This window comes from Nicotiana sylvestris, chromosome 1, assembly GCF_000393655.2.
Source record: "Nicotiana sylvestris chromosome 1, ASM39365v2, whole genome shotgun sequence".
NCBI lineage: Eukaryota > Viridiplantae > Streptophyta > Magnoliopsida > Solanales > Solanaceae > Nicotiana > Nicotiana sylvestris.
In genome coordinates, this window is record NC_091057.1 from 187,288,378 (window position 1) to 187,360,466 (window position 72,089).

The window sequence follows — 72,089 nt, forward strand, 5'->3', positions numbered from 1 at the left end:
AAGCCGAAGTAGAAAATTACTTTGCGATTTTTGTACACCGGCGCCGCACCCCGCGACGCGCTTGTGGAGATTATCAGTGGACATGTATTTTTCCTATCAAGAAAGTTTTTCGCTGCCGCGTCACGCCCTGCTGCACCCCATGTGGGGCGATAGTGTCATTTTCTCAGAGTAAAATTGTTTCATCCTCTTTTGACGTCCAGACTTGATATACGACCTCCGAATACGATTCCAGCTTAACTTATTGGGCTTTTACTTAGACTTCAAAGCTCCAAATTAACGTTTCAGCTCGGAATCACTTCCTGCAAGGCATAAAAGCGTACTAAGTGTAATTCACTATCATTTAAGCTCAAACACACGTAAAATACAGTAATTAGAGTGCAATACTACGACTAAAATACGGGTTTCTAGCCTACCATCAACACCCCACACTTAGGCCATTGCTCGTCCTCGAGCAATTGAACTACACTTCACATAGGGATGGCCTTTTCATCAAACAACCTCCCTAACACACCTTGCCAAGAATATTTAAAATAGACTGAACACCACATCATAACATTCCAACCTCAAGAATCAACTCAAAAGTACCATGTATTTTTCATAACCTGCTCATTTACTCTAGCACAGAGGTCAAAGACGTTACCTTACCTTCGCAAATCATGTGCCCTCACGCAAACAATAGAGAGTAGTTCCACTCACAATTATTCAAGAACAATTAGGAACTCAAGGTAGAAAGAATTAACTCACTCTCAGAATCAAAATTTATGTGCAACAGAAGACGTCATATGCTTGCCCATAGTGTAATACTCTACTAATTAAGCTCATTCAATCAAGGATCAAGTAGGACATTAATTGCTTGTAATCTAGGTTGTGGGAAGGGTAGGACACATATAGATATAGTGGCTACACCTCCCTGAGCACTTTGATACATATACAATTTCACAATTCAAACCCTACTCTTACGTTGAACCAAACCCCAACTTTTATACATGATAGCATCAAGCTCCCACTATCTTTAAGCATAAACAAGATAAGAAATACCACCAACAAAAGTTCACTTTTTTCCTCTTCTTTTCAATCTAACTCTCTTTTTTTAATTTTCTACTAGTGGCTCTCACAATTTTTCAAACATTGCACATTTCTCCTTTTTCTTTAGTTCCACTCAAAAGCCCAACCATACATCCACTTTAGCATTTACAAGCTTATAACAATTTTAAGTGCTCACGAGAGGTAGAAGTTCAAACAGATGATAAATTCAAACAAATGGGTAATGCTTGTAATGTGGTTGCCAAAAAACAGGATTACTTAATTAAAATACATTCAATGAGGTGGGTCACAGACATATAACTGGCTCAACAAAGAAATACCTATATCACTTCCTAGACTGAATAAGGCTATTATTTTGCTTTGCACACACACGGGGCAAGTTCTAGACATTAACTGACATGCACAGAATATCACAAAAATCTCACTCACACATTGACACATAACTCACTTAGGATCGCATCTTTCCCGACTCTCTAGTCAAAGCAGTTAAGCGGGGTCACAATTACACAATATAAGACACTTATTTAACATTCAAGAACTGAGCCTAGACGTCAAACTAAGGCACTTACCACTCTCAAGGCATATGCAATCAAGGAAAGTTGCTTTAAATTAGCATTTTGACTCAAGATTCTTTATTCCTATAAAATAAAAAGATTTAACTATACCCGGTTCAAGCAAAACACTTGAAAAAGAACTGCGGCACAAAGAAAAACCAAGGGAAAATTGTTACACTACCTAAAAAAAGTAAAATAAAATAAAAGACATATTTTTGGATTTTTAAATTTATTTTATTTTTGCTTTTTCTCGATCGACTTCAACTCCCTCAAGAAGCCAATCGACAAAATCCATCATCAGGAAGAATCAAAACTAAACAATTAATTACTAACTATTACAGACCGATAGAATTCAGAATTATAATTTACAGAGCATATTTTCTATGAAAGCAAGAAACAAAACAAACAAAACCAATTAGCAAATAGGAAAACAAGTACAAATATAATCAAATAGGAGCATATGTCACTCATGTGACTGTCATCACATAGTTCGCAATAAGTAGGCATCTGTTGTATATGTTGCATCTGTTGTGTTTGGTGCATTGTCATTCTATTCATTTGATTTGCCAATTTTTCTATATCTGCTCTCATGGCTGAGAAGTCATCAAGCTCAATTACCCTGGATGCTTTCTGTTTAATTGCTCTTCGTGATTCTCCATCTCCTTGCTAATTATGATCATTAGCAGTGAAGTTGTTTAGCAAGAGTTGGATTTCACTATACGGTCTCGCTATGCAACTATCCCCACGTACTGAATCAAGATTCATCTTTGATGTCTCGTCTAACCCATCAACAAAAGTATGACCCAACACCTCATCAGTTTGGCAATGATGCGGGCAGTCTCTGAGTAGCTTCTTGTCTCTTTCCCAAGCTTGACGAAGAGTCTTGCCATCTCGTTGTTGGGACCCAAGAAGCTGGCTCCTCAGCGACTTTGTCTTCTTAGTGGGGAAAACTTGATTAAGAATTTCCTTACTAAATCATTCCAAGTGTGGATTGAGTTCGCGGGCTCCTTTTGCAACCATTCCTTAGACTCCCCCAACAATGAAAAGGGAAACAGTGTCAGCCTGACATAGTTCTTGAAACGTTCAAATAATTGTAAGTGTCCGTAATTTCCAGGAAGTTTTGAATGTGCTTTTGCAGGTCTTCATGAGATAGACCTACATTTTTCCATATGGACTGAATCAGCTGTACCATGTACTGTTTGAGTTCAAAGTGACCCGTGATACCAGGCTTCACAATAGCCTGAGTCATATTAGCAAGATTGGGCCTTGCAGCTTCTATCATCGGATGCTCTTCTTTACCTGCCATCTCTATTGGTTGTGGTTGAACTCAACTCTCGTTATATTCTAGTTCTAGCTTCAACTTCCCTCCTCACTCTGTGAAGTGTTCGTTCAATTTCGGGACCAAGAGGAACGAGATTGTTTGTACTTCTACTCCTCCGCATTCAAAAGAAGAGCCTGCGCTAATACAAACAAGGCAAACTGAAAGATAAACTTGAACAAATAACTAATAAAAACTTAACTCAGTCAAGTAGCTAATTTCTAGGTCCCCGACAACGACACCAAAAACTTGTTGCGACCAAACACATTCACGCAAGTATACGTGGTCGTCAAGTAATAAAGTAGTGAGTAGAGTATCGTTCCCACAAAGACTTATGATCAACCTTTGACTGATTCAAACTCAAACAACTTATCGATTCAAGAGATTTCTTCACAAAATCTGTAAGTGACTAACTTACTACCTAAAAACTATCAAGCAATGAAATAACTAAAAATCAACCACAACACTTAAGCAATTTTGGATAACAATCAGTAGGAGAGGATATTCTAGGGTCATAGGCTAGCTAACAATCATGTTGCATTCTTGGCTTAAAATGACTAATTGAATTATCTAGATTGTTGATTGACAGGGTTGATATTACTCATAAGAATCTGTCGAGTTTTTACTCACTTATTCAAGCTAACTTAATGCCTATATGTCTATGGTATTAAGATTAACAAAAATGTATTTACACTTTCTGCATTTCAACCAAGCAAGGCAATTAGGTATATTTCTATCCTAATTGTGAATTCGTTCCCCGATGCCCGGGTTCAAGAACTTGCTCTATTTAATTTTATATGCAATCTAGAATTCTCACTTTCGAGTTCAAATCTAATTCGTAGATTGTATTTCACTGTTATCTACTCAGCGAAATAATTAAAACAGGAATTAAATAAATAACCCAATAGGATAAACTCAAACTCGTCAAATTAAACTTCAAACATCACATTCATGTAGCACCCATGACCCAAGAATAATAGGGTTCTTCGCCACTCATGTTCATACAATCATCAAAAATAATATTTTCAAACATAAAATCAATGAATACTAGAAGAAAAATGGAAGAATTGATCAAATTCGTGCTCCCGGGTTTTTTGTACTTTTGCTTTCCTTTCCCCAGTTCCGTCCTCTCAAAATTATGTTTTTGGTGTATTTATGCCGTGTAGAAACAAACCCGGACGAAGCTACTCTTTCCAAGCCGAAGCAGGAAACCACTCTGTGATTTTTGTACACCCGCGCTGCGCCCGGCGCCGTGCTTGTGGAGATTATCATCAGGCATGTATTTTGCCAGTCAAGCAAGTTTTTCACTGCCGCGTCGCGCTTTGTGGCTCCCCATGCGGCGCGCCAGTGTCATTTTCTTCAGAGTAAAATTGTTTCATCCTCTTTTGACATCCAGACTTGGTATATGACCTCCGAACACGATCCCCTCTTAACTTATTGGGCTTTTACTCATACCTCAAAGCTCCAAATTGATCGATTCAGCTCCAAATTAACCTTTTAGCTCGGAATCACTTCCTGCAAGGCATAATACACGTATTAAGTATAATTCACTATCATTTAAGCTCAAACACACGTAAAATGCAGTAATTAGAGTGCAATACTACGGCTAAAACATAGGTTTCTAGCCTACCATCAATACTCGTTTGGGACAAAAAGAATCTTGACAACTGCATGCATAAATTGGCACTCGTGCACTTTATTAAATTTCATACAAATTATGGAAGCAACCCAAAACATGTTGTAGAGTAACGTGACTTTGATTTGTATCAAGCTACTACTTAGGCGATGTTTGTGCTATATATGTCTGCTTTCATTCCAATACATGGTAAGCCACTCAATTTTTTATCCAAAGTGCAAGGCATTTAAATAATTAAGTGCCAACTTTCCCTGCAAATACTAATCTTCTCCAAGTTTTTGATCAAACAGAAAAGCACAAATCAATTTAAACTGCTAGTTGCACAGAAAGGCATCCGAACATTGCTGATGCTGTCGAAAAGTTTGCAACAGAAAGAATCTTGACAACTCTGTACACATGAAATGACAGTCTTGGTCTACCATTTTTAATGCACAAACCAACCAATTATGCTGGAAGGCCCATGGTAAAACCAGTCAAGGCAGATTAAATTTCTTAATTTTAACCAAGTACTCTAGATTTCCAGTTAAATCGATCAACATCTGAATATATTAAATCCAGCAAAGGGAAGGATCGTTGAAGTAGCAGAAACTGAATTTGATCTTGTATTCACTACGTAAAATCAAAACGTTAAGTAAACTCAAAAAAGGGAGATATTTTTAGCAGCAAAATATGAACTTGATCTTGTATTCAATGTGACGTATAATATAAAATGTACAGGTGTTACTGTAATACAAAAATTTTGGATAGCCCTTTGGGCTGCAACATCTATTCATGGCTAGCTAGTGATTCATAATATTGAGGAGGGATACTCTAGTTTTTATTAAGCGCCTGAAGAAGCATTCAAGCCCATCTTCAAGAACCTCAATAGTCGCTTCCATCTCTCGCAGCTGATTCTGCAATTCTTCGTACTGGCCAGTCTTATTTAGACTGAGAAATGAGCACAAAGCAGCATCAACATTGTCAAATTCATTGGCTATTAATTCCTCATTTTTCGAGGGCATAATCTTGGACAACAATGACCAACGACTACTTGATTGAGATCCGGTTCCATTGATATAGGACAACAAGGCCTTAAATAGTCCTAGAGTGACTGACTGGACCTCCTGCAATTCTCCAACAACAGCCAATGGTTCAGGCTTGTTTAATGCGCAAGAATTTTCCTTCATCATACTCTTCAAACTTTTAAGGATCTTTTGGATCATCTTTTTGGACTTCCTTCTAGAGGTTAGATAGCCAGAAATTTCATCCATATTCCGTCTCCTACGAAGAGCTGAAAGAAGTTCTTGTTTATTTTGCTTTTCATTCGATAAGAGATCTTTAGTGGTGGCACAAACGTCTAATACCTTGAGGTACCCCTCTAATAATACATTGGCGTCCATTGAATTAATGGCCTGTTGAAAGTGTGATAGTTGAAGCAAATCTTGCATGTAATCAAATAAGTTTTCAAGATCACCTAGTCTGCAGGTGAACGATGAAAGACAAGAAGGGGTAGCCTCTGAAGATGATTTTACTCTACACAAGTGTTCATCGAATTGAGACACGATAGGGTGAGATGTAGAGGGAAAACTGCTAGAACGAGCATGCTTTAGGATGGTTTTTGATCTCAAAGGCGAGGGAGCCATTTGTTTTTTTTTCTTGTTGAAGTTGAGAAGACAATTGGAAGGTGCAATTCTAAATTCTGCTCCTTCTTCTTGCTCTTGTTTCATATATATAGAACTAGGGACTTGATTTTGATCTACATCTAACAGCCATCTAGCTATTATAGGCGATGTCTGTGGCATGCCTCCTCCCACCATCACATACACCATCTATTCTTCTTTTTATTTATTAAAATGATTCCCCCACGATTGGGTTAAAGCAATTTGAGTGCATGAAAACATGTTAGGTAACTATATAATCGGTGATCGTCGCGTTGGAGACAAAAGGAATATTGACAACTCTGCATTCATAAATGGAACTCGTGCACTTTATTTGATTGCATACAAATTATGGAAGCAACCTCACAGGCTGAAGAGTAACGTGACTTTGGTTTAGAATAAACTGCATATCAGGCAATGTTTGTGCTCTGTCTCCTACCCTCAGCTTAGGTGACTACATATATCGTGATTGCAATTAAGACCCTGCCTCTTCAGAACAAAGAAAAACCTATCTTAATGCAATGAATTACTCTTTTGCTGCACATGGATGATCTGCAATTTTAAATGTGGAATCAAATTTGAATGCATTATGGAATAAGTAAATGTTGTGAGTTTCAGCATATAAGTATTAAGAGACACATGATACCTCCTTGAAAGTTGCGACTTGGGATAACAACTACTTTCTTCTCTATATATACAGGAAACAAAGATACAACTATCAGTTATTTCGAACAAAAGCAGGCAAGGCAACCTGGGACAAGTGCGAAAAAACAAACACATAGCCCTGGAATTCAATTGTGCTCGTGACCGCGTGCTTGCCCATAGTCAGAAATCAAAACTTTTGCAATCATGTTTTGAGTCCATCAACGGATAATACTAAAACTAGTTCCTTGTTGAATTTTCAACATGTCCACTAATTTGTTCTTGAAAACTTGTCCCTGCTTTTGAGAAGAAGTGAAATGTAAAAACTAAATGACATACGCAGGTCTTAAATATGATATTATAGAATCAACGTTGTCAATATAGTCCAATTGCCTGCCGGAGAGGATCGATGAATTAACCAAATTATGGAATGAAAATTCACTTCTAAATCACACCTCGTAGACAATGATGCACCTAGTGCCAAACGTCATACGTGGACACGAGGGCGTGGTGCAATTTAATGATACTAGAGTTGTCAAGATTCCAATTCCCTCTGAGAAGACTATCACCAAAGATCCGTATATTTTTCCAAATTGTTTGATGAAATAGGGCACATATGAGATCAATTTAAACAGAAAGGCTTTCACTTGCCTGATGATAAAAACGTGGAAGTTCACCACTAATGGTTGGGATACTTTCCATACTTAACCGAAAGTCTTGAATTCAAGCCTTGAGAATGTAGAATGATAGGGAGCACTTTACCCCCCTAACCAGTGTGAGTTCGAATTAGTGGGACCAATGATCCTCGGATTAAAAAAAATCTAGCTTGTTTTGCTACTGCTGTATGATGCAATTGTACATCCTGCAATTCTTTTCCCATTTCTTTGGAGGATCCTAATAAGAAGTCTTATTAGAGTTAGAAATGTGGCAACACCTGCAGAACGTTATGTTTGAGGCTTTCAGAAGCTTTTCTCACATTATGGTTGGTTGTAAGGAGGAGGGTCCAGAAAGATGTTGGATCGTTCAATTCAAAAGAAAAATTGATTTGCACACTTTACTAATCTGTGACGTTATTTGTGAAAAGGTTAAAGTGTGCCTCAATGAATTTATGACAGAATCGGCAGATGAGATGAATCATGACTCAATGACCAAACTCAACAAATTTGAACATGACAAAATGTTATATTATTACCGGTCCTATTTTGTAAGTTGATTGGAAGGCATATATTCTCTGTGCATCTTTTTCCGTTAGCCTTTCTAATCCCTTAATCATGATGTACCCCTTTATCTTTTATTTTTTTATAAATGTGGTACCAAATTTCTGAAAACAACAGATCTTATCAACAACAACCACCTGTAAAATCCCACAAAGTAAGGTCTGAGAAAAGTAGTGTGTACGCAGACCTTACCCCTACCCCGATGGAGCAGAGCAGTTATTTCCGATAGACCCTCAGCTCAGGAAGAGCAACAGATCTTATCACTACGAACAATATTTTATTAACCTGGTATAACGATGTATTCAACACACCCCACCTCAAAATCCAGAAAACCTTGCGTTAGGGACATTCAAAACGACTTATGGTTAACAGGTTCTGAGTTAGCTTAAGTTGAAATATTACTAAGGCAGAATAAGGGAGCTGTCCAAACTAGCCATACAATTTATCAGTGGATAGAATGCACCATCTAGCATCAAAAATTGAATCTGGTTCATCCATCCAGCCCTGTACATACCTAATTCAAGATATAGATTATTATCAGAATTTAAAGAACATAGCGCTCCCCCCCCCCCCCGCGTACAACAATCTGAATACAACTAACGCATGAATATTATGCCTCTATTCTCAGGCAATGTCTGGTGCCAGGCAACCAGCAGTCCAAATGACTTGCATAACCAAACAGCCGCTTCTCATGTTCCGCTGGTGTAGTCTTGATCCAATTGAAATATGTCCAAAGTATGGTAAGCCTCAGAACGAACTTCTTCTCAACCTCCCTCTTAAGGCAGACTGAACAAACTATATCCCAAACTCTTGAGTTAAACATTTCCGGACAAATGTCTCATATTCTTTTCATTGAGGCAGACGGCCTCTGCTTGCAGTTTAGATGCCACCTCTACTTGCTTATTTGTGTTACTATCACAAGAATGAAGCACCTATCCGTACATGACCTGCCATCACTCGGATATCTCCACCAATCAGTTTCTCAATACCAATCAACAGCTGCTCCAGGAGGACAGAGCACAAAGTCTCCAGCCTGGCTCAATTTAGTCGGTGCCACCGAAGCTGCCACAGGGACCGGTCTGGCCACCACGTAGGACGCACTTGAAGCCTAAGTGGTGCCAATGAGGCAAACTACCACCATGCCCACGCTTACAAATACTCGCATTTAACAGAAGCATGATGTTTCATAATTTACCTCTGCAGTAGCTCAGGATTAGTGACTTGAGCCTTGGTGCCTATCCAAGGGATTTAACCCCCTCCTTTCAGGTTCATAGCTAGTCTGACGCGGAGCCCTACCACTGAAAAACAGCATACTTTAGGCTGCATCAGTTATTGTAATATTCAAGATTCAATGAGACTTCTAAAACAGGAGATTTAAGAATATCTGTCCTGAATATCGGCAAAAAGTTTCCATTGCAATAACCTCAAAGGCACATCATCAGTATTACAGATGCCATAAATCTTTCTTCCCAGCTGAAACTGATTGAGCTGTGATTACGCTACAGCGGGAGCAGAAAAAGCCAACAAGGTCTCTGTTGATCCATCTCACATTCTTCCCCAGCCTGGAAATTGAATAACCTCCAATAGTAGCATGATAACAGGCACCAAGAAGGTATAACTTTTTCAAGGTAATGCAATCACAATTTTTCATGCTATTCAAGCCAGATTATCCTCTTCAATGCGTTGCAAAAGCTCCTCGTAAACCTTCAAGGTTTTGGCAGTAAACCTTTCCATGGCCTCAAAAATATGTCTCAGGCCAAGCTGAAGACTACTATTTTTGCTTGTGTCACTCTGGTACACGACATGCCTATTTAGTGAGAGACCATTTTCATCCCCAGAAACGAGTACTATTCTTTTGCCCAGTGCATGAATCTCCTTTTGTATCTTCTGGTCCTCTCTCTCCAGGTTCTTCACTTTTCTCTCCATATCCTTGTTCACCATCATCCTTTGCCGCATTTCCAGTTTATCTCGCTCCCAGAGCTGAAGCACATTAGTTGCAAAATCTCGCATACAGTCAATAACCTCTTTCTCAGAAACTCCTTCAATGGTTTGTGACCACTGATTACAAATGACAAAAATTGGGGGAGCACCAATCCTTCCGGGAGAGAAGGGAACTCTTCCATCGGGTGTTTCTTCAGGCACATACAGAAGACATTTCATGAGCCAAGAGTTTAGAGCTCTCACATAACCTTTTTGTGCATTCACCCAGCAAGAGAATCTCAAAGTCCAGTGCAAAAGCTCCTGTTCAAGCTCCAGAGTGGCTTCGAGATGTGCATCACTGAAGTGTTTGTGAGATGCAATGGCATCTAATCTTTTGGCTTCTCCAATAGCCTGGCATTGGTTACGATGACACTCAAGCATGCCTTTCCACATTTTACTTAACCTACATAGAGAATCCACACAAGAGAAATTTACATTAGATAACTAATTGGCCTAGAATGAGATAAAAGTTCAGCGGAAAAATCTGAGACCGATCCGACAGTACTAGAAATAGGCACTATATCAAGATAAATCCCCAAAAGCATCCCATAGGAGATCATGCAGCTGTGTCTGCTTGATGCATTTGCTACTCCAGAAGTAGGATTCAGTTTTAGCGAAAGCAAGAATCCCCTTTAGGAGTATCACAAGAAGCTAAACATTTACATTCACCCTTAACTTTCTAATAAAGACAAACTATAATGGCATTTGCGAAGGCTGAATATGTCGGTCATTGCTACCATATCCTAACAAAAAAAAAAAGCCAATTCTTTTATTTATATTTTTGAATGAAGTGAGTTATAACACTTACAATAAAGCTGGGAACACCAAAAACCTCCCTTATACAAGTGGTATTTCGAAAAGTAAACCTACAAAAAGACATGATTCTCTATGAAAGAAATCTTCAATACCAGTTGAAACTCATGGGGTGCACCCAAAGAAACTAGGATTAAGAAGATATTTCTCAAATGTACAAAATCATTGTCTACCCCCTCAAAGCTAGGAATAAACAAGCCAATTTGAATTGCACAAAGAGCAGTTTTAGGCAGTTACCATATGCTTGTAGCACGCTTAATAGAAGTACTTGACAAACTCATCACAAGAAATTCTTTAAAAGCTTTCATCTTTACAGGTTTCGTCCGCCCGAAGGATACTAGAAACAAGAACATCGCATTTGGATCCAAATCAATTTTTTGAAATCATTCATGGAGATCAATATACAAACTTTAGATGATGCAGTAGCTTGGAGGCATACAATGATGTCATTACAAAAACCTAGCAGTACAAATCAGAAACAGTAATCAAAATGTGGCAAACCAACAATTCTTCTCTTCCATGTAGTGCATTTACGAAATCTAATGCTAGGCAAACCAGATAGAGAATTCTTTAAAATCTCATTAAACAAAAGGCATCCGTTTTACCCAGAAGACTTGGAAAAAAACGTACCCCTGAATAAATTCATTCAGTTGCGGCCATAACTCTTCATCCCTAATCTTGTTTATCTTCTCAGAGATCTTGTCAACAACCTGAATCGCGATTCTAATTTTTGTGGAAAGACTTCTAACCAATTGCCTTGTCATGTCAACCTTGTGAGCCTCAGCACCCTTTTGATCTAATCGCTTTAGCTTTTCAGATTTCCTTTCATGAAGTACCCTTATCTTCTCCTCAGACTGCACCAGAATAAGCAAGGGGAAGTACACACTGTCAATAGACTCAATACACAGTATATGTTTAAGGCAATATGAATTACAAATAGCACTATAGCTGTCAATACTAGTTGTGCATATGTTTAAGGCAATATGAATTACACCAAGCACTACAGCGACCTTTGTCTCGTGGTAGAGGGCGCGATCGAAGGGGAGCAATTTATAAATTCCAATTGCAACAAAGGGAAAAAATACTTAAAAAGACTCTTTAAGGCCGGCCAAAAATGACAACGAAGGTTATCCATCACAAACGGGGGGATAGGAGGTGCATGCTACAATATCTGTAAGAGAATCAAATCACCCAGAAAGAGGAAATACAAGCAACACTTGACACAGAAAAAAGTATAGTAACAACCATAACTGAAGTTCGCAGCTTTTCTTAAAGTGAGACAAACATGACTACAGATGAAGATTAAACATTAGCAAACAACAGTAGTTTAACAAGTACAGATGTATGGCATTAGCATATTTCTGGAATCTGGATTGTCAAAGGTTTTTGAGATTGTCCACAAAGATTCTAATGTACCACATGCCAAGTATCCACTTAATTACCACTTGCAAGACACACCAAAACACAGAAAGAGACAATAATCACAGATGAGGAAACAATTTTAAATCCTCTAATTAATTGAGCTATTCAGAGAGCAAGCAAAACAGACCAGTAAACTCAGCCCTCCAAAAGAAGATGTCGTCCAAAGCATCATAAAGTAAACAATGAAAAGAAATAGAGTGAACCTACAAAAGAAAACATTACCTTAACCTCCTGATACAGCTTCTTCTCCCAGAGGTGCAACTTGTTTAATGTTGAAGAAAGGTTCCTGTACCTTGAAGTAACATCTCCTTCCACATCTGAAGCAGCAGGATCAGCGATCTGAATCTCAGCACTCTTTGAGGTAGAAGTTTGTGACGAGACAACAGATAACGAAGGGGTAATTGCATGCAACATCTTGGAAGAAACTGCCTCCACAAATTCCGATGAAATATAAGTTAAAATCAATTGAAACAACTTCAAACATCAACCAAATCAAATTACTAACATGTCCAGTACACTTTGTCATAGCAAGACCTAACTTTTATTCATAAACAATCCAATATTATCATCTACAAGGCTCAAGACTCAAGAGCATAATGACTTCTTTTGCGGAGAATAGGATAAAAATCATAACTTGATAAAACAACAACTATGCCTCAATCCCACACAAGTTGGGATCAGTTATATGAATCCTCACTGATCATGCTACTCCTACTTAAACTCATCGCAAGCCAATATTATATGCAAATACATACTATAAGTTCTCTATACTTTGTAAATATATATGTTTGAAGGTTAAACCACTCCTATAAAGCATAGGACCTACGGTAAAAGTGCTAACATGTCTAAAAATCATAACGTGACATCACAATTGAATACCTCGATACGTGGAAGGCATAATAACCAAAACTTGAGATCACACCGAAGTACCTTGATAGGAGGCGTGCTTACGATTGTGGGGAAGCTTTCCAACCTCGAGCATCTTGGCAAGCTCATTCCCAGATTCAGAAGCTCGCTCAAATTGAACTTGTATCTCTTTCACAACATCAGAATCGTCCTTAAATGCACGAGCTTTAACATTTCCACCATGTCCCCCTGACTTATTTCTGTCCTCATCTACCACTTTCTTATCCACAACGCGCACCTCATACTCCACCTCCTGCTCATTCTCAACTGACCCACTTGGCCTCCCACGGTATAACGACTCTGTATCAGTTTGCTTTTCCCTCTCCTCCTCTGCCACAGCCTTTGAATAGTTCTCTCCGCCACCCCCTCCATCGCCGGGGACAAACTTCTGATGTCCATGAACTTCCTTAACAACCTCATGCTCAAAATCCTCTTCTTCCAAATCAGGAATACCCTCTTCTTCCCTCACCTCTCGAGAGTCTCGGCTTGGCGTATAAGGTGTAGGGTAATTATTATTCTCAAAAGTCTCGAAAGGGTTTAGAAAATCCCAAGGTGAACTCCTCGGTGGCGATGGCGGGGGTGGTGGCGATGGCGGGGGTGGTGGCGGTTTCGAAGTCGAAGGCCCAGCTCTAGACGGCCCCAGCGGCGGAGATGAAACACCGTACGGCCTTTGCATAGACGAGGGGAAAAAACTGTCACCGTAATTGGGATATTCCGGGTAATTGTAGTTAGAATTAGGGTTGTTGCTATTCGGATAAGGATAAGGGTAATAGGAAGAAGAGCCTTCACCCATACGAACAGTCTGGGAACTCATCGGCCGTTGTTGATAGGTCACCGATGGCGTCGCCTGCTTCCTCATAAAATTCATATGCATATATCCCCCACCACCCCCTCCAACTTGATACGGTGCTCCATACCCACCACCCGCACCAACCTGATATGGTGCTCCGTACCTACCACCAGCTCCGACTTGATATGGTGCTCCGTACCCACCACCAGCTCCGACTTGATACGGTGCTCCGAACCCGCCACCCGCTTCGACTTGATATGGTGCTCCAAACCCCCCTATGGTTTCCTGATCAGCATAAGCGAACTGACCGTACTGATTATTAACGTGAGTAGGGGTTTCGGTATGGTGGTGATGCAAAGCCTCTGAACCGGAGTCATCATCTTCCGAACCGGAGTCAGAATGGAAATGAAGATGGGAACCGGAACTAGAGTGAGAATCGTGATGTTTGTGAATTGCCTTTTTTGCTGGTGGGGAAGAAGAGGAAGGTTCTGGAAGGTCTCCTCCACCTTTGCGGTGAGAAGGGAGATTGAGAACCGGAGAAAGAGGACTATCGGAGGAAGACGCAGTAGAAAGATCGAGATCATGTTGGAAGAACCGGTGAAGAGAAACCCCGACGGCTTTTAAAGAGTGAAGATAAGCTACATGGGCTTCAGCAAAAGCGTAACGGTGATGAATAGCTTCGTCTAGAAAGGCGCAACGTTCACGGCAGAGTGCCACCGCCGGTAAGTCATCATGCTTTGAGGTTGCGCACCCCATAATTTCAGATAATAAAATTGGAATTAATGATTATTGCCCATGAAATAAAAAAAGTTTAATAATAATAAAAGGAGGGATTTTGGAAATAAAGAAAGAGAAGGCATGGTGAAGGTAGAGTGAGAGAATTAGTGGGAGAAACAGGGAAGGATGGATCAACGAATGGACGGTAAAGAGAAAGAACAAGAAGCATCACCCACCCACCCAGTCAAACCCACCCCACCCCCCACCCCCTTAATTTGAGGGACAAAGATGGAATCTTTGCCAGCAGTGATTTCGTCTGTTTGTAGGCACTAGCAAGATAATAAGAAAGAAATAAAGAGGAAAGTATTTGCCCATGGCGATTACTGTTGCTTTTCCTTTTCAACGATTTAGAGAGATTAATAATGCTTATTTTAGGTGATAAAATGTCACTTAGCATGTAATCTGAATTTTTAACCTACTCCAGATAAAGATAAAGTAGCTTACTAACAAAACGACGTTTCTCTCATAATAATGGGTTATAGATCGGACGAAACGCAACGTAAGTTTAGGGCTGCTTATCGGGCGGATTGGGCGGTTAATTACTCTTAACGGTTTGGCTTAACGGTTATCGGCTTTTAAATGCACTAATCCGTTAGCCACCCGATAAGATATCGGACGGATTGGTATCGGTTTAGCTCTTATCGGGCGGTTATTGGGCGGTTTATCGGCCTATCATACATATTCACAAATCGAAATTACACCAGACATACATATCAACATATTCTTGCCTATCCTCTGTTTTTGTTGTCTCGTTGTATATCCAGATCCTAGAGCAGTTTCAGCCACACATCCTTCACTTTACCGGGCTCAAGGTCTTTCAAATGTATTCGAGCACAACCAATGAATTCAGCAGCCTGAATCCCTTCATCATCATAAACTCTAATTGTTAAATGTTGAGTGGATATGTCTTCAACTATGAACTCAAAGTGCTCATTCCAGATCAGATTTAAACAGTTATCCTTAACAAAGGAAACAAAATCTGGCGTTATACATTCCTCATCAGGAGATAAATAAATTAAGAAGGACAATAATAGATGGAAGTTCTCTTACAATAACTTTGCTGGTCTTTGTCCTATCGCGTAGTGGACGTATAAACAACTCAACAAAAGGATCAGACTTCTCAATGATGTCTTTATTAGTCAACTCTTTGGCTTCGATGAGCTTGACTTATAATATACCAACTTGCTTTAGCTCCAGGTCACTGCAAGTAACGTTAGTCCTAGACACTAGACAGACAGAGTACTGGAAAATGGAAACTAAAGTCAAGGGTTTTTGTCTTTTTTTATATTTAATATATATAAATCAAAATAAATTTTGAATATATATATATATATATATATATATATATATTCTTAACGGGTTAACGGATTATCCGTTAAGAAAATTGAATAATCCGCCCCCAAACCGATAAGCCGTTAATAAAAATCTCAATCTGTTCTCCGTCCGTTAAGTCGTTAACCCCGTTACCAGTAAGCCATTAAGCTTCGGCTCGATTCGGTTTTCGGTTTCGGATCGGTTTTGAACACCCCTACGTAAGTTCTGTAAATCGGTACATGGGGTGAAATACAGAAGAAATGACAAGTGTCGGTACAAGATTGTAAATTCTAGATAAATATTACTTCCTCCGGGTTTTTTTCATACAAATATTTGAGACGCGATTTAAGATTTTCGAGGACATGATCCTTGATAGAAAATTGTAGAGGCCGAATAATAAGGTTGTAAGTTAGGAGTTATGAGGCTAGTCTGATAGTATTTTGTGTTAGGCTGCTAGTAACTATTCTGTTGTACATAATACTTCATTAGGGTTGCAGGTTAGGTTGTAGGCGGCTAATTTGATATTGTTTTATCTTAAGATGCTTGTGGCTCTTGTTGTGTCCTTATTACTTCCGTTGTGTCTGTAATATCGTGCCATTATTACTGCTTTTCTTTCTATTTTCTAGTTAATACGTTGCTGGTGTTATCTTTCTAGCTTCCTTTGGTGTTACTACTCCACGGTCTCTTTACATCGTCGTGAGCCGAGGGTCTATCGGAAATAGCCTTTCTACTCCTCCGGAGTAGGGGTAAAGTCTACGTATACACTACCCTCCCCCAGGGCGGCCCGGCGAATTTTGTGGCCTAAAGCCAAACTTTACGAGGGGCCTTAACTTTTTAATTTTTTTTATTATTTATTTGAAGTATATTTTTTTTAGCTTTTCTTAGATACAAAGTTATTAATAATTTTCTTATAATCAATAACTCCTAATAAGTATTTCTAAATTTACAATATAGCTAATCCATTTAACCTTTCTTTTGACATTGTTGTTCTTAAGTAAGGTTTTATCAATTTTAATTTTGAAAACGTATTTTCGCTGAAGCAACGGTAACATGAGTTATGAACATTATTCCATAAGCAATTTAGGCATTTGGAAAAGAACTAAATCTTTTTATTTGATTAAGTGTATCAATTAAACTATTATGTTCTAATTGTACTATTTTCCTTAATTCTTTTAATTCAGAAAATAAATCTAAACCATCAATATAGAATTGATTGTTATGCTTTAAGGAACATACAATATTAATGCAATATTTCTAGTGATTTTAGTTTTTACTACCAAATTGAAAACTAAAAATATTTTCATATGCTTCGAATTGTTCAAATCTATTTTGAAGTAAAAAAATAGCCTTGTCTATTATGTATAAAAGTAATCAACTCTAAAGGACTTTTCGAAAGATTTTGAGATTTCATTATCAACATTCGTATTAAATTGTTACTTCCTATATATCACACGTTTCTTACGAAATTCGAGTTAGATATTCATTTCAAGTGCAATTTTCTTGGTAGAAATCATAGTAGTTGCAAATCTTTCTTCTCTATATTTGTTAAAGAAAGAAATCAAACTTTTTAACTTTACATAATTCTTTTTTAAACTTATATATAGTCTATTAGGTGTAACAAAAAATGGGGCCCCCACGAATATGGAGCCTAAAGCGGTTGTTTTACTTGCTTTATGAAAGGGCCGTCCCTGCCCTCCCCAAATCCCACTTATGGGACTCCACTGGGTTATTATTGTTGTTGAATATTTGACGGAACATAGGATTTAAAAAAAATAAGAAAGATTTTTTATGCATACTAATCTGTAATTCTAAACATATTTTGATACTATTTTTTATGATATAAAAGCATATCATCAAAAATAAAATAAAAAGTTTAAAATATAAAAAAAATTACATATAGAAAGTGATATGTAATTCAATTGTGGAGGTTGTAGTTGTCTTGTCCTCTTGCCAGATTGGACTAGTCTTATTTCTAATTTAGTATGGTCAAAACTCAAATACGAGTCTAATGCGGTTGGCACTTTGTTGAAAGAAAATTGCATTTGAAGACGTCTTCCTTTGGAAAAGTAGAAGAAAAGAAAACGTAATAAACTCGTGTTTGTAAACTAGAGGTAATAGAACATTCTTGTTGTTTACAAGAATTACTAAAAAATGCACCAAACACAAAGATAAGTCCAAGTCAATCTAATCAGCTGACTAATTAAATGACCCTTAATTTCATTATATCGATATTTTTAAAGCTTCATGACTAAGATTACCTGAAAATAGAAAAATGAATTTGTCAAAAGTAGATGTCTTTTACCGTATCAGTGTTGTCACTTAATATAAAATTAAGATGTCTTTTACTTTCATAAATTATATACACATATATGTCTTTATTTGTATATGACATATAATGATTGACCATTGTCAAGTTCATGTTATTTAAAATGGTAAATATTCTAGTTTGCACGACAGATTATTTGTTGTTTTTTTAAATTTCGTTATCATGCACGTCTAATACCTTATCACGTAAGTACAGAGAATTGTTTAATACTCCTAGCTCAGCACTTATTACTGATTATTTAGTACAAGTGCCTTATTTCCACTACAAAAAGCTATAGTGTGTTTGGTACAAAAAGGGGGATTTTTTTTTTCCTTTCGATAAACTCATATTCTAAGTCTTTGATCATAAAAGATTAATTTTGAATGAAGTATTTCCTACATATGGGCGGAAAAAAAATTTCTTTACAAATATGTCAACCCTTACTCCATATTGCAAGCTCCGACAGCACTTAAACATTATATATTAATCTTTGGCACTCTAAATTTCATCAATTTTTCAATGTAATACCATAGTTAATATTTTTATAAACCTTTAGTAAAATATTTTTTAACACATTATCTCCGAAATAAATATTTTTTTTTTCGTACCAAGGAAACACACAATAGGAGGTGGTTATGGGCTAATTAATTATGACGGTAGAAACGTAGTTCTGAGCTTGTTACCATAGTACTTCTTTTTCTAATTATCAAAAACTAAACTACTCATTTTTGGTGTGTAATAGTCATACAAAAATGGGTAGTTTTACAATTGATGAAACTAATACCTTCCTAGGAAATAGACTTAATGTTCAAGGATGAGCTAGCAAGAGATCGAACTTTGAGGACCAAATCGAAATTTTGGCAAAAATTTTGGACTAAATCTGTATTTTTTTTCTTCTTAATTTGAATATACATGAATGACCTAGTAATGATTGGATTAAATGTGATAGTGAAATGCTATAAAGTTGTTTCTTTATTTCAGGACTCATCAGATCTGTTACCCATTTTTCTTTTTGCCATTTTATTGCATTGATGCCAAAGCTGATCCCTTTCTCACTCTTCTTACTTTTTGCTGTCCCAACTACCAAAGCTCTACTATGCTAAAAGGAATTATTATTAACTCTTCCAACCGAGAGGTTGCGAGTTCGAGTCTCCCAAGAGCAAGGTGGGAAGTTCTTGGAGGGAAGGATGCCGGGGTCTATTTGGAAACAGTCTCTCTACCCTAGGGTAGGGGTAAGGTCTGCGTACACACTACCCTCCCCAAACCCCACTAAGTGGGATTATACTGGGTTGTTGTTAGATAATGTTTGACCCAAAAATTTAGATTCGGGTACAACCAATTACATTTAAGTAAAATAGAGTCAATCTTAGCTAATAATATTATTCAAAATACAAGGTTATCGATTTTATGGCAGATAGTATGTATATTTGATTGAATGGTAATGGATGTGAGCAATAATAGCAGTATTCAATGATCTAAAAAGGTGGAAGATAGCATTAAATAATAATAAATAGCAATGGATGGTGTTTAAGTAAACAAAAAAGTGTGAGTCATCCGAAAAGGGGTGGAATTTGTGGATATTCCTTCTGACAATGATGAATGATTGATGAGCCTTAGAACATTCAGGTTGTTCTTAGATCGAGTGGAAAAGTTAGTCAAGAATCTTAGTAAAAAGGTTGTTTTCGTATATTTGTAATATGGCTAGATTCTCTCTATAAAGTCAACGTGTTTTCTTACGAGTGAATATCTCATGCCTCCTATTATTGTGTCTCTTTCTATTTAAAGGGAATATATCCTAAAACCCCTAATAGTACAGGTACAAAGAATATCCACTAGAATATTCTCTTTTGTGTCTTATCTTAAAATTAGTCGTTATAACTCTGTCTAAAATGTTCGACATCGACCTTGATCTATGACGACTTCTCGACCTTGATCCTTGTTGACTCTTCGACCGCATCCTTCATCGCTTCGGGGATCACTTTGACCTTGGACGAATCTTTATTGAAGTCGTATTATTGACACGTGGTTTGATGATATTATTGAAGTCGAATCTTTATTGAAGTCGTATGGTTTGATAATATTAGAGATAATTGACTCATACAGATAATTGTAAAAGTAGTTGTAGCAGGAGACAAATTTATCAGAAATTGTTGTGGGGGAAATTTGAATACCATTCAAATAATTTTAAAAATAATTCGAGTATGGAAATACTATATCCTTCAACTTCATGACTTTTGAGAATGAAAACTCATACTTGTCTGGTCATTCAATAAAAATGGTTACGTTTATAAAGGAGGGAACATAAAAAAAGTGCTTTTGCTCCAACTCTCTTCAAATTTTCAAATTCTTATGTTGATAAGGACTAATAGCCCGTTTGGCCAAGCTTCTAAAATCAGTTTATTTTGAGAAGTGCTTTTCTTAAAAGTACTTTTAAAAAAAGTAATTTTGGTGAGAAATAGTTTGTGTTTGGCTAATTAATTTGAAAAGCACTTCTGAGCAGTAATTAGTGTTTGGTTAAGCTTTTGAAAACGGCTTCTAAGTATAATTTTCTCAAAAGTGCTTCTCAGAAAAGTGCTTTTAGAGAGAAGCTACTTTTTTCTACTTCTTCAAAACTGCTTCTGCTTCTCCTCAAAAGTACTTTTTTCCTTCCAAAAGTTTGACCAAACACCTCAATTTTTGGCCAAAAGTGCTTTTAGCTAAAAAAGAACTAACACTTTTGGCAAAAAAAAAAAAACTTGGCCAAAAAGACTATAAATGAGCCGTGGAATGCCATATTGGGAAGTCGTTCATTTTACCTTTCCCCTTCATGCTTCAATATAAATGTGATTTGACACGTGCATGGAATTTGCATTTGGCCCTGCCAAATATGCAATAAAATTGCTAAAAGCAAAAGGATATATAGCCCGTTTGGCCAAAATGTAAAAATCAGCTTATTTTGAGAAGTGTGTTTTTTTAAAAGTGTTTTTCTCAAAAGTACTTTTGGTGAGAAGCAGTTTGTATTTGGCTAATTAGTTTGAAAAGCACTTCTGAGCAGCAATTAGTGTTTGGCCAAGCTTTAAAAAACTGATTCTAAGTGTATTTTTCTCAAAAATACTTCTCAAAAAAAGTGCTTTTGGAGAGAAGTTACTTTTTTCTGCTTCTCCCAAAAGCACCTTTTTCCTTCCAAAAGCTTGGCCAAACACCTCAATTTTTGGCCAAAAGTGCTTTTGGCAAAAAAAAAACACTTTTATCCAAAAAGAATCTTAGCCAAACAGGCTAATAATGTACCTGTAACAAAATTTGGTGTGTACCAAAAAAAACAAATAAATTGTGCTTGTCCAACCAGAAATATATTATAAGGGTGATTTGGTTGATGATATAAATTTATCTCGGGATAAAATTATACCGTCAATCAAACATGGTATAAACTTAGTCTCATGCTTAATCCTCGATATCCCATCTTATCCCACTTTATCCTATCAAGCTTGGTATTATTTTATCCCACCTCCTAAATAAAATAAATTAGTCTAGTATAATCCCAGGACTATAATACCGAAATAATTTAGTCCACGTACCAAACGACCAGGGTAAATTTTTATTTTGCTCCTAAATAGTTAACAGGATTGGACGGCTTAAGTTGGGCAAAATAAAGGGGGATGAACGAAGTAGTAGTCCAAAAGATAAGTTATAGGAGTATATATTTTTCTTCATAATAAGCATATCATTCTTTTACTCCTCCTAGGGCATGAAATATTAATTTAATTAAAATAATTAATTGCGATTTGATTTAGCATAGCAATATTAAGATTCCAAGAGACGACCATGGGCGCACGTACGTGGTCAAAGGTTTTTTATATGTCGAAAATCGAAATGAAGTAGAGTATTCGGCCTTTTGAATTGACTCATGGGTTTAATTATATGCTCAGTCATTCCATATGTGGAATTAACGTACATATTTATTTTATTTTTTTGTAATTGAAGTATTATGAGTATTTTATTTCAGTAGAACAAAAAAGTATTTGAATGACCCAAACCTTAAAAACGAACCGGTTCCCTCATTAGAAATTGTAAAGAACATTCAGCAATTACTTTCTTCACTTACTTTATTTTCATGGTTATTATATGGGTCAAAATTAGATCACAGAAATTCGGCACGCGAAAACATAAGGTCGAGGTCGGACAGTCATAATTAAGGCCGAGGCCGGACAATCATAATTAAAGTCGAGGTCAGACAAGCCGAGATCGGACACTCATCAATAAGGTCGAGGTTGGACAGTGATGAAACAATTAGTTTCCTTTGGAATACTCAAAAGGAATATTCTACCGAATATTCCCTCTAAATTGTACATTTTTTAAGGATTTTCTATGGATACCTCTTTGTAAATAGGAGGGGAGGACTTCCCAAAAAAGGGGGCTCTCTAGCTCTTTCTCTCTCCCTCTCTCTAGAAAATATGTAAACACATCTCTCTAAAGATATGAGATGATCTGTGATCCCATACCTTCATCAGATCCAACAACGGTCCTAAGGTTCTTGTATTTGTCTATCATTCATCTTTATCAAATAAAAGAAGATCTGTCTCACTCAAGATTGAGTGAATCTTTCCTTTATTTATATTTTATTGCCACTTAATGTTACTTAATGCATCTTTCTTTATGCGATTAAATCTTACCATAACCACTATCAACATTTATACTCGGCTATATTTTCTATTCATATTATTCATCTCGGATCTAGAGTTAATTATCCTTAACTAGGATTTACCCTTTATTTTCTTTGATTGATTTGTTCAAAAAGGTTTCAATATCTTTTAAGTCAAACAATTTGGCGCCGTCTGTGGGGATTTTCTAGTTAAAATTTTAGTTTTCTTTAGATCTAAAATTCAATTCCAACTATGAAGCGTCTTCAGGGAAGCCAAACGAATTTGATACACCAAATAAAATAATGTTGAAGTATCTTTGTTGAATCATGGTTTCAAGGTGAGTAAAGATATGGTCACAATATTGCTTCAAGAAATCATAACAGCTCAAGATATTCAGCTCAACTAGAAGGCCTTCAGTCTGTTGCATTAAAACAAAATCATTAGAGCTTTCTATTTGAGCACTCGCCTCGTCCACATTATCATGCAACAAAGACTATTATTGACAAATCTTTAATCAATTTCCAAATTCAGACCTATTGGAGTTTTATTGAATAAAAGATGTAGAATATTTGGGAATTACCCTATCGTATTGACATCTAATCCAGATTTAAAAAGTGACCCAACATTACACTTGACAGTTAAATTATCACGGTTAAGATGTGTGGTTCTGCACAGTGGCGTACTTTCAGGCCTTCGTGTGCTTTGCCATGCCAACTTCACTTTTTGCTTTGACATTTACAAGGATTGAAACTAGCTCTCAAGTATGGAGTACGGCGAATCATCCTCCGATATGACTCACAACCTGTCATCAACCAAGTCACAGGGACTTTCCAAATAAAAGAACAAAGGCTACGAAAATATTAGGCAGGAATTCATAAGCTACTGCCCGAGTTTGACGAGTGTCAATTCGACCAGATACCCCGAGCACAAAACATCAAAACAGACGGCCTTGCTAAATTGGTAGCGGCCACTGAAAGCATAACCGGAGAAGGGAACGTGATCAAACTGAGGTAACGAATGCTTTTATTTTGTTTTAACTAACTATTTCTCCAAGTGGAATAAAAGTAGGGGCAGTCACCCGAGAAATGCGTCGTATTCTCCAATGCAAGCAAAATTAAGCAAACTAGGACTCACCCAAGAAATATATCATATTCCCTAGCGCAGACAAAATTAAGCAAAATGGGACTCACCCAAGAAATGCAGAAGCTAAGCAAAACTGGGACTCCCCCAGGGAACCCCCTTTAAGGCCAAGTGCCTTCGCCAAAAAGAAGAGTTCGACCTCGATTGAACGACGACGGGTTAACATTTCGATAAGTTCGAAATAACACCCTTTAAGGCCAAGGGCCTTCGCCAAAGAAGAAGAGTTCGACATCGACAGAACGATGACGGGTTAACATTTCGATAATTCGAAATAATACCCTTTAAGGCAAAGGGCCTTCGCCAAAGAAGAAGAGTTCGACATCGACCGAACGACGACGGGTTAACATTTCGATAAGTCAAAAAAACACCCTTTAAAGCCAAGGGCCTTCGCCAAAAGAAGAGTTCGACCTCCATGGAACGACGTCGGGTTAACATTTCGATATGTTCGAAATAACACCCTTTAAGGCCAAGGGCCTTCGCCAAAGAAGAAGAGTTCGACATTAACCGAACGACGACGGGTTAACATTTCGATATGTCTGAAATAACACACATTAAGGCCAAGGACTTTCGCCAAAGAAGAAGAGTTCGACATCAACCGAACAACGACGGGTTAACATTTCGATAAGTCGAAATAACACCCTTTAAGGCCAAGGGCCTTCGCCAAAAAGAAGAGTTCGACCTCGATCAAACGACGACAGGTTAACATTTCGATATGTTCGAAATAGCACCCTTTAAGGCCAAGGGCCTTCGCCAAAGAAGAAGAGTTCAACATGGACCGAACGACGACGGGTTAACATTTCGACAAGTTCGAAATAACACCCTTTAAGGCCAAGGGCCTTCACCAAAGAAGAAGAGTTCAACATGGACCGAACGACGACGGGTTAACATTTCGACAAGTTCGAAATAACACCTTTTAAGGCCAAGGGCCTTAGCCAAAGAAGAAGAGTTTAACATCGACTGAACGACGACAGGTTAACATTTCGATAAGTCGAAATAACACCCTTTAAGGCCAAGAGCCTTCGCCAAAGAAGAAGAGTTCGACATCGACCGAACGACGACGGGTTAACATTTCCATAGGTCGAAATAATACCCTTTAAGTCCAAGGGCCTTCGCCAAAAAGAAGAGTTCGACCTCGATCGAACGACGACGGGTTAACATTTCGATATGTTCGAAATAACACCCTTTAAGGCCAAGGGCGCCTTCGCCAAAGAAGAAGAGTTCGACATCGACGGGATAACATTTCGACAAGTTTGAAATAACACCCTTTAGGGCCAAGGGCCTTGGTCAAAGAAGAAGAGTTCGACATCGATCGAACCACTATGGTTTAACATTTCGATATGTTCGAATAACACCCTTTAAGGCCAAGGGCCTTCACCAAAGAAGAAGAGTTCGACATCGACCGAACGACTATGGGTTAACATTTTGATATGTTCTAAATAACACCCTTTAAGGCCAAGGGCCTTCACCCAAGAAGAAGAGTTCGACATCGACCGAACGACGACGGGTTAACATTTTGATATGTTCGAAATAACACCCTTTAAGGCCAAAGGCCTTTGCCAAAGAAGAAGAGTTCGATATCGATCAAACGACGACATGTTTAACATTTCGATAAGTCGAAATAACACTCTTTAAGGCCAAGGGCCTTCGCCAATAAGAAGGGTTCGACCTCGATCGAACGACGACGAGTTAACATTTCGATAAGTCGAAATAACACCCTTTAAGGCCAAGGGTCTTCTCTAAAAAGAAGAGTTCGACCTCGATCGAACGATGACGGGTTAACATTTCGATATATTCGAAATAACACACTTTAAGGCCAAGGGCCTTCGTCGAAGAAGAAAAGTTCGACATCGACCGAACGACGACGGGTTAACATTTTGATATGTTCGAAATAACACCCATTAAGGCCAAGGGCCTTCACCAAAGAAGAAGAATCCGACATCGACCGAACGATGATGGGTTAACATAAATAACACTCTTTAAGGCCAAGGGCCTTCGCCAAAAAAGAAGAGTTCGACATCGACCGAACGAAGACGGGTTAACATTTCGACAAGTTCGAAATAACACTTTTTAAGGCCAAGGGCCTTCGCCAAAGAAGAAGAGTTCGACATCGACCGAACAACGACGGATTAACATTTCGACAAGTTTGAAATAACACCCTTTAAGGCCAAGGGCGCCAAAGAAGAAGAGTTCGACCTCGATCAAACGACAACGGGATAACATTTCGATAAGTTCAAATAACACCCTTTAAGGCCAAGGGCCTTCGCCAAAAAGAAGAGTTCGACCTCGGTCGAACAACGACGGGTTAATATTTCGACAAGATCAAAATAACACCCTTTAAGACCAAGGGCCTTCACCAAAGAAGAAGAGTTCGACATTGATCGAACGACGACAGGTTAACATTTCGATAAATTCGAAATAACACCCTTTAAGGCCAAGGGCCTTCGCCAAAGAAGAAGAGTTCGACATCGACCGAACGACGACGGGTTAACATTTCGATAAGTTCGAAATAACACCCTTTAAGGCCAAGGGTCTTCGCCAATGAAGAAGAGTTCGACCTTGATCGCACGACGACGGGTCAATATTTCGACAAGATCGAAATAATACCCTCTAAGGCCATGGGCCTTCACCAAGAAGAAGAGTCCGACCTCGATCGGACAACGACGGATTGATATTTCGATAAAAGTTCGAAACCGCACCTTCGGGGCTATGAGCCATCGCCAAAGAGAATTCAAAATTTTCCTAAGGCCAAGTGCTGTCAGAAAATATAAAGGGAAAGAAAGACCGGGACTCGCCATGCGGGAATCTACCTCCCACCAAAGTCGCGAAAAGCAAAAACATAGAAAACTACAAGGTGAATAACAACGAAAAATTCTTCTTTATACAAAGTCACTGCACAAATAGTTGTAGATTACTTACGACCTGGATCAATAGTCAAAAAAGACAGCTATCTTTTCACTCGACATCACCATCGCCACCCTCTTCACCACCATCTCCAAGAAATTCTCCCTTGGCATCGGCACCCTCAGCCGCAATCCATACTAGTCGATCTCCCCATCCGAATTTCTCGAACTATGATTAATGAAGTCCACTCACCAAGATCGACCAAGAGACGACCTCGATAGGCGGAGGGACTAACTGTATGGGTCAAAATTAGATCAGAGAAATTCGGCACGCGAAAATATAAGGCCGATGTCGGACAGGCCGAGGTCGGACAATCATCAATTGGCCGAGGTCGGATAGTCATAATTAAGGCCGAGGTCGGACAGGCCGAGGTCGGACACTCATCAATAAGGCCGAGGTCGGACAGTGATGAAACAACTAGTTTGCTTTGGAATACTCAAAAGGAATATTCTACCAAATATTCCCTCTAAATTGTACCTTTTTTTAGGATTTTCTATGGATACCCCCTTATAAATAGGAGGGGAGGACTTCCCAATAAAGGGGGGCTCTCTCGCTCTTTCCCTCTCCCTCTCTCAAGAAAATATGTAAACACATCCCTCTAAAGAGATGGGAGGATATGTGATCCCATACATTCATCAGATCCAATAAGGGTCCTAAGGTTCTTGTATTTGTCTATCATTCATCTTTATCAAATGAAAGAAGATCCGTCTAACTCAGGATTGGGTGAATCTTTTCCTTTATTTACATTTTATGACCACTTAATGTTACTTAATGCATCTTTCTTTATGCTATTAAATCTGGCCATAATCACTGTCAACATTTATACTTAACTATGTTTTTCTATTCATATTATTCATTCCGGATCTAGCGTTAATTATCCTTAACTAAGATTTACCTTTTATTTTTTTGATTGATTTGTTCAAAAAGATTTTAATTATCTTTTGAGTCAAACAGTTATAGTGAAAGTTATAATGGCACCTACTATTTTGTCTTTGAATAGTATCCTGATGAAGTTAGTTTTTCTCATTCAATATAGACAGACATATTTAGGATTCTCTGCAGTTTTCTCATCAATATGAATATTATATAGAGCCCATAAAATCACTGACTATAGCATGTTTAAAGGGCAGTCTAAATTAGAAAGAAAAAAAAGTAACTTTGAGGATGAGCCAATATTATATTAATAGTCCAAGAATCAAATTTAGGATGGTAAATAAGTTGAAACATTGATACAATATATAGTATGGTCAGAGGCAGTCTAATTTAGGAAAAGAAATAACTTTGAGGATGATACTGTTAATAATCCAAGGCTACAAATTAAATTTAGGAAGGTAAATCAGTTGAAATTTAAATCCACGAGTTGTTTTTTTGTCTTTCGAAATAAATAATTAAATCCAATCAGATCACCAAATGTTGTGGTGCGATGTAAATATTCCTCTATCTTTAATTAATAGATTTTAAATTCAAGCACCAAATAAAGTCATTTTTAATAGGAAATGCTTTACCCGAAGTGGAATTTCCCTCGTGGAAAACTAGATTTTTTTTTTTAGGCTAGACAAGGTTGTATTCAGAACTACTTTGTATACACAAAATGTATAAACCAATTGTTTGAAGTTGTTATAAGTTGAAAATTCATTCAACTTGACTTTCCTTTTCATTTTTAATTTGATTTTCTTTTTCTTGTTTTACTCAATTCCTAATATTCAACCCTAAACTATATAGAGAGAGGAGGATTAATATTAAATTGGAATTAGTTCTCTGTTTTGAATGGTCTTCAATGGTGGACTTCTACTCTTCAATTTTCTTACATTGCAATCAGTTGACGCAAGAGGGGAAGCAAAAAATATACGGCCACTTGAAGCACATGTATAAGATGTGAGAAGAAGAGAGAGTGAAAGCAATGGTTGTGAGAACACAAATTTAACTCCATAGCTTTTAGAAACAATAGTTGTAAGAACACGAATTTTGAATTTGCTAGTACTTTCAAAATATATATAATATGGGCTAGGTCACGTAAAACTTAAAAACATGAACTATTTTTTGTTATGAGATAAAGTCATGTGTATTTTCTTATAATTTTTCCCAATTTTTATCAAATCGGAATTATGTCTTCCTTCTTTGTTTTCGTGGTGAGGGACAGAATCTGCGGCAGATCTAAATTGATTAAATTTTGCATAATAAAACCAAAATTATGAGTACTAGTCATTTAAGCTATACCAGAAAGTAATAAGGAGCGTATTACTATTACGTAGTACGTGGATTCTTAATGATAGATATAGTACGCAGGATAAGGACTTTGATAGAGATATAATGGCAGGGGTACAATAATCACATCATTATAATTTGAAAGAAAGGAGATTGGAGGGGTCCTCCACTTCCAAATATTTGTACATCCAAATCTATGCACGTTATAGAGTAGTACCATAGTGTATATAACTTGTACGGTTAATATCCTTTTTCTTTTTTACTTCTATAATATACTCCCTCCGTTTCAATTTACGTGAACCCATTTGACTGGACACGGAATTTAAGAAAAGAGAGAAGACTTTTGAACTTGTGGTGTAAAATGAGACACATATATTTTGTATGGCTATAAATTATTGCATAAAAGTAAATTGTTTCCAAATAAGGAAAGAAGTCATTCTTTTTTGCACGGACCAAAAAGGAAATAGGTTCACGTAAATTGAAGGAGGGAGCAAGATTAAAGCAGGTGTTGCTGTAAAAGTAACAAAATAAAGCAGGGCTTCATCAAAACAGAGTACTGCACTGTACTTCGTAAAGGGCGGAGCTATCGTACCGTTTGGTTTATGGTTTGCTAAATAAATGGTTTTGGCCTAAACTTTTTATTTATATTAAAAAAAATTAACTTAATATATATTAGTAATTTATGTAGAACTCAATAAGTTATCTTTTCTATAATTTAGAACCCTTAAATTCAAAATCCTGACTCTGTAGACCGTATCTATACTTGATAGTGAGAAAATACAGAAATAAGTGCATGAAAAGAACACGAAAATAAGTGCATGAAAGTTAGATACCAGAAATAGGATTTATTGAAGTCGTAAAAATAAAGAGATCATGCAGAGAATATTCATGCATGCTGTCAATTCTTTATGAGTCTCTTTGGTACCAAAAAGTGTTTAAAAAAAGAAAAAAGATAGAGAGACTCTTTGTTTTGAGCAAGTTCCCTGTAATGAGGATCTGCTTTTTACCTATCAAGTCCAAGCAATCACTTAAATAGTGGGAAATTTAATCATTATCCTTTCTTACAACAACAACGATCCAATATAATCCCTCGAGAGCTGAAATGCTGCCTTCTGAGCCTCTGCGTGCACTATATATGTTGACTCTCACTGGTTTGAAATTTTTTACTAGTACTAGTGCTACTATAATATACTAATTGAGAAAGTAGCTCGTTTCATATATTAAGAAAAAACTTAAAGATTAATTAAGATATAGATCAAGAATCTATTAACATATTTACGAATCCCAATCCTGGAAATATAGCATCCCACTTTTCTTTACTACCCAGGACTTCGATACATTTAGAAATTAGGTAGAAGAATAAAGTTTTTAGCATTAGGATTTCACACTTGTACAGGTCCCTTTCAATACCACGGAAAGCATCCCTATTAATCAGGTAAACCTAGGTTAACACTGCTTCAGACCATAAAGACTTTTGAAGATTCATCTCAAAGGAAGGTGCCCTAATAACTTCCAATAAATGTCTCTTTTTCCATTCTGCAACCCCATTTTGCTGTGGGGTGTATGGGCATGTCATTTGAGACTCAATACCTTGCTTTTTCAAATACCCCTGCAGCAGTTTCTGGGAGATGTACTTTCTACCATTATCTGACTTAAGTCTTTTTATAGAAGCATTGTATGGAGTTTTAACAGTCTTTTGATACAAAGGAAGGATAAAACTAACCTCATCCTTAGATATTTGTTGATAATTTCGAATTAATTCAAAATATAAGATTGAGTTCTGAGACAAAAGTCATATATTTAACTATGAACGAAAATATTTTATTATAAATCTCTAATTGATCTCTATAATTCTTTATTTTCTCCACGCATAAAATAAGGTATCAATACCCCTATTTATAATAGTATGAAACCTATTTCAACTAGAAACAGAAAAACTTATTCCTATATTTATTCTAACTGCAAATCCTATTTAGACATGAATTAAATAAATTAAATCATAAATAACTAAAGTTTCCTACTACAACTTTGAATTAGTTTTTCAACATGCACTTTTCTCTAAGTTTAGTCTGGACATTTTCTCATAATGTAAACTAACACCAGGTGATGGTAATTAGTATTTACCTATTTAATCAGTCTAAAACATCGAAACAAAATTAAAAGGCCTCAGGAAGTTGTTCTTCGAGTATTATATACATTAGTATTAGCTAGCCTTAGACCACGCACAATCACCATAATAATATAAGATTTTTTAGTGAACATGCATGATGCACGCCAAGCTGCATAATTGCAAAATTTTCAGCTAATCTTTAATAGAGAGTTCTGACCAAACTGGTCAATCATCATGAAACGAGTACCTAGAAAATGGATTATTTTTTCTTTAAAATTGTTCTAGGAGTAGTTTATCTCCACAATTTTCAGATTAGAATAACAATAGAGATAACCGAGATATGAACATCGTACTTGATAGTTTGACAGTCAATATTGTGGTATTCGGGAAATTAATTTAATTATTGAGATTTACTATTGAAAGTTCAAATTGTTTCTGTATGGGTCAAAAATTACTACCATCATGTTTCTTGCATAGTTGTCAGTGTTGTGAAGGTTTGAAATAGGATTCTAACGGATATGAGGCTAATAGCCGGTACTGAATTTGACTATAGGCAGCTATTGTGGCTAGAATTGTTGTTAAGGGCATATATATATATGATGTGTTACATTGTGTGATTGTACCTTGGGGATGTAGGCATAAGTTGTTGCAACTAGTTGAAGTTGGTACTGTGTGTTGATGTGGGAATCGGGTCTTTTGGAAAGGATTGGATAGTGATAAATTTGGTTCTAAGGTTATCAGTGTGGGTGAAAGGAATAATTTTCAATTGGGACGGTGTCGTCGATTATGTGGATTGAGGTGTCGTGGGATCACCCGCCGGTGTATGTATGGTAAGTTCACTCAGTGATTTGATGATTTCGAAATGATTCTTGACACGTTCGAGGACAAACGTTTGTTTAAGATGGGAAGAATGTAACGACCCGACCAGTCGTTTTGAGAATTAATGCTACGTTCAATGGCTTCAATTCTCGAACAGCTCTGTATTATGTGTTATGACGTATGTGCGTAATCGAGTTCGATTAAGATGATTTGGGATTGACTTGGAAGAAGGATTCATGTTTTAGAAGCTTAAGCGGTAAGAGTTGACCGGAATTTGACTTTTGTATAGACGACTCCCAAATGGCATTTTGATAGTTTAAGTAGTTTCGTATGGTGATTTTGAACTTAGGCGTGCGTCCGGATTTGGATTTGGAGGTCTTTAGGATAATTTGAAGCATTTCGGCGAAAATTGGAAAGTTAAAGTTTTGGAACGTTGAGAGGTTTGACCGAGAGTTGACTTTGGTGATATTAGGCTCGAGTTACGGTTCCGAGAGTTGGATTAACTCTATTGTGTAATTTGGTACTTGCATGCAAAATTTGGCGTTATTCCGGGTTGATTTGATATGTTTCGGCACGTGTTTGAGAGTTAGAAGACTTGGAAATTCATAAGTTCGATTTGTGGTGCGATTTATAGTTTCGACGTTGTTTGATGTGATTTGAGGCTTCGAATAGGTCTGTGTTACGGTATGGACTTATTGGTATATTCGGATGAGTTCCTGAGTGGTTCAAAAGAGTTTCGGGTGGGGTTCGGATCATTGGAGCATTGTTTGGAGCTACTGGATTTTTTTTTAACTGGTGTCTTCACACCTGCGCGTGCGGGACCGCAGGTGCGTGCACGCAGAAGCATGAATTGGTCCCATAAGCGAATTGGGCAGGTCTGGACAGTTGCCGCAGGTGCGAAGGATATTCCGCACCTGCGTGATTGCAGAAGCGGACGGGAAAGGAGCAGGAGAGAAGAGGTAGCGCAGAAGCGCAACACTGGCCGCACCTGCGTTAGCGCAGAAGCAGGGCTTTTTCCGCAGGTGCGTTGAGCGGCCTCCAGTGATTCTCTGCAAAAGCCGATGTTTTGTCGCAAATGCGATGCCGTCGAAGCGGCTAATGCGTCACAGGTGCGATCGTGCCTGGGACCAATCATATAAGTCGCGGGTTTGGCCATTTTCTCCATATTTTGAGTTGTAGACCTCAGATTTAAGCGATTCTTCGTGGGGTTTTCAAGAAAATCTTTGGGGTAGGTGTTATTCACTCGAAATTAATTATACTTCATGATTTCATCTTTATTTTTATCATTAAATTTTGAGTTGAGAAAAATGGAAATTTTGAAGAAATCTTTCAAACTGTAAAATTATGATTTGATATCGGAAATTGATAATTTTGGTGTGGTTAAACTCATATCGGAATGACTGTTCGGGTTTTGTAAATTTTATCTGGTTCCGATGTACGGGCTCTGGGTTCGAATTTTTGGGTTGACTTTTAATTCTTGTTAAGGATTGAAGCTTTATTATACTGTTTTCTATGACTTTAATTTATGAATTGAAGTTATTTTGACTAGATTTGAGCCGTTCAGAGGTTGTTTCACTCGAGAAGGTCATTTTAGAATAACAGTCTAGCTTTTTTGAGGTAAGTATCTTTCCTAACTTTGTATGGGGGAACTATCCCTTAAGATGTGAGTCTTTGGTGCTAATTGTGTCATGTGAAGTCCGTGTAGGCGGGGTGATGAGTACGTGTTCGGGATTATTTGCGAAAATTTGACCATTTAGGGATCTTAGGTTCTTATGTTCATTAGATATGAGGTTAGTTTGTTATGATAAATCCCCCGTTTATTAGTTTCACCTCTAAGTATCTTTATTTGGAATTAATTGCTTCATATTATGTGTTCATGACCTACCAAATTTAAGGTCAATTGGAGTTCGTCAAAATCATGATCTTCAAATTTATAACTAAATTCAGAGAATAACCTTTTTGGACATTTTCATAGGATTAAAATAAATATGATCATACTTTCGTTCTCCTTATTATTGTCCCATGAGCATAGAACATACATTATATCGTTTATTTGGGTAAGATACAGAAAATTTCCTCTTGCAACAAATTGTCCTCTTGATTTATAGACATGAGAATCCATATTACTTTTCATCGTTTAGGGTGAAATACTCAGTATCTCTTCTCATGAACATAGAGTTACTATAAACTTCAGCACTAGCATACACTTTCAAAGACAATTTCATTGAGCACCTTTTTAATGAGTCAAATAAATAAACTATTTTAGTAGATCCTATTTACTAATCATAACTCTTAATCCATGTACTAACATAATCACCTATGTATAAAGCTATTAGAATTTTTAATGATCTTAAATAAATAAATCACCTTAGTGATAACTATTTATTTAATCATATATTCTTAACATATGTATGATTTCATCTTCTATGGATAAAGTGTTAAGAATTTTCAATAATTTCAAATAAATATGCTACTTCTTAGCAACCACTTATTAATTATAAATTATTTATTATACACTAGATGACTCTTGCCCGCGCTTGTGGGCCCAACGATTTTGATTCTAATGCAGTTTTACTTTATATTACAACTAAGAAACAAGAATACTTCATGCGATGTACAGTTAATTCCGTATGCCAAAAGAACAGACAAAATTAGACATAAAAATCCCACGATGGCAAGCCAATGCAATATGTTTCACTCTATGAACTTCCAGAGTCCCCTTTTTTCCCTTATACGTCTATACCTACTGAAACTAACTCCTTTATCTTTCTGTTGATGCAGCTTGTGGGTAGGAAACCAAATACTAACATTTTAACCATGCATAATTACAACTTATGCCTGCACCTTTGACTCAACATGTATGTATTGCAAACTGACAAGATCTTCACGAAGCTTTCAAGCTCAAGAGTCAAGAAGAAACATAGTGATAATATTTGCTTCAATTAGATCCGTGAACAAGTTTCACCAAGGTAATTTTGAACCTGAAAATTTTGAAAGATTGGAACTTCAAGAGAAGGGGATTATGTAGGATATTTTACATTTACAGGAAACTTTTGTCCTAAAAATGATTCAAAATTACTTAGCAGAAAGATATACTCTTTACATCAAAGCAATATACACAAGTAGAACCTGAGTACCATGCAGTGTTCCAGGCCTTGCTCGCCCAGTTCCCTTCTGCCACCACGGTTTTCTACCAGCCCCAGTAACTTCACTAATTGTTTTAGTTAAATGGGTTATCTGCAATATTCATCAAGAGTAGGTCAACAACACCATTTGAATCCTCTATTGCCTTGACAAGTAACTATAATTTACAAAGCTTGTAGAATCAGGGGAACAAGCATAAAGATAGTAAACAGGTAGGAGAATAGGTAGGAGAATAGGAGGCCCTGATTGATTTAAATGATACGCCTTATATCATTTTTTGTATGCAACAATTTTCTTTAGCAAGACGATTTTTCCCCCAAAGGCATATGAGTTTCTGTGGTTTTCATATGCCTCAAAATGATCATCCTGATTCTCTTTTTCCCCAGTAAGCCTCTTTGTTTCCCAGAGAAACAATTGACAGTAAGATGAGAAATGGAAAATGATAAATGGCTCTTAGGCACGGGAAACACAGAGTAAAACAGGAATAGATCGCCAATATGTACGCTCTATAATTGGAAATTTGGGATTCAAAAGAATTGTGCACATACCTGTTGTCGTTTTGCTAGTTGCCATCTTATCTTACAACACGATGAATAATATCCTTCCTAATTGGCACATCAAAAACATCCCCAGCCAAACACATAAAATCCTTGTCTTCATTATGAAAATTCATTACTGGAATGACCAGGTCCTGATGGAACCCTGCCATATACAGTAATCAAAATGATAGTTACGCAAAATCAGATGATATAGATTCATCCACTAGAGTAATTTTTCAGTATAAATGAGGCAAGGGAATTATATGGGACAAACATTATAACAACTCTACTTTGCACTATCAATATGAGGCAATCATCCTTACAAAGGGCAACATATGATAATCTAAGAAGTGTTCCCTCATATTAGGTGAAATGTAAGGCAAGCAACAAACAGTTTCAACTATTACTTCTTCGTTACTTCTAAAGCTAAAAGGGGAATAAAATAGCAAATTGTACTTAATCCAACAATATGGCGATCAAGGAAAAAACATTTCCATGAAGCATGATAGATAGCTGTGTTTTCATTATATTCCTACAGCTTCGTCATGGGAATATGAGGAACTATAATTTCATTAATCAATACTCAATAATCTTTTTGTGCCAAATAGCTGACTTCAACATGCTTGGTATTGCGGATAGTAGTTGTTGTTTTTGTGCCAAATACTTAAAAGTACACAAGCCTCATTCTCCAGAAAGCTAAGGATAATAAAGAACCTTCCCCCAAAAAAATGCAATCAATTCCAAAGATACTTGTTCTGCAAGATGTGTTATCCAATAGTGTACTACTTTACGCTATTCTTTATAAATTGAGGGGGCTCGCTAAAAAAATACTGGTAGGTTCTACACAATACGAGTATCTATAGAATCTTCTTTGAATTCTAACTTACATGACATATATAAATATGCCATTTCATTTTAAAATATTGCTAGTAGAGAATCTCCCAACCTCTTTGATGATCCTCTATGACTAAAAGATCATATTTGGTTATCATTTTTCACAAACATGTCCAAACTATTTCAGAAACCTCTTTTACATTATATGTAAAAGCATCGGAATCTTAAAGGCATATAAAGTTTAACTGAGGGCTTCAAAAAGTTTGAAGTAAAAGACATGACAAACAACTTACCGAAAAGGGTGAATCTTTAGAATAAAATTCCATCATATATTTTGGTTCTTTAGAGCTTAGACATAAGGTTTCACCTGATATAAAGCGGCAAGAATCAAGAAGGGGATAAAAACCCCCGCTCGTAACAATAAGTAATCCCTGAGAAAATACTTCAAAAATGGATTATTACAAAACAATAAGACAAAAGGGAAAGAGCTACCAAAGCAATTCGAGAACCTCACTTTGATAATTTAGATGCAATTAAAGAGCTGTCAAAGTGTTAAGGAGAAACCAATCCAATAAACCCCTGTCATTCCTGCAAATTTCTGGAACATGTGAAAAAACACACACAAACAAAAATTTCGAAAATAAATATAATTCAAAAGATCCCAGAGACAAAGAAAATCATAATTAAATCCAAAAGACAATTGCAAGATAAAATTCTCATACATACAGAAGCAAATAAATAGATATTCCAAATGAAAATAAGGGAAATAGAAGTATGCACATGAGTTTTAAGCCGACACGGCAAGAATGACAAAAGGGCATCATTATGGAGAAACCTTATTCAAGAACTATAAAAATCATATAATTAATAAATGGGCAATTGGAACTCAACTGAAACTACAACCAAAAAGGCATGAATCTCGTCATTAATTGCCACTTAATTAAGAATATGAAGAGATTCGAGCAAAAAAATGGAGGAGCATTTCTTTGTGAAAAGAGATGAAAGAGACGATGTTTCTAGAGCTACCGTCAAACCTGGAGTGAGCAAGCAGTGGACACATAAAATATTTTATATTTGTCCATCTTACCAATTTAACCTTGCATATTGATGTAATTATAATTCTGGCATTGGTCGATCAGACTTGGTTTTTCTATATAATAGAAAAACTTTTGTCATCACGTGCTTTTCCAAAGTTCTGGTCATTTTCATGATTTCTATCCGCCATTAAGACAGCTTTTCTATTGCCCGGATATTTTTCTAATGACCGGTGCTTAAAAAAGGAAAAAATTACAATTTTAGCTATATGTTTGTCATTGATGAATGATATGCGTACAAGGTATGTAAGTTAAATTGTATTGGCATATACCACAAAGCAAAGCATCTCAAGTAAAGATATTTCTATTACATGCATAGCTACATAACTAATTTTGGATAGAATATATTACCTTGTAATCGAAAAGAGTTAAAGTATGATTGAGACGACATGAAATGAATAAAAAGGCCAACACCTCCTTAATACGAAGAAGGTAAGTGGAAAAAATTAAATCCAGCAAAAGAGCAGTACTTACCACCAGTGATTTGCTACTAAACCGCACGAACATATAGCTATGACAATACAACAAAGAGCGAAACCTGTAATTAAAACAAAACAACCAAAATAGGAAACTGTCAATAATGATCTCGTATAAGTGGTTTCTATATGCTGAGGGGAAAATATAAATTTTATTCACATGTGGACTCATCAGATGTAGCCAACAACTTTTGTTCAAAGAAGTCATAGCAACAATTAGCCGATGAATACGTTAAAGAATTACCAACAACTAACCAACAATAACTTTTTAAGGCCAACCATTTTCTGAGAACTAATACTAACAAATACATTTGAATATATTACATAGAAGAATGATGACAAAGAAACATTAATTATAAAGAACTGAAGTAAAAATTATCATGTAACTATGTAAAAGAAGAGAGTAAAGAGAAAGAAGAGAGGAATAGAGGCGGCCTGCAAAGAAAACACTCTTCTTTGGATCTCTAATACAAAAAATTTTAGAAAAATCCTTTTTTTCCCTCTCATTTCAGCATTTCCATCATATTTCTGTTTTTTCGAATTTCTACCATCTTTGCCTTTTCTATATAGTAGACATTATTAATACTTAAAATTCAAAACATAAATTAAGATCATACAAAAATAACAGAAGAATGAGGATTAAGCCAAGAACATTGGGGAGATAGTCTGACATAAATAATCTCTTTCAAATACAATGACCCATATATTTCAGCCATAAAATTTGGAAATGGTAGCAGGTTTGGGGAAAAAAATTAAGGGAAAGAAGTGGAAGAAAATCAGATATGGAATTGGAACACCCATTGAACATGAAATCATTTTATTTTTTTTTGAAAAAAACTGGAAGAAGATTAAAGAACTGACCTAAGGGTGAAGATGAATCAATCCTACACAAGTCTTTCAAAATATACCGACCGGAAGTAAATACATTATATGTATAAAAGGAACTGTTGGAGAGTTCTAGGATGTTGGGTTTGGTCGGAGAAAAAAGCAGATAAAATTGGGAAAGACTTTTAGAATATTGTAGCTTTGTAGAAAAACTTATTTTTATTATTATTTCTACCAAAAAGCAAAGATGGTGACAGGTATAATGACAAATCTGCCCCTGGTCAACCATCTTTGCCTTTTCTATATAATAGAAATATGATATACAATGTGAGCCTACGTTATTGTGATTCATGATCCAACACTTAATCCAACAATCCAGTGAATCAAGGACCAAGACTATGCTCAATATATCAATGATCTCTTCTCTTTAATGCACAACAAAATAAAAAACTCGAACTGGAGAAAAATATATAATAATCTGTCCAATCACCAAGAAATCATCAAAGGAAACAAGTAACCTAGAGTTTAAATAAAGAAAGCTATGCTTTCACAGCTTTTGCCGCCACCAGTTACTTTCCTTGAGCCTATACCCTTTTTTTTAATTTTAAATTATATCACAAAACAAGTTTGTTACCAACTCGTTTAACCAACCCACAAGGAATCATGGAAAGAAATTTACAATGGGTTACAAAAAATATTTAACTGAAAAGAATCATGTCTACCGCCACCCCTTTCACGTGAACCAAAAGTCTTTAGCAACCTATTTTACTATTATTTAACAATATATATTTGGATTAGCTAGATCCATCCATAAATATTCGGATCAACACAGCGGTGACGGATCTATTCCAAAACAATTCTTTTCCGATTTTTCTTATGTTCCTATCACATATCAGTTGCTGAAGAGCAAAATCATATTTAATCACGTTTTCAATCGTTTAAACGGATTCAGAAAAACAAAGTAATCAAAGACATAATCGTACATATGTACTATTTATATTTTAGGTTATCAAATGGCGTAATACATACGGATACACTTAAAGTTGGCACGATCTTTCATTTAGACACCTAAACTTAAGAGAGTTCCTATTGAGCACGTACGTTACATGAACTTTGTTCCAAACTTTGTTCCAATTAAACACTTCTTGCTGAGTTGGCACATAAAGTGAGTTTCACCCAATATGGACGCGTGAAAAGCCCAAAAAACAGTTTTTTTTGTTTTTTTTTAATTTCCTTCTTTTTCTTTATGTCCACCACCATTTCCACCATTGCCTCCTCCACTTTCCGTCATCTTCTCCGACTCAAATCGCTATTCTTCTTTCGAATCCCATACCAGATTCAAATTCTGCCGAAAACGAAAAGGTGAGTATTTGTGATTGGAAGAAAACAAAAAGGATAAAGTGAAGAAGAAGAAGCCTAACCCAGCTGCCAGAACTGAAATTAATTATGTCAAGAAATCTGGATAATGAAGAAGGTAAACAGAAATTTTCTTTTCTAAACCTAGCTCATTTCCTTCTCGTCACTTGTCTGTTCACTATTTATGCGTGTGTGTGGTTGTTTCTGGGCAACAGAGAGTGGTGGTTTGCGGCGAGCTCTAGTAGCGGGGATGGCGACAATGAGGCTGAAGAAGACGGTGCGGCTGCTAGGGTCTGCCAGCGGAGAGATTCAGTCGCTGGTGTTGTGTGTGTTAGGTTTGAGCGGCGGAAAGAGGTGGAGATGTAGTGGTCATTTATGGGTGGGTGCTGGCTGGTATTTTAGGGATGGAGAAGAAGGGTCTTTTGGGGTGGTTCAAGTTCAAGGAGAAGGGGAGCCAACTTTGTTTGCAGATGAAGATGGAAAGGAAGGGGGTGAGGGTCGTTGGGGAAGATGACGGAGGGGATGGATGGGTTGGTAATATGTTTAGATGTTTGTTTAGGGCTAGTTATTTGTATTTTAGTGAAAATAACACTATATAGCTGAGGTGGACAAATAAAATGATGTGGCACGATTTATAATGGTTACTTTTGCCACGTAGACGGAGATTGCAGAACACGCGCTTGGTTAATTAATAAGCCAGCAAAAAACGTGTCTTATTGGTATGAGAATTGCCTAGGAAACGTGTCTAATTGGAAAGAGGTCTAGTTTAAGTGTCTAAGTGAAAGATCGTGCCAACTTTAGGTGTCTCCGTATGTATTACGCCTTATCAAATTAGATGCAAGCACGCTCTTTCTCACGACCCAAATTCTATTATAGGCCGTGATAGCTGTTGTTCCTCCTGTATTTGTAAAATAATGATTATGGAAATTAAAACGTTAGCTTATTAACGTAAATATAAATGATATAAATGAAACACAAATTAATTCGAGCCCACTGAATTCATAGTGTTTCCTTAAGGAATTTAATCCCCTCCTAGTACCCAAGGTTATAGATTATTTTCTCCCAGGATAGAACGAATTACACACTGGTGTAGCGGTACTTCAAACCCCAATGTTTTAGCGAACACAAAGTTCGGCAGCAAATCACACTTAATGTTGCTTTCTTAGTAGTTTAAAACAATGCAGAACAAGGGAGGAGAAGTCAGAAATTCGTATGGAAAATCTGAGAGGAAGGAGTGAAAAGTATAGCTAACGTTGAGTTTTCGGTGAAGAGAAGATCAATTGCTCTCAAGTTTTCAGTGTGTCTTCAACAGGCTGCTTGCACCCTCTATTTATAGTGCAATTAGCTGCTAAAAATGGACTCGCTGACACTCATGAAGTGGAGCACTTGGCCATGGTGGACAGAGCACCAGGCTGTTTACTAATGGAGCAATCAATATGGCAATGGTGGCTGGAGCACTACTCATGGTGGAATGAGCACTTGCTCATTAATATTCACGGATTAGAAAACATACGTTACAAATACGGATAATATTACGTTAATATTCACTATTAACAAATAAATTTGGTCCAAAAAATTAATCAATCAATCGATCATTTGACCAAATCCAAATCCAAATCCAAATCCGAATCCGAAGCAGTAGCCGTAGCCGAGCCGAGCAAGCGAGTGACGACGACGGCGCGAGGCTTGCCTTCTTCCTAACTCTTTAAGAGCTACATGAAGTTCATTTGTATATAAATCCACCAAACTCCTTTTCCTCTACCAATGAGGGACAATGTCTCATTAAAAAGAGAGGGAAACTTAAAATTTTACTCAAAATTTTCATTTCCCTCCATTTCTCATTCATCCTCTTTTTAATACCTTTCCATATTAAAAAGAAACTCAACAATCCCCCACATGAATGGGGAATGGCTATATCACGGAAGTATGCATGAAGACTTGTGTGATTTGCAAGCAAGGATTAATTGCATCTGGATAAGTAGGTTTCCCTTTGAACTTTCCGTAGTGAACTTATGTCAGATATACTCGATCAATCGGTAGATTTGATATCTTTGAACCGTCAAACTTTAGTGTATACCTAGACAATCATAGGTTACACAATCAACCCTTAACCGTCTTTGGTTCTCATTGTTGTGTTCGTTTCAGCCATGAACACCGCCTGGTTTCATAAGTGCGTAGAGAATTGGCCTTGCAAAATTCTCCTTGAAGCGGCTAACACTTCACACTTACATAGGTGATTTCTAAACGTGTCATCCCGTAGATACACTATTTGATATACCCCATATCAAATTTAGAAATCATTAAAAAGCCTTTATGCTTTATCCTTGGTACTGAACATTGTCTCATCACGAGAATGGACCAAAATTTTTGTTGACAATGTTGAACCGTCATTAATGACTTTGTTTGGTCTCCTTGAACCTAGATCTTGGGATCTCCAGTCTTCTAGGTAGAGTTACCGCCACAATGACTTGTTCTCAGCCATAGTCCCATTCCCCTCGATGATTTCTCAACTACCTCTCTAGTTAGTCCTTTTGTAAGTGGATCCGACACATTATCACTTGACTTTACATAGTCAATCGTGATAATTCCTCTAGAGAGAAGTTGCCTAACGGTTTTATGTCTTCGTCGTATATGACGAGATTTACCGTTATACATAACGCTCCCAGCCCTTCCAATTGCCGCTTGGCTATCACAGTGTATGCATATTGGTGCCAACGGTTTGGGCCAAAATGGAATATCTTCCAAGAAATTCCGGAGCCATTCAGCTTCTTCACCGGCTTTATCTAAGGCTATGAACTCAGCCTCCATTGTAGAGCGGGCAATACATGTTTGTTTGGACGACTTCCAAGATACCGCTCCTCCACCAATAGTGAATACATATCCACTTGTGGACTTCGAATCAGTTGAACCGGTGATCCAATTTGCATCACAATATCCTTCAATCACCGCAGGATATTTACTGTAGTGCAAATCAAAGTTTTGGGTATGTTCTAAGTATCCCAAAACTCGTTTCATTGCCATCCAATGAGATTGACATGGATTGCTCGTGTATCTACTTAGTTTACTTATAGCAAAAACTATATCTGGTCGTGTACAATTCATGATGTACATTAAGCATCCCAACACACGAGTATAATCCAATTGTGATATGCTTTGGCCTTTATTCTTTGCTAGTGCAAGATTTACGTCAATTGGAGTCTTTGCAACTTTAAAGCCCAAGTGCTTGAATTTTTCAAGTACTGTCTTAATATAATGAGATTGTGACAATGCCAGACCTTGAGGAGTCTTTTGGATCTTAATCCCCAGAATTAAATCCGCAATTCCCAAGTCCTTCATATCAAACTTGCTAGTTAGCATACGCTTAGTAGCATTTATGTTGGCAATGTTATTACTCATTATCAGCATATCATCCACATATAGGCAAACAATGATTATTTGATTTGGAATATTTTTAATGTACACATATTTATCACATTCATTTATCTTAAAACCATTTGACAACATTGTTTGGTCAAATTTCGCATGTCATTGTTTGGGTGCTTGTTTTAGTCCGTAAAGGGACTTAACAAGTCTACATACCTTATTTTCTTTACCTGGAACCACAAACCCTTCAAGTTGTTCCATGTAAATTTTTTCCTCCAACTCTCCTTTTAAGAAGGCCGTTTTAACATCCATTTGATGAATTTCAAGACCATACACTGCAGCTAATGCTACTAACATCCGTATGGATGTAATCCTTGTAACTGGGGAGTATGTATCAAAGTAGTCAAGACCTTCTCGTTTTCTATACCCTTTGACAACAAGTCTTGCCTTAAATTTATCAATAGTGCCATCATCATTCATTTTTCTCTTAAAAATCCATTTAGAACCCAAAGGTTTATTTCCAAGAGGAAGATCAACCAATTCCCATGTATGGTTGTTCAAAATGGATTCTATTTCACTATTGACTGCCTCTTTCCAGAACAATGATTCCGAAGAAGACATAGCTTCTTTAAATGTTCGAGGCTTATTTTCCAATAAGAAGGTCACAAAATCTGGTCCAAACGAAGTAGACGTTCTTTGACGTTTACTGCGTCTTGGATCCCCCTGATTAAATGTACTTTCTTTTGTTTCTTCCCGAGGTCGTTTAGATCCTTCACCAATTGACTCGCATTCCTTTTTATATGGATATATATATATATATATATATATATATATATATTCAAAGAACTCAGTATTATCTGATTTTATAACCGTATTGTTATGAATGTCGGGATTTTTTGATTTATGAACCAGAAATCGATATGCTTTACTATTGGTCGCATATCCAATGAAAACACAATCAACTGTTTTCGGTCCTATTTTTGCCCTTTTGGGTTTAGGAACTTGCACTTTTGCTAAACACCCCCACACTTTAAAATAATTCAAGTTGGGCTTCCTTCTTTTCCATTTTTCATATGGAATGGATTGTGTTTTACTATGGGGTACTCGATTTAGTATTCGGCTGGCCGTAAGAATGGCTTCCCCCCACAAGTTCTGTGGCAAACCAGAACTTATCAACAATGCGTTCATCATCTCCTTTAATGAACGATTCTTTCTTTCCGCAATCCCATTGGATTGGGGAGTGTAAGGGGCTGTTGTTTGATGAATAATTCCATATTCTAAACATATTTGTTCAAAAGGAGATTCATATTCACCACCCCTATCACTTCTTATCATTTTGATTTTCTTGTTAAGTTGCGTTTCAACTTCATTTTTGTATTGCTTGAATGCGTCTATTGCTTCATCTTTACTATTAAGTAAGTAAACATAGCAATATCGAGTACTATCGTCAATAAAAGTTATGAAATACTTCTTTCCACCGCGAGATGGTATTGACTTCATGTCACAAATATCTGTGTGAATTAAGTCTAAAGGATTTGAATTCCTTTCAACCGACTTATAAGGATGTTTAACATACTTAGATTCCACACATATTTGACATTTTGATTTTTCGCATTCAAACTTAGGCAATACTTCCAAGTTAATCATTTTTCGCAAGGTTTTATAATTGACATGACCCAAACGTACATGCCATAAATCATTTGACTCAAGTAAGTAAGAAGAAGCTGAAGTTTTATTATTAGTTTCAACAACTATTACATTCAGCTTGAAAAGGCCCTCAGTAAGGTAACCTTTTCCTACAAACATTTCATTCTTACTAATCACTACCTTGTCAGATACAAAAACGCACTTGAAACCGTGCTTTACAAGAAGTCCAGTAGAGACTAAGTTCTTCCTAATCTCGGGAACATGAAGGACGTTGTTCAAAGTCATGACCTTGCCAGAAGTCATCTTGAGAAATATCTTACCGTATCCTTCAATTTTTGCTGTAGCAGCATTTCCCATAGAGAGCGTCTCTTCGGGTCCAGCAGAAGCATATGTAGAAAATGCTTCCCTCACAGCACAAACATGGCGAGTGGCTCCAGAATCAATCCACCACTCCTTTGGGTTTCCTACCAGGTTGCATTCAGAAAGCATGGCGCACAAGTCATCAACATCATCATGCTTTTCTACCATGTTTGCTTGACCCCTTTGCTTGTCTTTCTTCCGAGCACGACACTACGTATATTTGTGTCCGGTTTTCCCACAATTGTAGCAGTTTCCACTGAACCACTTCTTTCTTGGGTTGTATTTCGGACCAGAAGCCTTCTTTCTCTTTTTGTTATCTTCACCAATATTTGCTCCAATTATTGTTCAATTTCCACGGCCTCTCCTTTTAGCAGCTTTATTGTCCTCTTCGATTCTCAATCGAACAATGAGATCTTCAAGGGATATCTCCTTTCGTTTATGTTTCAAATAATTTTTGAAGTCCTTCCACAATAGAGGTAACTTCTCAATTATTGCTGCTACTTGGAATGCTTCATTGATGACAAGACCTTCAATGAAAATTCCGTTAGTAAAATTACTAAATTTTTTACTTTCAACATCAGTATTCATTTGAAATATACTTCAGTAAGTAGATCATGAATAATCACTTGCAATTCCTGGACCTGGGTAATAACAGACTTGTCATATACCATTTTGTAGTTAAAAAATTTTGCAGCGACGAATTTCTTCATCCCGGCATCTTCAGTTTTGTATTTCTTTTCAAGCGCATTCCACAATTCTTTTGACGTCTCCACGCCACTGTATACATTATACAGATTATCCTCCAGTCCTCTAAGAATATAATTCCTGCACAAAAAGTCAGAATACTTCCATGCCTCAATCACGAGAAAGCTATCATTCTCTGGAGTTTCATCTGGAAGATCAGGAACATCTTCCTTGATGAACTTCTGTAGACATAACGTAGTCAAGTAGAAGAACATCTTTTGCTGCCAGCGCTTGAAATCCATCCCGGAAAATTTTCCGGGTTTCTCTGCCGGTGCCAACGCCGGAGTTCGACTTGTCGATGCATTGGCAGTCATCATCGGAATAGCTTGATTTGCGTCATTCGCCATTTTTTTTTTCTGAAAAAAAAATGACACAAACAAACGTTTAATAAACGTTTAAAACTGGAGTGAAAAATCACGTAGATTTTAATCTCCAACAAAATGCCACGAAGGCTTTACTCTCCAAATGGGAGTACACAAAACCACAAAGGTTTTAAGTTTCCAGAATAATAAGAATAACAAAAATACAGAAATTAAAATTATTAAATTCCTTAAGCTTGTTGTTCCTTCTATATTTGTAAAATAATGATTATGGAAATTAAAACGTTAGATTATTAATGTAAATATAAATGAAACACAAATTAATTCGAGCCCACTGAATTTACAGTGTTTCCATAAGGAATTTAATCCCCTCCTAGTACCCAAGGTTATGGATTATTTTCTCCAGGATAGAACGAATTACACACTGGTGTAGCGGTACTTCAAACCCCAATGTTTCAGCGAACACAAAGTTCGGCAGCAAATCACACTTACTGTTGCTTTCTTAGTAGTTTAAAACAATGCAGAACAAGGGAGGAGAAGTCAGAAATTCGTATGGAAAATCTGAGAGGAAGGAGTGCAAAGTATTGCTAACGTTGAGTTTTTGGTGAAGAGAAGATCAATTGCTCTCAAGTTTTCAGTGTGTATTCAACAGGCTGCTTGCACCCTCTATTTATAGTGCAATTAGCTGCTAAAAATGGACCCGCTACCACTCATGAAGTGGAGCACTTGGCCATGGTGGACAGAGCACCAGGCTGTTTACTAATGGAGCAATCAATATGGCAATGGTGGCTGGAGCACTACTCATGGTGGAATGAGCACTTGCTCATTAATATTCACGGATTGAAAAATATCCGTTACAAACACGGATAATATTACGTTAATATTCACTATTAACAAAATAAATTTGGTCCAAAAAATTAATCAATCAATCGATCATTTGACCAAATCTAAATCCGAATCCGAATCCGAAGCCGAAGCCGAAGCCGAAGCCGAAGCCGAAGCCGAAGCCGAAGCCGAGCCGAGCGAGCGACGACGACGGCGCGAGGCTTGCCTTCTTCCTAACTCTTTAAGAGCTACATGAAGTGCATTTGTATATAAACCCACCAAACTCCTTTTCCTCTACCAATGAGGGACAATGTATCATTAAAAAGAGAGGGAAACTTAAAATTTTACTCAAAATTTTCATTTTCCTCCATTTTCCATTCATCCTCTTTTTAATACCTTTCCATACTAAAAAGAAACTCAACAATAGCGCCCAACACCATTGTTAGGCAAGCCAACACTAATCAACTAGTGAATTCCCATTTTTATTTAAGGAATCCTAATATTTGACTTTACTTAAAGTTAACACATTTGAAATAACGGATTTTTAAGGCTTGCAAAACGGAAACAACTAGAAGAAATCGTAACTATAGAAATACAACCCAAAAATCAAGTCTACTAATATATGCCAAGATCTAGTGTCACAAGTGTGTGGGCAACTAGCAAAATATACAAAAGTTGACTATCCTACTGTCTGAAATAGAATAGACAAATACAACAAAAAGAGAAACTTCGGCATGCTGCTGAACAGCTCGGAAGGGGGCAGCTCACCGTGAAGTCTCAGTCCAAGATCAAGTATGCGCGCTGGGCGAGTAACTAGACACGCCTGCCTCAGATCCTGTATAATTAAGTACAGAAGCATAGTATGAGTACATAAACAATATGTACCCAGTAAGTATCCAGTCTAACCTCGAAAAAGTAGTGACGAGGGGTCGACTTGACGCTTACTAGGGCCAACAATAATATAATTAAAGTGTTATGCTAAGCATGTATATCATGAATAATATTGATAGTTTAATAACATGAAGTGATAAGTTCTTCTTTCATAAATAAGATTTCAAATTTCAGTCCTATCATTTAACCACTTACATTCCAAGGCATTTAAGCAATATAAATCACAAAGAATTCCAAATAATTAACATGCGCAATTATGTCGAGGTCGTACGATCCGGTCCAACATCATATTAAAATATGCACTGCGGGAGGGTCGAATGGCGTGAACCTTAGATGCATCTATTTATTACCGAGGTGCTCGGCCTGATCCACAAATAATAATTTATTTTCAAGAAAGCACGCATTTCCCATTTACAGTCAAGTATTTCATGCAAATCCTTAAGTAAGTGAATATAACTTTCTATAATTATTTTATCAATTTTCAGCATGGCTTAAGTGATTATAATAGCAAGTAAGGACGCAAGCACTTCAAACATAGCATGATACGGGTCCTAAACTACCCGGACAATAACATAATAGTAACTACGTACGGACTCTCGTCACTGAGTATGTACGTAGCCCCCATAGATAGGTACAAACATTAATTTAATTCACCTAAGGGGTTAATTCCCTCTTACAAGATTAGAAAGGAGACTTATCTTGTCTCAAAGCCTACTTCTCAATTCAAGAACGCGCTCAAATCTCCAAATTTGACTCCAAACGACTCGAAATTAGTCAAACATTACATAAACTAATAAATCTATCCTCAAAGGTTCATAATTCCACCATTTAAGTGATTACCCAACCTAAATTGCAAGATTACTAAAAGTCACCCCCGGGCCCACACGCTCGGATTCTGAATTTTTTTAAAGAAAGTTATTACCCATAACCTTAGGAACACAAATATATGACTTCTACTAAATTTCATAACAAATTTCGTGGTTAAATCTCATTTTTATCAAAACCCTAGGTTTTCACCTAAACCTATAATTTTCACTAATTTGTATGTTATAATCTACCCATAAACTATGTATTTAACTCACATTGTGTAGAAATTACTTACCTCAAAATGTTAAGACGAGATCTCCTCTTTTAGAGCTCCCCAATCGCCCAAATGTCTAAAGAATGGGAGAAAAATGCCTAACTCCCGTATTAAATAAAGGTCACTGCCTCCAGCTTTTCCGCACCTGCGGTGCATGGGCCGCACCTGCGGATCCGCTTCTGCGGACCAGGTGTCCGCTTCTGTGAAAATGACTAGGCCGGCTGGGGTCACTTCTGCGGACGGGCTCCCGCTCCTGCTGTCCCGCTTCTGTAGAAAAGAAGCCACATCTGAGGAATCTGGGCTCCTCTCCTTGGGTCGTATCTGCGAGGCGTTGTCCGCACCTGCGAGCTCGCACCTGCGGCTGACCAACCGCAGGTGCGGTTATGATAGCAGCTGGAGCTTCAGCTCTTGCCCCAAACTTTCAACTTGGTCCAGCCTCGTCCGTCGATGCTAGGGGCCTCCTGGGCCCACTTGAACGTACCAACAAGTTCAGAATCATGAAACGGACTTGCTCGAACTCTCGGAACGCCCAAAACAACATTAAAACTAAGAATCACACCCTAAAACCAATTGAATCAAACTTAAGAACTTCAAAATCTTCAAGAACCAACTCTCACTATTAGGCGCCAAAATGTACCGGGGTCATCCAAAATCCGATCCGAACATACGCGCAAGTTCGTTTACTAAAAATATTGACTGAAATCAAACGTGGCCTTTTAAGCCAACCTTAAGGAACCAAGTGTTGCAATTTCAACTCAAACTTTTCTAAATCTCGAACTAACCATCCCCGAAAGTCATAAATTAGTAAAAGCAAGTAAGGGAAGTATCATTTAAGGGAATGCGATTCTAGAAAGTAAAAACGATCGGTCGGGTCGTTACACTCTTATACCAATTGATGAGGTTTCATGTATGAACAACGGAAACAAATAGACAGGGCTCACTTGCATGTAATATAGACAATACATAATCACATGTTTTAATCAAACATAAAATCGATACTTATTTCTTGAAGCGTGACTACGACCGCGAAAAGAACCTTCAAGTAAGAGCAAAAATCGTCCACGAGATCATTCTCCGGTTCTATAGTCTTCTGTTGTGTGACCCGAATAATGCCCGAAATTAGCAAAATTCATGTGGGAGAATTTCTATTAGGAAAACCATGTAGTAAAACTGTAGCCTCCTTAAGGAATAAGACATATTTATATAGGTTTTAGGGCTTAAAATATTTTCCTAAACATGTTGGGTCTTCCTTTTCCACCAAGAAAATGATTCCATTTAATTCTTAATTATTCGGGCACAACAGGGACCATAATATTTAATTAACGAGGCTTCCTATTATGGATTTAATTCGAAATATCCGAATAAATACTACCACAATAAATTACGAATTATTCCACTAAAATTCGTTACTGCACTCATTAGTTCAATTTTGAAATTCTTCCATTAAACCTTATTTAACTCCTCATGTTATTATTCAGATACTAATCAAATAAATTAAATTACTGACAATTTAATTCATGGATTATTTCCTTTAGACTTTCGTTTAACTTATTTCATGTGACGGGTACAAAATCCACCTACAGGGTTTACACATGAAAACTTATAAGCTTTCATAAAGGTGTATCATTAATCTCTACATCGAGACATGGATTCCTTCAACTAACTATTACTTCGCCAATGTATATCATCATTATCCAATTTACCAGGTCTATTGACACAGAATATAATCTCGCCTTTTAATAAATCAAAATAATAAATAATATACACAACTAATAATAATCATATTAAGATTAAGAGTATAAGTGCGTTTGGTGGATAGATAATTATTTTATTAAGTCAGTATAAAATACTTATCTCTACTTGATCCGTTCAATACATACAAAATGTACTAGCACAAGAAGTCGGAATTAAACCATTCCTATAATCAAGATAAATTATATTTAATCTTGTGCTACAATCATTCCTGATGGTTTGTCCAATTAGATTGTGAATATGATCTTTATACTTATAAGAACCGATGATTTAATCTTTCATGTATAAGCTAAACTTTATACACTAGATCATCTACTATATAAACAAAGGATACAAATGAATATATGATATATTTAAAATATTATTAAAATTGAATAAATCATTGGTCCATAATAAATACTATACCCAAACTAAAATCCATAATTAATAGTATATATCCGGACAGTTTATAGACATGTTACTTGGTGTAAAGGGAGATGGGATGGGTGATCTTGAAGGAGCATTTTTACCGATACTTGCTAAAAAGATGATTGAACTAAGTACCAATTGTTTAACCAAAAATCTGAATCTTTAGTCAAAGCTAGAAAGAAATTCGGGTTACTGATAATCAGGAGACGAAAATAAAATATTTTTGAGAATGATGGTAAAGCAGTAAATAGTTTTGTATTTCAGTAAGATCTCAATAGTATTTCGTGTCCTTACAGATGTTGAGTCTTTTCCCCTTTTATAGTTGATTCTAGGAGAAGATATAATGCCTTTGTCTTAATGAGGCAATTATGAGCAATAAATGATATTTAAAAGAAACGTTACACAATCATTTCTATTTAATTCAGATTCTCTAACGTATTTGACATTTAATGCTGTATTAAGACTCTTTTACGTCATCAGATTCGTATCTTCAACTTCTTCTGATCTTTGATCTTTAAACGACTCGAATAGGTACGAGACTCGTACCTATTTTAGTAACGGTCTACACCTATGTTGCTTTCTTTTCCCCCTATCTGTTGTCGCTCGTGCCTCTTGGCTATTTATTGCGTTTTGACCTTTTGACCAGTCCACGTGTCATGACACGTCATCTTCAATATTGAGATTCAGTTTTTTTCCAATACAGATAGTCCCCCCACTTTCCATTTATTTATCCATTAAATATTTGGGAAGTGGACCTTCACAAAAAGGGATTTTTTTTGTTGTAATCAATGCTATGACAGTACTGACGCCCCAGTTGTCTTTTCTATTTAATGCTCTGCACACGTGTCACCTTCTGATTGGTTTTGTAATTCTGCAGTCTTTTTCCAAGGTTTATTCATCCCTTATATTCACGAAGCGATAGTTGTCTTTATTATAGGCTTTCCATCATTACACTTCTTTGCTTGACGGTTGCTATTATATATATATATATATATATATCCTTTTTCCCTTTGTCCTTTTCTTCATAAACCCTTAACAGATTCTTTACTCTTTATTTCTACTCCTTTCTCCTTGAGTTCATCCTTTTCTCTGCAATGGCATCTCCGAATCCTAACCCTAAAAGAATCCCAATTCTTGATAGCTTCCCCAATGCCCCTGTAAGACATAGAAGAGGAAGAGGAGGCAGGCTTCGTAGCCTAGGATCCGTTCGTGGTGGTACCTATGGTTCTGTCATGCCTTCTTCTAGCTCCGGTACTATTTCCAGAGGTTCTATCACTAAGAAATCTTCCTCTAAAGGTAAAGAACTTCCTGAGCCTCTTCAAGAGCCTTTAGTTGAGGAAATAGTACCCAACGACCTATCTTTTGAGAATGATAGGAAATCTCTTCGTGAGCAAGTTGTCAATTTAGAGAAAGCTGACACTTTTCCTTCTTTAATCACTGAACCTTTGGTTTCTATTGTTCGAAAAGATTGCAACTGGAGAAGTGATTTTCGTATAGTAATCCCTAATCCAAATCAAAGAATATCTTCTTTTAGGATTGGATTTCCTTTTGTTTATACTTACCCCTTCACTTTGGGATTTATTCCTGCTATTGACCCAGTCATACTTGATTTCTGTCATTTTTTCAAAATTTGTTTGGGACAAATTGGTCCCCTTGTATGGAGAACAGTGGCTTATCTGAGGTATTTATCTGTTAAAGCCAATGTTGATTTTTCCTTTTCCCACCTTATTCATCTTTACCACCCCAAGTTATTTCGCAAAGGAGTTTTTACTCTAACTGCAAGAAGTAAAAGGGTCTTAGTAAGCCCTGAAGATGACAAGGACCGCGGGTGGTACACTCGTTATGTTGCGGTACGCACAATTGATTTGGTGGGTGAAACAAATATCCCCTTCCCTGAGAAGTGGAACTTTGCACGTAAGTTTTTTTTACTTACCGTTCTTACCTCTTAAGAATTTCAACTTCTTTTCTAATTTCATCCTTTTTTGCTTTTCTATAGCAATCATGGGAGATGTGGAACCCGTTCCTAATTTCCGTGGTTGGGTAGATTTAATCATGAAAGTCGTGCCTATGGAGGCGAGAACGTGGAAATCCATTTCCAATTTACATGGTTGGAAAGTGAAAACTCACGGTATGCATCTCTTTATCATTTTCGTATGACAAGTCCTTTATTTTTTCTAACTTCTTTTTTTTAAAATCCTTCTTTTTGTCAGGATTTGCTATTCGAGGAATGACAACTGAAGTGGCTACTGCCCTTCGAGCCTCTTCTGGTACTTCTCTTTCTGTGGAGAGAACTCAATCTAGGCTGTCAAAGAGGAAAGTTGTAGAAGAAGATTCTGAGGACGATGAAGATGAAGACACCTCTTTGATAGCTAGACCAAGAGCCAGGAGACGCATAGTTTCCTAGAATGAAGTTGAAGTTACCCCTATTTGTGTCTCTCTTACTGAACCTGTTCACATTCCCTCTGAAGATGAAACCACTCCGAGGGATACCAACGAATCTATTCATCGTCTCTTTGTTGGTGGTTTTGAAAGTGGAGAACTAGGTCCAGTTTTAGATGAAGTTCCTCTTTCTTCCTCTGTTCCCATTCCTTCTTTTCCTGCTTCTTTACCTACTTCTGCTCCCTTACCTGCTTCGAGTCCTATGACTCCTGTTATTTTCACTTCTTCTACCACTCTTCCTTCTATAGCTCCCCCTTCCTCTGTTCAATATGCAGTGGAGGGATATAGTAGCAGAAGCTTGGCTATGAGGAGCGTTACGCTTGAAGTTCCTGCTAACAACAGCCTTTTAAGGAAGTCTGGTGGAGCAGATGACTGGCTTAGGCCTTTGATTGGAGATATTGAGAAGAAGAAGATGGACAGTCATAGCTGCTTAACTTTGATGAATGACATTGTTCATTCTACTTTGAAGGTATTCTTCCTTTACTTACTAACAAGTTTTTTTAAAAAAAATTCTTATTTCTATAAATTGTCACTGCAGGCTAACCTCATTGGTACAGAATTGATGGGAAGAATTTTTCTTCTGGAAAAGAAAGCCCGTGAGTCTGAAAAGTCTATCCACGAGGCTGAGGAAATAGCCAGGGGAGCATAACTAGAAGTAGCCAATTGGAAAGAGCAGTTTGAGAATGCTCAGGGAACTATAGAAGAATTGCTAGAGAGTAGAAATCTCTTGGAGCAACAAAAGCGAGGTCTGACTTCTGAGCTAGCAGTTTCCAAGGCTTCTTCAAGTCAATTTGAGAAAGATAAGGAGCGCCTTGAGTGTTCATTTTCAGAATAACTATCAATTGTAGTGAAGAGATCAGAGAACTTAAGGTACTCTTCGCCAAGAAAGAAGAGTATGCAGGGGAGTTAGTGCAAAGCTTGTCTCAAACTCAAGCTGATTTAAAAATCTCTTCTGATAAGGTACGTACCTTAGAGAGTTCTCATGCCTCCCTTGAAGCATCCTTTGAATCCTCTTTAGCTGAAAATCAAGTGTTAAAGAATGATCTTGCTATGTGGGAAAGGGAGTATGAACTTCTTGAGGAGAATTTTAACATAGAGGTGAGTTGGGCTTTTCTAAACTCTCGTCGTGATGCTTTAATGGAGGCCATTCAAGAAAACTTTGATTTAAACTCAGAGTTGGCCAAAGTTTTAGAGACCATTGAGAGAACCCAACAACCACTTGACTTTCCCTCTCCGTCAATTGAAGCTCCCGTGGATGAAGAACCTTTAAATGAAGAAGTCGTTGCTATGGCAGTTGAAGTTAAAAATGTTGCAATTCCATCTTCAGAGGGTGAAACTTCTATGACTCAGTCTGTGGAAGTTGAAGCTTCCGTGACTCTTGCTTCCCTCGTTGATCCTAACATTTCAAGCTCAGCTGAAACCGTTCCTGTTGTTGCTTCTTCAGAAGTTGCCACCGTGCTTGTGGCTGAAAGTGAAATTAATATTGCAACTTCTGATGTGCTAACCCCTTCAATTGGATGATGGTTTTATCCCTTAGTTTTTAAAGGATTTTTTGGTGAAAGTCCCCAGTTATCATAATGGGGCACTTGTATAAACTTTTATTGACTAAGTTTCTACTTAGTCTTTTTAATTATATTAAGAAGTTTTGTTAGTACTTCAATGTGTTCTATTCTTGCCTTTTCCTTACTTATTTAGGACTTATAGAATAGTTTAGCATTTTTATCCTTTGAAAATGCTTTATGATTCTTCTCATGACTTATTAACATGAGGCTTATAAAAGAGGGCCCTTTTATTTTATCGACACTTAATGAAGAAGACGTCTCAACTTCATAATGGTGTTATAATACGATGAAAGAAATAGGAATACACATGTTTTGTATGAAACAACTTTGACAAGTTTTATTCATGAACTTTAACAAGTTTTTTTTGACTATTACATGTATTAAAATCCATCTATGACTTTATCATAATTGTTTTACTTGTAACAGATTTTTACATAATATAAAATAAACAAGGTTTTTCTTCATAACTTGTTTTAGTACATAGCCAAGACCCTATCTTTATATATTAAGAAGGATTTGAGAGGTGACTTCGTTTATGAGTTTGAGAGATGACTCTGTTGTTCTCATGGGAAAAACATTATGATGAATGTCTTGTGTTTGTTGAACACGATGATGAATGCCGAAGACTTCGTAACTTTTTCTCAACACTTGTCTCTTTGTGGCCGACTTTTGTTCGATATTCGTATCTGTGTATAATATGTAGTCCCCCAAGTGTTTGAGCGGTGAAGTATGAAGCCTCGAGCACTTGTTTATTTCTTTCAATTTGGTCCTTTTCCTGAAATAGAAAAATATACGGGACTCGAATGTGCGATTATAGATGAAGACTGCCTAACTCGTGTGTATTTCCATCAGATTAATTGTAACCCTGGGCTGGGAATTTTAGAACACTCTATTTTGCCTTGCAGGTCGTGACTCATCATTTGGCACGAGTTAGGGTTTTTGCCTAACATCTAAAATCGTTAGTAAAACTTTAATAATTCAAAAGAAAAATTTTTAACATGGCGATACCTGACCGTGGGTACTTTCTCAGAAGTAATACCTCTTTAAATGGACGACATTCCAATGTGAGGGTAAAACTTTGCCGTCCATTGTCTCCAACTCGTATGCTCCTTTTCCCGCAATGTCACGAACTTTGTATGGTCCTTCCCATGTTGGACTTAGCTTTCCTGGATTAGCAGCCTTTGCAAATTGGAACACCTTTTTAAGCACGAAGTCCCCAATTTTGAATAATCTGAGGCGTGCTTTCCTATTGTAATATCGTTCAATTACTTGCTTTTGTGCTGCCATTCTTATCAATGCAGCTTCTCTTCTTCCTTCAAGCAAATCAAGGTTGACCCGCATCTCTTCATCATTAGATTCCTCCGTTGCCCGAACGTACCGTGTGCTTGGTTCACCTATTTCAACTGGAATTAAGGCTTCCGCACCATAAACCATTGAAAATGGTGTTTCTCCAGTGCTTGTTTTTGTCGTTGTACGATAAGCCTATAATACTCCAGGTAATACCTCAGGCCAATTACCTTTTGAATCCTGTAACCTCTTCTTCAAGTTGTTGATAATGACTTTGTTAGTGGATTCCGCTTGTCCATTACCCACTGGATGGTATGGCGTAGACGTTATCCTTTTAATCTGCCAACTTTGAAGAAATTCTGTGATTTGAGCTCCTATGAATTGTGGTCCATTGTCACACACGATCTCCTTTGGTGCTCCAAAACGGCATATTATATTTCGTCATATGAAGTCTTTAACTTCCTTCTCTCGTACCTGTTTAAATGCTCCTGCTTCTACCCATTTAGTGAAATAATCTGTGAGTACAAGTAGAAACTTTACCTGACCTTTTGCTCGTAGAAGTGGACCTACGATATCCATTCCCCATTTCATAAAGGGTCACGGGTCTATAACAGGGTGTAGTAACTCAGCTGGTTTGTGCATATTATTGTCGTATCTTTGACATTTATCACATTTGGACACGAAACTATTTGCCTCTTCTTCCATCTTAGGCCAATAATATCCTGCTTGAATCAATGTTCTTACCAGCGACCTTCCCCCTGCGTGATTTCCACAATGTCCTTCGTGCACTTCCCTCATCACATATTCTGTTTGAGAGGGTCCAAGACACCGTGCTAGTGGCCTACCGAAAATCTTTCGATAAAGATTTCCTTGATAAAAACAATATCGAGCGGCTTTCTTACGAAGCGCGTGAGCCTTCCCTTTGTCAATAGGCACGGATCCATGCTGTAAAAAAGCAATAATTTCGTTTCTCCAATCCCATGATAGATGATTAAAATTTACCTCATTCTTATCAGGTTCGAGAACGGAATGAAATAAATGTATGACTGAAGCATTTGCGTCATTTGCTACGTCAGCTGCAGATGCGAGATTAGCTAAAGCATCTGCCTCCACATTCTCATCTCTTGGGATCTGCATTACCTTCCAAGTTTGGAATTGCTTTATTAGTTCCCGTACCTTTTCGAGATATTCTTGCATTCGAGTTTCCCTGGCTGTATAAGTCCCCAGCATTTGATTGACCACGAGTTGAGAATCACTCTTGATTATAATTTGTGTTATGCCGAGTTCTCTTGCCAATTCCAAACTTGCAATTACAGCTTCGTACTCTGCTTCATTGTTAGTTATAGAATGACATTTTATAGCTTGCCTAATAATTTGACCCGTAGGTGGTATAAGCACGTGATTTTTGCTTTACGAGCAATCGCTCCAAAAGAAAATAAAAATAGTGACAAATGATTTCGCGGTACAATTTTTCGAGTTTTCCGTGACATGTGTTGTTAGTCATTTATGGGTCTGCCCGTTTTGCATCTAGGCATTATCAAACAAAAATACAAAAATGCCTGTCGTTAAAAGAAAATTCAAAAAATGTGTATGTGTGCATCGTTCGTTCTCAGCTGTGAGCTAACCATTTTTATTTTATTTTATTTTTTCATTTAGGTGTGTTTATCGTTGTGGGTATCACTCAATATGTGTGTAGGTTTATTTTAATTTTTACATTGTTTTAGGAATTTTTGTTTAATTTGAAAAAAAAAAAAGAAAGAGAAGGGAAAAGGAAAATCTGATTTGGGCCCCGAAACAAGGCCCAAAACCAAAGTACTGATCCAGTCCAAGACGAGCCTGCCCAAACACGGACTCAAACGACGCCGTATCGGCGTCCCTACCAAAGCCGTTGATCTGATTCAAACGAACGGTCCAGATCAGGCTGTTCAACTCGCCTCAACGACGTCGTTTCAGGCAAGATGATCTAAGCCGTCCAACCCCATTGATCCAACGGATCCAGGCCCTCCTCTAAACCCGTCAACATGACCCGATCCATGCCCTTTACCCGGTCTCACCCACCATCACGCCCAAACGACACCGTCTTTCCTAAGTGGATGGATCCTGGCCATAGATCTCACTTGATCCAACGGCCAGGATCTAAACCCTCAATACATATATAAGCTCTCCATTACACCCCACGCCCCCCAAACCAAACCCCACCTTCCCCACTGTACACCCTCGTCCCAAACACAACCCCTTCTCATCCTCGAACCCTAGCAGCCGCCCCAGTATCCCTCGCCATTAAAGCCGGCGGCATGAACGCCGATGACCGCCTCCTGAACACCCTAGGACCACCTCATTGTCCTGAACACGAATCCACTAACCACGAGCCTCGAATCACTTTCGTTCGTCTCGAATCTTCATTTGAAGATTTGAGTCGAACCCGGATCTATGCCAAACCACCCCATCTTCATACCAGACACTCCCCTGACCTTCCTCGTGACCAAACCAAGCTTGGTTTGGTCCGAATCTACCCACAACTCCCTAAAAATCAGATCTGGAAATCCAGACTTTAGAACACATGCACCTGGGGAATCCGGCCGGTTTGGACATGGGTTTGAGGTCTAATAGACCTTAATCAAGGTGTTCTCATGTGAGAACACCCTGATTAAAGTTTGTTCGGCCTCAAAAGTTCGAAGATGAATCAGATTTGGGTCTGTTTGATTTAAACATTTTCGGTACGTTTTCCTTTCTTTTGTGTTAGTTTTAATTAAGTGGTCAGCATGTTTCGTTGGGTTTGTTTGTTATTTTTGTTATTTTTCATTCGGATTTCTTTCATCTCTTTAAAGACCTTTTTCTTTGGTCGGTTGTTTTCTGTGTATGATTTGAATGTGTTCTGTGATAAACATGATCGTCGATTAGTTTAATCGGCAGATAAGTTAACTCATATAGGCCCCAGTAATTGAACAAAAATTGTCTGATGCCCTTTAGGTCCCTAAACGTATTGTTTATGTGAGCGATTGATTATTACCTGTTATAATTAGTATAGTCGACTCGATAAATATCGTCGATTAGCTTTCTATAACTAATAAATCGAATGAGCTAATAATGTCGCATGACTAATTGAGCTTTGCCACTAACTGTATGCCCCAGCATTGTTTGAAATGGTTTGTTTGCACTGTAAAACTGACTGAAAAGGTTCAGCCCAGGCAGTCTTGAGTTCGAACTTTCATCAGTTCAAAAAATGCCCTGATGCTGCAATAGGCAGGGGCAGTAATAATCAAGGTTGACAGGGGTATTCTGGGGTGTTAAAAGGAACAGAAATAATTAGTTTAAATAAGCTGACAAATGGGGTACTAAATTAGGATTAAACTAATGCCAATGGGGGACAAGACACAAGAGTATGGGTTTAAAAGGAATACTAAAATAAGCCCATAACCCTTGATTAAAGAATGAACCAGGCGTGGGGAACAAAGGGCTGGCATCAAGAGATGCTCAAGCATGGGTTTAACAGGGTATGGGCAGGCTGCAAGTTGCAGCATGGGGGCAGCTTAGCTGCACTTGGTCACTTTGGCTTATAAATAGGCCATTTGAGAACTGAAAAAGGGCTGGACTTTGGAGTCTTCAGAAAGAAAAGAAAAAAAAAACAAAACAAAAAGGCTGAAAGAAAAAAAAAACTTTAGTCTGAAGAGAGGTCTAGTGAGTCCCAAATCACAATAGCGTAAACACAAGGTAGTTTCCAATAGACATTGTAACCAAACACTGCCTGAAAGTTGTACAAGAGTGCATATTGGTCAAAGCTGTCTTGGCCAAGTTCTGTTGCTTGCATTGGCTGAGTTGTTTGTGGTTGTTGAACTGTTAGTTTTACTGCATTTGAACCCTCAGTTACTGCTGTTATTTCCTTACTCTTTCCTAGGATTGCTGGCATGGTTTCGACTATCTGCTAGTCCTTGTATTCTGGGAGACATTGTTGGTCATCTGTGGCTGTGGAAAACACTTGGTTTAGTTGGTTGTTGCTGTGTTGTTGTTGTGTGTCTGCTGCTGCTGTATTTACTGCATACTGCCCAGCTGATCATTCCTTTCTTCTCTTGTTCTCTATACCAGGTACACACCTAATACACTGTCAGATGTAATTGGAAAATTGAGGATGAATACAAAAATGAGAAAACCTGAAGAATGTCTTTTATACGTAGATTGTTGCATTAAATATCATGTAATGTAGAATGCTTTTTATTTTGGTTTGGATGCTGGAAGTAGCTTGCACGCCTAGTAGATGTCAATGCATGGTATCGAATGATAGTTGTATATGTATGCTGTTAGATAAAAGTGGTCTCAATGAATTAGGTTGCATCTCAGATTTAGTTTACTTTGCCATATATGCTGTAATGTAGTCCAAGCATGAAATTTGTACACTGTAAATTAAGTTCTTTCCTTTCCAATAAATTGCCATATATAACTCTTAAAACCATGTTTCAAGAATAAGAACACAAATTCAGGGCCTCAACCTCATGAAGGTCGAGCCCAGGTCGAAGACAGACCAGGCAGGCCCGCATCGAGCGAGCAGCGGCCCAGGTCTGGCCAACCGCGCGTGGGCTGGATTTGGGCCCATGATTATTTGTTTGGCCGACTGTGCACGCAGCTTCGGTCCCGACTTTTTTTTTTGTTAAGCATTTCCGAATTCCATTACAAACAACTTGCAAGCATGTAATTAATTAGGACTATCTACTGTTTTCAATTGATAGAGACAAACACGACAAGAAACGTAGTTGCTATAGGATATCCTTTTAAAATAAGAACGAGATGAGCCTCGATGAAAATAAACAAAACGCGCAGATGCGGGGCCCTTGTTAAATGTATATTATTGAAGCATTTAGTTTCCTGGACGGGTTGTTTAGCAAATCTCACAACCCTCCTAAAATAACAACACGTTAGTCTCTTTAGGACACGCTTTAATAAACCTTACCTTCTTAAACTCGGGTGCACATTTATGTGACCCAAATCCAAATCTCGACGGATTCGAAATGTGTTTCTAATCACGGGTACATTGATTGTGACGTGGTTCGAGATGCATGTCCATGACGTTGCAAATTCATTAAAAAATAAGAACGAGATGAGCCTCGCCAAATAAAAATACAAATCGCGGGGCCCTCAGCAAATATTTTCCTTAAAAATTATTTGGACTTCGGGATGGACCGTTTAGTAAAATTCCACGGTCTTACCCAAAACAAATACGCTAGTTGCTTTAGGCGCGTCTTAAATAATTTATTTTTCATAAATGCGGGTGCACATTTATGTGACCCAAATCCAAATCTCAACCAAGTCGAAATATGTCAACAATCACGGGTGCATTGATGCAACGTGGTTCGAGATATGTTTTCACAACGTTGCAAGTCTTATAAAATAACAGTGAATGATAAAAGCGGTTAAAAGACAAAATTGGCACATAAGTTCATACTTGTATAAAAATCAGATAATCAAGCCGAATATAACAATTGAGCGACCGTGCTAGAACCACGGAACTCGGGAATGCCTAACACCTTCTCCCGGGTTAACAGAATTCCTTATCCGGATTTCTGGTGCGCAGACTGTAATATGGAGTCATTCTTTTCCTCGATTCGGGATTAAAATTGGTGACTTGGGACACCCTAAATCTCCCAAGTGGCGACTCTGAAATTAATAAACCAATCCCATTTCGATTGTCCTTTAATTGGAAAAACTCCCTTGCACCCTCTCTGGTGCGGAAAAAGGAGGTGTGACAGCTCTGGCGACTCTGCTGGGGATCGGTGTATTTACCCAGAACCACTGGTTCAAGGTTAAGAATTCGAGCTTAGAATAATTGTTATTATTTGGCTTTATTTATTATCTGATTATTACATGTTCTGAGCCTAATGTGCTAAATGCTGCTTTTACCGCTTTGATATTATTTGAACTGTATATAAACTGTGCCGAAACCTTTCTCTTCTTACCTCCGGGGATGTGCTCACTGGTTGAGACTCCCTATTCTGTTAGTGTCATACCCTAAATAAAAGAGGCTCGGAAAGTTTCTAAGCCGGCTGGCCTTTTGGTTCCCGGAAAGGAGCTCCTTCCTCAACTCGAGTTGTCCGCTCGGGTACACTGTCTAGAACACCGACCCAGGTTTTGAACATAGAATAACGTGACTTCATGCCGGATCCCTAGTAGGAACGCTTATTTGCATCATGTTGCATATGACTTAGGGGACTCAACACAGGGGTTGGGTCCGTCTAGGACTAGCAACCTGATATGAAAAGACCATTCTGATGCATCCTATTGTTGTCCGTGCATTTATTTGTCTCATGCCCGCATGCTGACCGGTGTTTGAATATTTGGAATATTGTGAAAAAAAGAGTGAAATAACGGTTAGGAATTGATTGTTTATTGTTGAAAAAAAAGAAAAAAACAAATACTGTCAAAACTCTGCCAAAATTTTGAAAAAAAGTCGTTGTTCTGTTTTTCAAAAAATAAATAAAATATCAATAGAAATATAGAGTTTGTCTTGTTTTTAAAAAGGTTTTTTATGAAAATAATAATAAAAAGAGTCTTGTGTTGTCTTTACTTTTATTATTTGTTGCAAATATATGTATATATATATATATATATATATATATGAAAAATTCAAAAGTTTTGCTTTACTTCAAAATGTATATATATCTTTATTTGTGGCAAAAGTATTTGTCTTGCTAAAGGTCTAGAAAAGTCCTTTCAGGCTCCCAGTTTTCGAAACAAAAATCCAAAATATTTTCCGTTATTGACTTCTTTAGAAAGTTTTTATATATATATACGAAAATTCAAAATTCACAAAAAAATCGCATATATTTTTGTTTTTATCAGGATAAGTGTCGTTTGTTAAAATCTTATTAATAAATGTGCAGAATGAGCACGATTCCGAATGAACCCTTTTCAATCATGAATAAAATTCCCCTCCAATTGCGGCTCTGGTGGAATGATTTGGGCAAAGAAGGGCATGACGAAATCAAGAAGTATCTGAAAGGCCTCACGAGTTTGTTGGATATCAGGCCACGAGGAGATATCATAAGGGCACTAGTCCCCCACTGGGATCCTGCGCACAATGTCTTCCGTTTCTCAGATTTTGAACTTACCCCAACTTTAGAAGAAATAGCAGGGTATATCGGCAGCACTGAGACTCCTTTGAGGCACAAATATCTGATTGCTCCAAGAGCTGTAGCAATACACCGGTTCCTGGACTCTTTAAAGATAGTCAGAACAATTCATAACCCTGAACTTGGCAAAAGGTTTTTGCAGCATGAGTTTCGTATATCAAAGATATGGTCACATAGGAGGATTCGACAAGCCAGAAAACCAGTTGTGCAGCAAAGGTAATCGCCAAAAGTGGGAAGAACATAGACGGATTGCTTTCATGATAACTTTTCTAGGACTACTAGTATTCCCAAGAAAAGATGGGAATATTGACATAAAGATAGCAGGGGTCGTCAGTACGTTGCTCACACAGAGTGATAGTACGTTGGCACCCATGATAGTATCTGATATATTCCGGGCACTCACTTCTTGCAAAGCCGGAGGAAGCTTTTTCGAGGGTTGCAATTTGTTGTTGCAAATGTGGATGACCGAACACCTATGTCACCGAGCCCAGTTTCTGAGCCATGGATCCGCTGGAAAGACCTGCATAGAGGAGTTCTATACCAGAGTTGATGAAACCTACCTACCAGAAGGGGTCACAGCATGGACCTCATATTTCCATACCCTCAACGCTAGTCAAATACAGTGGGCGCTAGGGTGGTTACCGATCGACGAAGTCATATACATGCCAGCAGCCAGGCCCCATTTTCTCTTAATGGGACTTAAAAGTATTCAACCATACGCGCCGCATCGGGTTTTAAGGCAACTTGGGAGGTATCAGATAGTGCCGAAAGATGAGGATCTGAGCATCCAGGTAATCGAGATCAGTCCCGACGGCCAGTTTCCTGAAGCAAGGGTTCGTCAAATTTGGAGCCAATGTCAATACTTAGAAGCAAATACTTGTGTAATGAATCGGGCAAAAGGGGAAGTTTCGCCCGGGTATCAGGCCTGGTACAAAGGGGAGACATCATCTGGAAGACCGACCAAAAGACCTCACCTGCAAGAATTTGCCAAATCTTCACAAGAACAGTGGGGCTGGTTGGCCAAAGAGCAGGAATATCTTGTCAAAGCAGGCAAACTGAAGCAACAAGTTCAGGATATGAGGTTTGAGTGCCAATTACAGTCTGCCGCCCACGAGGGAGAAAAGAACAGGTTAATCAGAGAAAGGCGAGATCCTCAAAGCTCAGATCCGGAGAATGAAAAAAGAGGCTAATAGCCAGCTGAGAAGCCGGGCAGATAAAAGATTGATAGCAGGGTTAAAGGATCAGATTGCGGAATGCCAGGAAGATTTGGAAAAAGCCAGGGCCAGCACAGCAAAATTGCGAACCAAGTGGGCAAAGGGTGCGATGGCTCGGAGGCAACGCCTGCAACGAATCATAAGGGAGTATGAACTGAGCATCGGGACATTAAGGGAAACGAATGCCTCTCTTCGAGAAAGGATCCTCAAGCAAACACGAGATGCCCAAGCCGACAGAAGGCAATGTTACGACGCAATGACCAGAATGGAAAGGCAAATGGAGATGTTCCAGGATCAGCTTGCCAACAATGCGCAAACACTGGGATTGAAGAACCAACAGATAAGGCATTTGTTCGCAGAAAGGGACAACATCCGGGGAAAGATCGACGAGATTGGGCATTACATCTACATGAGATGCCTGGCATGCGAGCAAAAGCCTCGAAAGACCCTCCTTGTTTCCATCATGGGTTGCGTCCACCGAATCATGAATGAGTTGAAAAACCTGCAGAGGGACCTCACACCAAGGGCCGCAGAAAGGCCGAATGATTCCTCGCGGGTCCCTAAGTTGGAAAATTAATCTTTGGTTGAGTCCTGTTTATTTGGCTTTGTCGTTTTTCCATATGTTGTTTTCCTTTCTTTTAGTCAAAACGGGTTAAGAGCTGTGGAGTCTGTACTATTGCTATTCCTTGCTTGATGTAATTTGTAATAGCAAAATTTTGAGAATGAACTTAATGATTTCACAAGAATTGTGTGTTTTTTTTTTGCTTTAAGGCAGAACTACGCCTGGTCTGATTCACGCGGGGACGTGATACGTAGGCAATCCCCATAAGATTTGACCGCTTTTAATAAATAAAGAAAAAAATGTAAATAAAATAAAACGCAGGGTTTCGCAAAATACTTTAAAGAGACGAATGAGCAAACCGGGATGACGCATGTTGTTTGAAGCAAAGCATGTAGAAACGGTTAACTGCCTAGGTGCATTGCATCCTCTATGTGTTATGATCAAATCTGTTAAGCTCTAACACTAACAAAGTTTGTTGTTGTCTGATACCAGACAGTTAGTTGTTAAAGAATTCTGGCAACACATTCATACCAAACCAGATCCAAAGGACCGGTAGCAACAAGCATGACTACTTCTGAGAATAGTAATGAGGAAGAAAGGCCGATGAGCCAGTTGCTAAAAGAGGCAATGGAAAAGATTGAAAGGATGGGACTAGAGATGCATGCAATGCAGCTAGCCCTGGCCAAAACGCAAAAGAGCCCTGAGACACTGGGACACATGCCGGAGTACCCTCACTCTGGCCCTTCCACAAGCCGCCCAAATCCCCTCTATCATCAAGAAAGAAGCCCTCATGATTCCCAAGCTCCACCACCCCATCAACCTCTCCCAACACCCAATATTCCCATTTTTGTGGGACCTGCATCAGCCCCTTTGCAGCGAACGACCAGTGAGCCATTGTTTCAGGCTCACGATACACAATACTATCCCCCTGAGCCTACATTCCACGCACCGGAACCACAGGCTTACAATCCCCATTTGGAAGTACCGGCAGAGGTTGAGAAGCCGGTTAAGGCCCCTGAACAGGATGAAGTGTTAAGAAAGTTCAAAAGCCTGGAGCAATCCTTCAGGAACTTGCACGGGCTGGGCAATCAAGTCAGCGTGGCATACAAAGATCTGTGCCCTTTCCCAGATGTCCAACTCCCGGCTGGGTTCAAGATGCCCAAGTTTGATTTATATGAAGGGCACGGTGATCCCATGGCACATTTGCGGGGATTCTGTAGCAAAATGAGAGGGGCAGGAGGCAAGGATGAGCTTTTGATAGCTTATTTCGGCCAAAGTCTGAGTGGATCTGCACTGGAATGGTATACCAGGCAAGATTTCAGCAGGTGGTACACGTGGGATGATCTGGCGCAGGCTTTTACAGGTCATTTCCAGTACAACCTGGAGATAGTCCCTGACCGTCTCACGTTATTGAGAACTGGGAAGAAACCCGGGGAAAGTTTTCGCGAGTTCGGGTTCCGCTGGAGAGAACAAGCAGCTAGGGTCGATCCTCCCATGAGAGAGGGAGAGATGGTAGACTACTTTTTGCAGACATTGGATCCAACCTACTTTGGTCACTTGGTGACAACGGTTGGAAAATCTTTCAACGAGGTGGTCAAAATAGGGGTCATGATAGAAGAAGGTTTGAGGTCGGACAAGATCTTAAACTATTCGGCACTTAAGGCCACAACCCAGGCTATTCAAAGCGGCACGGGAGGTGCGCTAAGAAGAAAGAAAGAAGAGGTTGCCACGATCGAGGCAGGCAGTTGGTCCAGGGCTGGCAGGCCGCACTACAACCAACCCAGGCCTCACAGGTCAAACTACCCATACAACCCACCACAAAATTTCTATCCACCTCGAGAACCACATTGTTCCGTACACCAAGCCCAGGTATACACTCAGCCTCCGGTTCGCCCACAATGGCGCGCACCGGCTCCCCAGAACATATATGCACCACCACAAAACACTTACCCTCCACCAAGGGCATATAGAAATCCTTCAGGGGCAGGTTTCCGGGGAAATCCAGATGCCAGAAATGACAGGTTGCGGAAGCAAAGAACCTTCACCGAACTGGGAGAAACCTACACCGCTGTGTTCCACAAGCTGCGGCAATTGGGTTTGGTTAGTCCTGTCCATACTCGGGAACCAAATCCCCCGCCTCAGAATTTGGATCGTTCAATCAGTTGTGAATACTGTTCAGGGATGCTCGGGCACGATACCGAGAAGTGCTGGAAGTTAAGGCATGCCATACAGGATCTTATTGACACCAATAAGATCGAGGTCCAGACACCGGAGGCTCCTAACATCAACCAAAACCCACTGCCAGCGCACCACGAAACTCACATGATTGAGTTGGTGTGTGAGGGAGGAGAATTAAGAAAACCCTCACAAACAGTGATGATGATCCAAGCTGCCCCAAAAGAAGTCTTAACCAGTGGAGGAACAAATGTACAGTCGCAGGGAGAAGGCGTCAAGCCGGTAGTAATATGGGGGAAGAGCCCGTCCGTCATAGCAAGCAAACCCGAGCCAAGCAAGTTGGTAATACCAGGGATCCTGCCCACACCGGCAGTCATGTTGAAAGGGGTATGTGGAGAACGGGTGACCATAAAGCCGGTGGTCCAACTGCCAATGCTTGACAGCAGGGCTGTGCCCTGGAAATATGAAAAAGCAGTGGTGACGTACCAAGGAAAACAGGTGGAAGAAGTCAGTTGTGAAGCGCAAGGGCTGACTCGATCAGGTCGATGTTTTGCTCCGGTGGAGTTAAGAAAAACCAACCCAGTGGCAACCAAGAAGCCAGTGTCAGAAGAAGAGGCTGAAGACTTCCTGAGGAAGATGAAAGTACAAGACTATTCTGTGGTTGAGCAGCTGAGAAAAACACCTGCCCAGATCTCACTATTGTCATTACTCCTCCATTCCGAGGAACATCGTCGGGCCCTGTTAAAGATATTGAACGAGGCCCATGTACCCAGTGAGATTTCTGTAAACCACCTGGAAACCATTGCCAGCAAGATTTTCGAGGTGAACAGAGTGACATTCTCAGATGATGACCTGCCGGTGGAAGGAACGGAGCACAATAAAGCTCTATACCTAGCTGTCAAATGTGAAGACTCGGTGGTAACCCGAGTATTGGTGGATAACGGCTCAAGCGCCAATATTTGTCCATTATCCACCCTGGACCAGTTAAAGATTGACCGTGGAAGAATCCGGGAGAATAGCATCTGTGTCCGGGGGTTTGACGGAAACGGAACCGCCACTGTGGGGGATGTTGTACTTGAATTAACCATTGGTCCGGTCCTATTTACCATGGAATTCCAGGTGTTGGACGCCACGGTATCTTACAACTTGCTGTTAGGACGACCTTGGATTCATGCAGCTAAAGCGGTGCCTTCCACCCTACATCAGACAGTGAAGTTCGAGTGGGAAAGACAAGAGGTCGTGTTGCACGGCGAGGATACAACATGCACCATGGGCGGAACCATTGTGCCTTTCATAGAGACCACTGATGACAAGGGTCCCTGGGTCTACCAGATTCTCGATACAGGGTCGGCCAACAAAATTTCTGAAGGAGAAATCATCCCGCACCCTAGGGTGGCTGCCGCAACAGTCATGATGGTATCAGAAATGCTGGGTAATGGGTTTGTGCCGGGAAAAGGCCTGGGAGTTGAACTTCAAGGGATAGTCCAACCTGTCTCCCTTCCTAAGAATCTGGAAACTTTCGGGTTGGGGTTCAAACCAACCGCAGCAGACAGGAAGCAAGCGCGAAAAATGAAGAAGAGGGTCTGGTCTCTGCCTAAACCAGTGCCACGCCTCTCAAGGTCTTTTGTTAAAGCTAGTGCCAAGGGGTCAGCGATCCCAAAGATTCGAGGACCTTTGATCGGCATAAGTGAAGACCTGAATCAGAGTTTTGAGAGACTATTCGCGGATGTCAGTATGGTGGAAGCTGGAGAGGGTTCCAGCAGAGCAGAGATACAATTCGTGGGGCCTGAGGCCAAGACCAACAATTGGACGGTTACTCCTCTTCCTGTCCGAGGGGAGTCTTGGTAGTAGGCTTTGATTAATGTTTTGTTTGTTTGTTTGTTTGATCGGATTATTCAAGGGTGTAATCCCAATTTTACTTTCGTTTTGTAAAAGTGTGAACCCTTTTTATCCTGCAAATTTAATAAAGTTCTTTTCTTTTGTCCCATTTTAATTTCTTGTTTTGTTCTTTTTCTTTCTGAACAGTTCTCTTTTTACTGGTCCTAATGACATGGCATGCACAGCGGATCTTCGACCTAGTCTAATAAATCAATCTGAATCTGACTCAATGATGCAAGAGGTCGTTTGTGATAATGAATCCGAATGTGACGAAGGGGAAGCCTTCGAAGAAATAAACCGAGAACTGTGCCAATTTGAAGAGAAACCCAAGCCTAACCTAAATGACACTGAGGCTGTGAACCTAGGAGACGCTGATAACATCCAAGAGACCAAAATTAGCATCCACATTGAGCCGAATGTCAAAGCAGAATTGATCGAAACTCTCAGGGAATTCAAAGATGTTTTTGCATGGTCATATGATGATATGCCTGGATTGAGCACCAATTTAGTGGTTCACAAACTACCCACTGACCCGGCATACCCTCCGGTCAAGCAAAAACTAAGGAAATTTAAAACAGAAATGAGTGTGAAAATCAAAGAAGAAGTGATCAAGCAGTTGCAATCGAAGGTCATTCGGGTCACTCGATATCCCGAGTGGCTGGCCAATGTGGTACCAGTCCCAAAGAAGGATGGAAAAATCAGGGTGTGCGTCGACTACCGCAACCTCAACAAAGCAAGTCCCAAGGACAATTTCCCGTTACCCAACATTCATATCCTGATCGATAATTGCGCTGGGCGCGAGATCGGATCCTTTGTGGATTGCTATGCGGGTTATCATCAGATCCTAATGGACGAAGAGGATGCTGAGAAGACAGCGTTTATTACGCCATGGGGAACCTACTGCTATCGGGTAATGCCGTTCGGGTTAAAGAACGCCGGGGCAACGTACATGCGAGCAATGACTGCTGTGTTTCATGACATGATACACAAAGAGATTGAGGTGTACGTCGACGACGTGATCATCAAATCTTGGCGTCAGGAGGACCATGTAGCAGACCTAAGGAGATTTTTCCAAAGACTCCGGAGGTATGATATCAAGCTTAACCCGGCCAAATGCGCATTCGGGGTTCCATCAGGAAAGTTGCTAGGATTCATCGTCAGTCGACGGGGGATTGAGTTAGACCCATCCAAAATTGAATCCATCCGAGATTTGCCACCGCCAAGGAACAAAACAGAGGTAATGAGTTTGCTGGGTAGACTCAATTACATCAGCAGGTTCATCGCTCAACTCACAGCAACTTGTGAGCCCATATTTCGGCTACTGAGAAAGGATGCTGCAGTAGGTTGGACGGCAGAGTGTCAGGAGGCTTTCGACCAAATCAAAGGGTATCTGTCTAATCCACCCGTATTGGTCCCGCCTAAGCCCGGGAAACCCCTAATCCTTTACCTGACGGTCTTGGAAAATTCATTTGGTTGTGTACTGGGGCAACATGATGACACAGGAAGGAAGGAGCAGGCCATCTACTATCTTAGCAAGAAATTCACAGTACATGAGGTCAAGTACACTCAACTCGAGAAAACATGCTGCGCCCTAACTTGGGTAGCTCAGAAGTTGAAGCACTACCTGTCTTCATATACTACTTATCTCATATCCCGTTTGGACCCATTAAAGTATATCTTTCAGAAACCTATGCCCACGGGAAGGTTGGCAAAATGGCAAATTCTGCTCACAGAATTTGATATCGTCTACGTAACAAGGACGGCCATGAAAGCCCAGGCACTGGCAGACCATTTGGCAGAGAATCCCGTTGATGAAAAATACGAGCCCTTAAGAACGTATTTTCCTGACGAAGAGGTGATGCATACGAATGAGTTGGAATTACCTGAGGAACCGGGTTGGAAGCTTTTCTTCGATGGAGCTGCGAACGCAAAAGGGGTTGGAATAGGAGCAGTACTCATTTCTGAAACAGGACGGCATTATCCTGTTACGGCTCAACTACGCTTCTATTGCACCAACAATATGGCCGAATATGAGGCTTGCATTCT

At 38.4% G+C, this 72,089-nt stretch overlaps 2 protein-coding genes and 1 long non-coding RNA gene across 11 annotated transcripts; all 3 read right to left on the reverse strand.

Annotated features, from left to right (window-relative positions):
* Positions 1 to 5,331: 5,331 nt before the first annotated feature.
* Positions 5,332 to 6,360, reverse strand: LOC104219175 (uncharacterized). The gene has a single exon (XM_009769810.2). The coding sequence runs from the start codon at positions 6,358 to 6,360 to the stop codon at positions 5,332 to 5,334; it is 1,029 nt and encodes a 342-aa protein (XP_009768112.2).
* A 2,068-nt stretch (positions 6,361 to 8,428) lies between these two features.
* On the reverse strand, positions 8,429 to 14,869 carry LOC104219174 (protein ALTERED PHOSPHATE STARVATION RESPONSE 1). Its single transcript, XM_009769809.2, has 4 exons — positions 13,194 to 14,869; positions 12,486 to 12,688; positions 11,472 to 11,695; positions 8,429 to 10,431 (listed from the first exon to the last, which is right to left on the reverse strand). The coding sequence occupies exons 1-4, from the start codon at positions 14,713 to 14,715 to the stop codon at positions 9,705 to 9,707; spliced, it is 2,676 nt and encodes an 891-aa protein (XP_009768111.1). The 5' UTR covers positions 14,716 to 14,869; the 3' UTR covers positions 8,429 to 9,704.
* Positions 14,870 to 34,742: 19,873 nt separating this feature from the next.
* On the reverse strand, positions 34,743 to 39,243 carry LOC104219173 (uncharacterized). 9 transcript variants are annotated; one of them, XR_709201.2, is made up of 6 exons: positions 39,098 to 39,243; positions 38,235 to 38,298; positions 37,181 to 37,254; positions 37,034 to 37,097; positions 35,842 to 35,995; positions 34,743 to 35,386 (listed from the first exon to the last, which is right to left on the reverse strand). It is a non-coding gene; the product is annotated as an uncharacterized lncRNA (long non-coding RNA). The 9 variants fall into 9 exon arrangements; XR_709199.2 differs by having other exon boundaries at positions 35,842 to 37,097; XR_709202.2 differs by having other exon boundaries at positions 35,842 to 37,108.
* Between the last annotated feature and the right edge of the window lie 32,846 nt (positions 39,244 to 72,089).

Bases quoted from the DNA above. Each gene is read 5' to 3' on its own strand.
- LOC104219175 (XM_009769810.2), bottom strand. From the start codon at position 6,360: ATGGTGTATGTGATGGTGGGAGGAGGCATGCCACAGACATCGCCTATA.
- LOC104219174 (XM_009769809.2), bottom strand. From the start codon at position 14,715: ATGGGGTGCGCAACCTCAAAGCATGATGACTTACCGGCGGTGGCACTC. The intron at 11,696-12,485 runs GTAATGTTTTCT...ATTCTGGTGCAG, and splicing joins AGCTGTATCAGGAGGTTAAG to TCTGAGGAGAAGATAAGGGT. The intron at 10,432-11,471 runs GTACGTTTTTTT...TTCTCTATGTAG, and splicing joins CTGAATGAATTTATTCAGGG to GTTAAGTAAAATGTGGAAAG.